Genomic DNA, 72089 nt, shown 5'->3' with positions numbered 1-72089 from the left:
CTAATTCCGATCCCAATGTAAGTCAATGGGATTTTTTTACTAATCGGAGATTGGATTTCAAAAACAATCCTATTCACTATACAGCATGGAATCTAACAAATGAACGCTTTAATTGTTAGAATCCACGCTGTGTAGTGATTTTTTTTTTAATCACTAAGTAGCCAGAAGATTCTCTGGCTACTTAGTCCCCCCTGGTGTCCACTTACCTGCAGAGATGGCTGGTCCGGTGCCCGGTGTTCTCGTTCTTCTTCACCTCGCTGCCACCGACTCCCAGGTTAGGAGAGTGTGGGCGGGTACTGGCCAGTAGCAAAGCATTGTGGGAAATAATCACCGATGCGTATCCCACATAAACAGATCTTGTTCGGCATTCCAATCGTGCTCGTGAAATTTTCTCGATCGCCGATCAGAATTCGATCTTTTCCGAACACGATCGCTCAACCCTAATGATGAGCCGATATAAAAGACCAGATTATACCCACAGTCTAGTATACTTTCTTGTGTTCCATTTATAAAATTAAGGGAGGTTTTAAAAAAGGAAATTAATGCTAAATAAACAGGCTATCTGATCCATATGCCAGCCTAACTGAAAAAAATTTTTTCAAGCCCATGGACCAAAAAAACAAAAACAAACAAAAAAAACGTAGTTCCGTAAAAAAAATGTAGCCAAAAAATCTGAAAATTAGAATCCTAAAGCTTCAAAAAAATTTTTTTAAAGTCTCAATATGACCATTTTTCACCGAAATACAGCCTGTCAAAAATCACCGAAAAACTTGTAAATTTTTTGGCTCCCTTAATTTTTTTTGAGTAGTGTATTATCTGTCTACATTGATAGTTAAAGCCAAGCCAACATTTTTGTTCTTTACTATTGAAACCAGATTAATTTTCGTGGACCCCCACTTACAACTTGTGAACCCCCTTTTTTTTTTCACGCCAACGTAGACCCCCAACGAATCTCCTGTGGACCCCTGGGAGTCCACAAGCACCATTTTGGGGATCACTGGCCTAGACTATACCCAGGGTTAAAAGGGCTCAGGCTAGATCATACTCTGGGGTATAAATTAGCCTAGGCCAATTCATACCCCTCAGACCATATTTTATACCCCCATCAGTGGCATTGAGTGATATACACAAGAATTGTGTTTATTAGGGATTCAGGAAGATCCACGGGAATAGGGGAGTTACAAAAGAGAAATTCAAAAGCTGCAGACAGAGCAGCGAGAAATGGCGGCTGGCGGAGACATGGAGGAGGGCCCTATAAATTATTATTTTTTTTAGATTTCTCATTAGTAGAGATGAGTGAGTAGTATTCGATCGAATAGTAGTATTTGATCGAATACCTCCCCTGCATAGTTATTGGTGTACTCGGTCGAATATCACGCCGTAAACATGGGAAATATTCAATTCCCCTCCCACTTTCCCTGGCACTTTTTTTTTACACCATTAACTACGCAAGGGGAGGTATTCGATCGAATACCACTCGCTCATCTCTACTCGTTAGCAATAAGTAACTTCTCGCAAAATGCAAAGGACAACTATCTGGGATATCAAATTGTGCAATAGTCGTCCCATATATTGGGACCTTTAGTCTAGCAAGTCCTTGCTCAAATATAAACATTTAAAGGTAAAGACTGATAACAACATTAAAATGGCCATTTCAAGATAAAATGCATGTCCTGATGCTGATGGCAGATTGAAGCTTGTAGGAAATGTCAACCAATCCATGAAGTCACCGTTTATGTCGATGATGATGTTGCAACTCAACAGACTCACTGTGGCCATGATCTCTGCATCAGTTGCCCCATCTCCTTCCCAAGACATTCTAGAGATGTTTACGTATTCATTCACATTTTGGTTCCAGTACTCCTGTAGTTTTTTTTGTCGAGTCAGTTTTCATGTGGTGGATGACTTTATCTCTAAGAAGAGTGTGGGTGTCCTCTGTTCATGTCAGGATGTAGTTGATGGCCCAGAAGTAGCAGTTCCCATCACCTATGGATTTATATGTATGCTGTGGTTGTCCAAGTTCCCCTGTGCATCGATAGTGTACAACACTACGAAATGTAAGACCAAGAGTGGTACTTAAGATACTTCCTTCCAGAACTTGGTAGTGGGTTGAAAGTTTTAATTTGCTTGTGTTTCTGTGTGGCAGAATCACTGTGATAAACATCATGGGATTAGGGTGGTGAAGAAGTCTCTTCATCTCTGTAATCTTAAGGTTCCTGGCGTGGTAGTTGTTGCTCAGTATCTTATTAGTCTTATTGTTCTTAAGCTTTACTCATCCCTTGGTGAAGGATTCCACAACTAAGTACAGTCCAATCTAGTATGGTTCTATCTTTGAACTCATGTGATGAATACTGCACTGATTCTTCTGATGCTTGATATAATCAATGGCACCAGCAGTGATTTTTTTGTTTTTGTTTCGGCAATCAAAGGCATGCTTCTGGTGTTCCTGGGCAGAGTGGATGTTGGTACTGATGGTTGCGGCGCCTTTTAAGAATAGTTGTCAATTATTTAGGACTTCAGGGTTGGTTGGTATAATCTAAAATGGGTTTGGGATCCACAGTGTTGTTTTCTGAGGGATTGAGGTCTATATGGAGCTTGGCCGTCTGTCCATGCATGACCTCAAGTGGAGTGCAATTGGTTGAGGCATGCACAGATGTGTCATAGGTAAACAGAACACCAGGTATGAACTGATTCCAGATTACTTGGTCATTGATGAGCTTACTAAAGGATTTGCTTTTTTGAATGGTAGGCATATGAAATGCGGTGATCTGTTTTAAAATGCGCCATCATTTTATTAATCAAATTCACAAACTCTTGTCACTGGTTGCAAATCAGAGTGTCCATACCGTCAAGGCAACAAATAATGAAGTACAAAAAAATGCTATGAACTTGGCACTCTTATCTGGAAAAGCTGTTTTTTCAGTCCACTTAAAGAAATGATCAGTGGCAGCTACTATATATTTGTTTCCATTTCATGTTTCCTGAAGAGGACCAATCATATCAATCCCGATTAAGCTCCATACTTTTCCAGATACTGGTATACTGTTGAATGGTGGAGCTCCCTTGCTGATTTGGGGATTTATGACAACATTTTTTACAGGCTTTCACATGTTGGTGAATGTAATTCTTCATTCCCTTCCCGTAATAATGGGCAGAAATTTTGGCTAATGTTTTAGTCTGCTAAACTGGCCACCAGAAATCATGTTGTCAAGACTATAACTGGGTTCATTGTTAGATGGGTAAATTTTGGCCTGGAGGGGCATAGTTTTGCCTAGGCAATTTTGGACACAGCGTATAGTTTGGCCTAGGCTATTTTATACCTTGGGTTATAGTTTGGCCTAGGAAAATTAATCCCAAGGGTATATTCTGGTTTGGGCCAAAGTATACCTGGGCTTAATCTGGGAAGGGGTTCATTTGGCCTGCTACAACAGATTAATGTGTGGGTACAAGATATTGTTGAATTAATTATTCTTTAGCATCAGATAATATGGCATTAATATTTTCATGTAACATAATTTTATCAACATGACTCATGACTTCAGATACCACTTGAGACATTGTTCTATATCTAGAGGCCTTACAGACATAAGAATGATCTGTAAGTGTTTAATGTAACTCAGACGATCCATAAACCAAGAAGAAGAGGTTAAATGTTTAACTATTGGGTAGGTCCACTAAATATGGTGGGTATTGCCAATGGCCTGGCATCTAAAAATATACTTCTTTATGAGATTTTAGAAAAGCAAAGCTTCTCGAAATTAGTGGGTACAAAAGTTGTGTTGGTTGTGAGAACATTCAGAAATGAGTCTAACGAGCCTAAAGGCTTCGGAGGAAAGTGGAAAAAAATGTAAGTTAAAGTAAACCTATATGGTGGTATCTCCCTAAGTAGTGGCAATATCCCCTTAACCTGGTCTGAAGCCTCTCACCTCTGCCAAGTCAGTCTTCTTTGCACCGGGCTGAAGAGATCCAAGCAGATCGAAACAGCTGTCCTCGGCTGAGAGACTGACTTGGTAAAATCCCACATCATTGCGGCAAAGGCCTCTGGGAAGGTCGGGCGTGATGTTAAAGGGTGCGCCCCCTAGTGGGCTGCATGACTGAGGTACTGTCTCCCTATATTAACATTATGGGAGACAGATTTGCATATTCTTCCCATAATCAGTTGCCTATTAAAGAGGACCTTTCACAACTTTTGGGCACATGCAGTGTTATATACTGCCAGAAAGCTGACAGTGCGCTGAGTTCAGCGCACTGTCGGCTTTCCCGATCTGTGCCCGGTGTAAAGAGCTTACGATGCCGGTACCGTAGTGCTCTATGGTCAGAAGGGCGTTTCTGACCATTAGCCAGAGACGTCCTTCTGCCTCGCGGCACCAATCGCGCTGTGCTGTGGAGCGGGGAGGAACGCCCCCCTCCCTCCCTGATAATGCTCGTCTATGGACGAGCGCTGTGAGCGGTAACCCCACTGAGAAAATTTGGTTATGAAGTAAAAGCAAGAGACGTGACCTAGGTCAAAAATCTTGTGTCACCACAATAAGTTATTTCTGCTGAGAGAGAGAAAAGAGATTAAAGCATTCAGGACTATTCTAGGGAGAGCTATTATGGTTGGTCAGTAGATCCATGGATAGAGCAAACTTGAGATAGTCTAGCTGAAGAATATATCCCTTATATAGGTTGAGTACTGAAGCTAAACCCACATGCTTATGGTCATACATAATGGTCATATATAATGGTTCTACAAATATCTGGTCTATTACTTGTCCACATAAAGTATAATATTTTCATCTGCAATTTTGAGTCCTGCAGCTGCCTGTGAGAGATAAAGTACAAAAATAATCAGATCCTTTGCTAATATAACCTTTTTGATTGTGTAGATTTGGTCAATCTAGTAGAACATTGAATAATTCAACATTTCCAAATCTCTAATTATCATGGGTTAGAGAGGTGCCTAATTCCATTTGAAGAAGGTATCTGGAAGTGTTACAAAGGTTTATGCCCAAATAAAGGATTGTAATGTTTCTTGGCCTGAAATCTAAAACTAAAGTTACGTGGGAACATTGCAGTAAGGAATTTCAGATTTGGACATATAAGTGTTTTAGTCAAGGTAAGAAACATGTCATCATGAATACAAAGGTTAACTTATCTCCATACATTAAAACTTGAACTTGAAGATTGGCTGAGCCAGCAGTTTATTGGACAGAGTTGTGTGGAGGTCAGCACTGATTCTGATATATTTATGGTCAGGGGCGAAACTACCGTGGTAGCAGCAGTAGCAGCTGCCACAGGGCCCGGGCCATTAGGGGGCCCGGTGACAGCCGCTACTGCTGCGGTTTTTTTCAATAGGCAGTTACGGGCCCTATTCACTTGCCGATCCTGGCAAGTGACACCGCGGGCCCCACAGGGGCTATCATTATACTCGGGGGTCTTTGCAGACCCCCGAGTATAATGACCGGCGGATCGGGAGAGGTAATAAACATAAAAAACTGTTACTTACCTCTCCGCGATCCTGCCAGGCCTCCGTGCTACTGCTGTCTGACGTCTCTGACGTCACATGAACCCGGCATGCTTCTCGGGTCATGTGACGTCCGACGTCATTAACGAAGGACGCGAGAGGAGGACAGCACAGCACAGGAGCCGGGGAACAGGTAAGAAGCAACAGTGGGGTTTTTTTTTAATGTTTTTATTCCCGATTTAGTCTCCAATTATTATACTCTGGGGTCTGAAAAGACCCCAGAGTATAATAATTGTTTATGGGTGTCCACAGAGGGACACTATTGGGGTTAACACTGTGTGCAGGGGACACTATAGGGGTTAACACTGTGTGTGCAGGGGACACTATAGGGGTTAACACTGTGTGTGCAGGGGACACTATAGGGGTTAACACTGTGTGTGCAGGGGACACTATAGGGGTTAACACTGTGTGTGCAGGGGACACTATAGGGGTTAACACTGTGTGTGTAGGGGACACTATAGGGTTAACACTGTGTGCATGGGACACTATAGGGGTTAACACTGTGTGTGTAGGGGACACTATAGGGGTTAACACTGTGTGTAGGGGACACTATAGGGGTTAACACTGTGTGTGCAGGGGACACTATAGGGGTTAACACTGTGTGTGCAGGGGACACTATTGGGGTTAACACTGTGTGTGCAGGGGACACTATAGGGGTTAACACTGTGTGTGCAGGGGACACTATTGGGGTTAACACTGTGTGTGCAGTGGACACTATTGGGGTTAATACTGTGTGTGCAGAAAACTGTGAGCTTAGTGCAAGTATCACAAGTTCTAGACATGCCCAGGAAGTTGGAGAGATGACATACTCCAACTATTAAGATCATGTCCCGTCTGCTTAGCCATCGCCCTGAAGTAAGTCAGGCTATCATCATTTTGTCAGCATAAGAATGTGGAGAGAACATTTTGGAACAAGTCCTCCATAGTAAGTATCACAGGATCCAGGGGCCAAGGCCAGACTTGAGTTACATCCACCACCCTGAACTATCAGGGCCACATAATGTGAGTGGGGAATATTGTGTGCTAGTATCATGGTGGGCATCTTCCTACGAGTTAAATAGGAACCCAGATGCACCTTTGGGCTTTAACACTGAAATTTAAAGGGTTAGGAACAGCTTTTATCAAGTCTACCCTGCACCCCAGGACTTTGCTGTGTCACCAGGTGTAATCTGTTATTTTCTATTAAATAAACTGCTTAAGCATTTGCGCCTCTACACCCTTGGAAGAGTTTTCAGTAAAAGTTCAACCCTGTTTCAACTTTACAACTGTTTCTGTGTCTGACTCTCCACTGACAACATCAGGGCATCCCAAACACCACCAGTTGGCAAAGTATAGGGGAAGTGCCCTGGGGGAGCAATCACCACTGTCATTTGTGCAGCCCCCTCATCACCAGTACCAGTAGAGGTATCGTGGGACATCACCAGGGCTGTGCCCTCATGCCCAGAGACCATGACAAGTCTGTGCTGTCTGCACCCCGCAATCCCAACTGCAGCATTACCTCCCATCTGGTCACCGCATCTGCAGGTGGAGAATCTAATTCCCTTATGAGTATGCGAAAGATATAAGACATTTTAAATGAAAACAGGAGATGTCTACTTTGTCATATAGCAAGAAAAGATGAGGCTAAGGTCCCACATAGTGAGTCACAGCCAAAAAGCTCGACGGAGTTTCATCATGGTTTTTCCTGAATTGTTTTTTCACAGAAATTCTGCAGAGTTTTCCTCTGAAGACTTTCTGCTTCAGTTATACCTATCGTAAGAAGGTGACAGGCAGAGTGCTGGAGTCCCGATATATTAGCCCCAGGTTTCTGACATGTGTAGTCCAGGGTGGATCTAGCGTAGGCCTAAGCCCAAGTGGCCAGAAAAAGACTGTAGATCCTGCATTGCAGTGCAGTTCCATGAGGTGAAAGGAGGTGTATGGCTCTGTCCTGTAACCCTGAGTCCTGTGAGACTATATTGCTCCTGTTTTGTTCGTGTGGCTGGAATTAAGTTCTGTTTAGCTAGTCGCTCAGATGAGCAGGTATTTATTTTGTTTTTGCCAAATTTGAGTCTGTATTTTGTTTTGTTTATTTTATGCCTTAAATCAAGGTTTATTTATTTTCCTGTGTTTTTTTTTTTTTTTCTAAATAAACCAGTTTGCTGCACATTTTGCATCCCTGTCTTGACTGTTTGGGTCCACACCAATTCCCCACAATATATGGAAAAAGCCAGCATTTCTGTACGTATAATGGACATGCTGCAATTTACAAATATGCAACAGTTTTTGAAATTGCAGCGTGTCCACTCCAAATATTTTTCTGCATTATGTGAATGGGATTCCTATCCACTTTGCAGGGATTGTAAAATGCACAGTTGTTGCAGCGTTTACACAACGTGGGGCCCTGGCCCTTCACAATGTTTTATGCCATTTTAAAGATGTGGTTCATATAGAACTTGTTCAACTCGAAACAAATCTTTTACCCGAACCTGAAACAAAATGAATCTTGAGAGGTTTGCTCATCTCTACTGCCAGCCTATTTTTCTTTGTTTCAGTATGAAATAAATGTAAATCTTGCTCCACTCATTCAGAATTCTAACCTTCTTCACTCAGTGTTTTGAGAAAATCCTTTCCGTCAGTGTAGTTGATAAAACAAAGCAGCATCTTGAGTGTGTGGTGATATGTTGTGCGTGTCCCTGCTAATGTGCACAATTTACAGCTTTGGCCGTGATGTATGAGTTGGATGCTGATCAGTTACTCACTGCAGGTGCCAGCAATCAATGACTTGTGTATCTGTAAACACCATTACACTGAGCTCTGCTTTGATCCATTACATCCTATTGCACCTGCTACGGCTTCTGTCTCCCTCTATCCTCAGCTCTCTTCTAAAATGCTTCAGTTCTAAACCCTTCTTTTCTTATAATAGGTAGATTTCAGCAACATTTAAGACAGACTAAACCAATATCTGTCTTTGTTACCTAAATGAAGACAATATTTCGATTTGTGTCCTTAGACAAGATGTATATTGATGCATTGTTAAAGATACATTCTTTGCATTGGCTAACAGACTACTGGTGTCATCTGAGCAGTTGCACAAGGGCCCAGTAGATCAGGGGGCCCTATCACTTTCACAGCAGCTTATTACTGTCTAATAGATTGAAGGTAAATGCCTGAGCTAATGAACATCATGGCTAACTGGAGGTCTATCTTGGCTCGCTGTGCTGTGCTGGTTTTAAATAGCTATCTCTACTGCTTGCTGTTATCAGCCAACTCCTGCTGTTGCTTTTGTAAGGCTTTGCATCAAATCCATAACAGATATAAGCATGCAGAGGTGAGGATGCAGGAGGACAGAGAGGCCGGTTGTCCCGGTTGGTTCACTGACTCTGGGGAAGGGGGGGGGGGGGGGGGGCACGAGGCTGTCGCAAAGACCAGTAGCAATTCCAATTGTATTGGTGTCTGCTGCTGGCTTCCTCCTATGCCACACTTAACTTGTAGACTGTAGGACACTTCAGGGATTTAGATGGGTCACCATGGGGTCTTGTAGACTTGTGGCCTAAAAAGCAGGGGTGATGGCTGTAATTCCAGCTCCCTGTATTAGTGGATCTGAGGGAGACAATTATCATTATTATTATTTTTCTCAACATTTTGTAAGACATTATTATGTTAAGGAGACCTCCTTAAAATGGTCAATATTTGATTTAAAAGGTTCTTATTAAAATTAGGGGGATGTCATGGGTCAGTAAGAATTTAAAGCACATCTTTAATGTAAGCGGGCATTAGGAAGCTTTATTAAATGGGTTGTTCAAGACTTTTAAAAAATGTATGGAGCAGCAGGGGAGGCGTTAAAGATAGCACTGCATTTATCCTCCCTTCCACGCCCTTCCACTACATGTATCCTCCACTCCACTCCTGCGCTGGGCTGTCCGTCTCCTCCACTGATCTGTATGTATTTATAGCAGCTGCAGCGGTGATGTCACATCAACAAGATTTCTGCCGACAATTAGCACAGTATACATCTGAGAGCAGTGAAAGGCTACAGCGATCCCATCGATGTGACATCTCCTCTGCAGATGATCCTATGTATATACAGAGTAGTGGACTAGATGACTAGCCCTGCGCAGGAATGGAGGGGAGGGTACAGGTAGGTATAAATGCATTTTTATTTTTATACCTCCTTGGATGCCTGCATACATTAAGTCATGGACAAACATTTTAATATAAGGGAGGCATCAGGAAGCAGTATTTATGTAAAGGGGCATAATATAAGTGGGCATTACAGGTTACTAACCTCTGGGGAATTGGGCACTATTAATTTAAGGTGGCACATGTGCATTATTAATTAGAGAACATTATTAATGTAGGGATACTGTTAATTTAAGGGGCACATGTGATATTATTAAGAGAGGGCACACAAGGGCTCCACTAATTTAAGGGGGCTCACAGAAGGTGTTATTAACTTAAAGATGCTTACAGGGGGTATTATTAATTCCAGGGGATTTTTATACTAAATATTCTATAATTGGGGGTAGCAGCAAGATGGGTGTACAGGTGAAGTCAATGTAGGTCAGGTGCCTTGAAAAGTGAGGTTTCAAAGAAGTGCATTTGTGGCAACATTCAAGATATACAACAACATACACCTGTGCATCACCTCTGTTGTCATCGGTGTCATCAGCAGGGCTGTGACCAGCCTCTGGCTTCTGGTCATCACCCTGGCTGAAGTCTGCCTTTGGCCTTGCTGTTCATCCACCTACCTATGACCAGGTATCTCCTGAATGATGATCATGGAGAGGTCTGTGGGGAGGATTGAGTTTTCGGGGTATATCCCTTTCCGCCTCCTGACTAGACATCCATCCCTCCACCACGCCAATAACCAGACCAAACTAGACCAGCTGACGTAGAAGATCTGAAGAATTGACTGTGCCAAGTCAGTGCCATGAACTGTCTTACTACTACCTTGTATTATCCTACTTATGACACCCCTCATCCACCTCCCCCCATCCTTGTTGTGACATGTGGTATTGCTGTATTGATTTGCCCTTACCCCCCATTGTTTTGCCATACTACTGTGTCGATTGTATTAAGGCCACTTTAACCAAAGGGCCAACGGTGCACTTACAATGGGCCCTATGGTAGCGGGGGCCCCATTTGGACAGTGGGCCAGTCCTACATTCACTGTCCTGCTGTCCAGGGCAGTTGGTCCAAGCTATCATTGACAAAACTAACCCAAAATATTAAAGGTAAATGTGCAGTATTAAATTAGCAAAAACAAGGATAATTTGTGGGATTTTGTGCACACTAAAAAGTAACTTTTATTAATAATAGTTAAAAATTTCAATACAACAAATAAATATTCAAACGTTCCTATTGCGTGTGTGTGGTCATTGTTTGTGGACAGCCTGGCCCCCTTCAAAACCATCAAATAAACAATTGTCACTAAGCTATCCCCAACTCATCAGTGTTGTTCAGAGCCGTCTGCTACCTGCTTCACCATCCAGCCACTGTCTTTGCTCCTGGTGTCCGGGGAGGAGGAGGCGCGATGTAGTGATGTCACTTACATTGCGTCTGTTACTCCTTAAAGACTCCGGGACCAGAGAGAAGTGAATGGGGGGACAGGGAAAAGTATTATAGTTTGTTTTTATTCTTTGATATATAGAGTGGGTGGCACGAAACTGTCGACGCAACATGGAGGTGTGTGACACAATAAAGGCAATCTGGGGGGTGAGGGAACATGATACTGTGGGGGCAACCTGAGGGGGGAATTTCAGTGAGGGGGGACCAGGATACTATGAGGGAAACCTGGGGCGAAGCCATGATGGGGGGCTCTGGTCATGACACTGTGGAGGGACATGACACTGTGCAGGCAATCTGGGGTGAGGACATGATACTGTGCAATCTGAGGAAATCAAGTCAGTGTGGGGGCACATGAGACTGTGGGGGCAATCTGAGGGGGTCATGACATGGTGGGGGCAACTTGGGGGGGGGATAACATGGTGGGAGCAGCCAGAGAAGTGGGGGAACATGAATTTGTCAGAGCAACCTGGAGGGGGTATTATGAGGGGAATATTTTATGGGGCCTCTATGGAGCCATTATAATGTGTGTGAGCCACTAAGAGCTGTTATACTATGTGGAGGCCAATGAGAATTGAAATCTTTGCTCAGGGCCTACCAAGGCTCTGATTGTATCATACCCATTCCCTGTACCTCCCCACGTCTACATCCCCACACATTTAGTTCTTCTTTGATCATGATGCTGTTTTGAAATTACCCACCCACACCTCATTGTGCTGTGCCCCCCTAACTGTGCTGCTAAATTGATTATACTATCCTCACTCCCTGCCCCCCATCATACCCCACTTCTTGCCTGTGTTATAATTTATGTGCTTCATGTTTCATTGTTTCATGTTATGCTTTCGCCCAACTGTATGTGATCAATAAAGTATTATCTTATCATTGTCTGTGTTACAAACTTCACAGAGACAATTAACAGCTGGAAGAGTGATCATGGCGACCTGGTCCAGATGGAAAAGACAGAAAACATGAATGATTATAGTCAGAGATGTCACCTACAAGTCACAAAATTTTTCATGCTCTGTATTCACTCAGATGATCTGCAGAAGCATGTATACAGCTGGTATCACTATATGATCACTGTACAGTGTTAATATTATTATACCTGAGTTGGTGTCCTACTGGATGTGTTTGCCCATCTTGTGCTGAACCCCTAGCTATGCCTCTACCATATGCTGAGATACTGGAAAAAAGACCCATAACTATTCCTGGTCGGACCTTCAGCTATTTGTATCCGCCCCTGATTCTTTGTCTGGGTTAGATAATCCTTTTTTAAACTATGGAGGTGTGATGAGAGGAGACCCCCAGCTATGCATTTTGCGTTGGTGAGTTAACACCTGTTCAGATAGCTCCTACACAGTGTGGCATTTATGTCTGTTAACAAAACCTATTTAGCTTCAGGGGTATCTGTTCGTCAGGAGCCGCCATTTTCGTAGCAATGAAGACTTGGTTCGTAGAGCATTGTGTGTTTGTGTAAACACCTTTATTGAAACAGGCTGTTCTGCCATTCAAACACAGACACATTTCCAGAATCATTTCAACGTTGATCGTGTTTCGAAGTTTGACATGATAAGGAAGTGGGTGAATAACTTTCAACCAACAGGTTCTTTGAGACCCAGAACTGCACGACTGTCACAACGTCTACAGGAGTGTATGGACAAAAACGGATGCCATTTAACAAATGTAATTTTTCGTACGTAATCAATGTTTTAAGTTTTTTTTCTTTTGTTTTTCTTTGCTTTTTGTAATGGCAACATCCAAGCTACACATTGAAAAAATAAAATTAGAGTTTCGTTGAAAAATGAGTGTGTAACTGTTATTTCAAATCATCCATACCTCCCTGCCTAACCCTGTATTTCTGTATATGTTGGTGACTAGTACTGACCCACTCGGGTTAATAAATATATAAAATTTATAAAGCTCATTTCGTAGTATCCTATAAACCCAGGAACACTTGCGGGGTGTGAGTGCAAAGTAAGAAAGAAGAGTGATTGCCAGGTGTGCCAAGTGGCTTTGGTAAGGTGATATCTTTAACAGGAGGTAACATGTGTGACACCATCATTCCCCCTGTCTTACCTCTGCCTGTTATTCACACCTGTACCAAGTTCTGACATCTGTTCTGGAGGACTATAATCAACACCTACAGACTGGCTCATTTATTGCATTTTTTCCTAGCAGCACTGGCAGTTTCAGTATTTAAATCTATCTAAATAGAATTGTCAAATCAGGGCAATCCTATTCTTTTTTTAGGCTCTCCTAAAATTTTGCCTGTTTAAGTTATTCATTTAGTCCTGACATAAAATTACATATTGAAATTGTGTTCATTTCATCCTACTAATATTATAAATGTGAAAGTTTGTGTGTTTGGATGTTTGTGAGTTTGGATGTTTGTTCCTCAATCACGCTAAAACGCCTGGACGGATTTGCGTGCAATTTTCCACAAACATAGTTTTCCCTCAGGATTGAGTCACAGGCTTCCTAGCAGGAGACTCACAAAAGCAGGACTCCTAGCCCCAGCTATAGACTCACACACACTGCCTGGCATTTCCTGCCTCAACCTGCCTGCACACTCCTTACTGTCTCCTCAGGAGTAGCCCTCACTCTACTCACTCACATTTACATATAGCTTTCCACTATACATACACAATACAACACATCACATTGTAATTACATGTATCTCCTATCACTGCTATATACAGTACCTGATACATATATACTCCTGTACACAGGCTGTATATACTATATAATTACATGTATCTCCTATCACTGCTATATACAGTACCTGATACATATATACTCCTGTACACAGGCTGTATATGCTATATAATTACATGTATTACCTATCACTGCTATATACAGTACCTGATACATATATACTCCTGTACACAGGCTGTATATACTATATAATTACATGTATCTCCTATCACTGCTATATACAGTACCTGATACATATATACTCCTGTACACAGGCTGTATATACTATATATTACATGTATTACCTATCACTGCTATATACAGTGCCTGATACATATATACTCCTGTACATAGGCTGTATATACTATATAATTACATGTATCTCCTATCACTGCTATATACAGTACCTGATACATATATACTCCTGTACACAGGCTGTATATACTATATAATTACATGTATCTCCTATCACTGCTATATACAGTACCTGATACATATATACACCTGTACACAGGCTGTATATGCTATATAATTACATGTATTACCTATCACTGCTATATACAGTACCTGATACATATATACTCCTGTACACAGGCTGTATATACTATATAATTACATGTATCTCCTATCACTGCTATATACAGTACCTGATACATATATACTCCTGTACACAGGCTGTATATACTATATAATTACATGTATCTCCTATCACTGCTATATACAGAGTACCTGATACATATATACTCCTGTACACAGACTGTATATACTATATAATTACATGTATCTCCTATCACTGCTATATACAGTACCTGATACATATATACTCCTGTACACAGGCTGTATATACTATATATTACATGTATTACCTATCACTGCTATATACAGTGCCTGATACATATATACTCCTGTACATAGGCTGTATATACTATATAATTACATGTATCTCCTATCACTGCTATATACAGTACCTGATACATATATACCCCTGTACACAGGCTGTATACTATATAATTACATGTATCTCCTATCACTGCTATATACAGTACCTGATACATATATACCCCTGTACACAGGCTGTATATACTATATATTACATGTATTACCTATCACTGCTATATACAGTACCTGATACATATATACCCCTGTACACAGGCTGTATATACTATATATTACATGCATCTCCTATCACTGCTATATACAGTACCTGATACATATATACTCCTGTACACAGGCTGTATATACTATATAATTACATGTATCTCCTATCACTGCTATATACAGTACCTGATACATATATACTCCTGTACACAGGCTGTATATACTATATATTACATGTATTACCTATCACTGCTTTATACAGTACCTGATACATATATACTCCTGTACATAGGCTGTATATACTATATAATTACATGTATCTCCTATCACTGCTATATACAGCACCTGATACATATATACCCCTGTACACAGGCTGTATAGTATATAATTACATGTATCTCCTATCACTGCTATATACAGTACCTGATACATATATACCCCTGTACACAGGCTGTATATACTATATATTACATGTATTACCTATCACTGCTATATACAGTACCTGATACATATATACCCCTGTACACAGGCTGTATATACTATATATTACATGTATCTCCTATCACTGCTATATACAGTGCCTGATACATATATACTCCTGTACACAGGCTGTATATACTATATATTACATGTATTACCTATCACTGCTATATACAGTACCTGATACATATATACCCCTGTACACAGGCTGTATATACTATATAATTACATGTATCTCCTATCACTGCTATATACAGTACCTGATACATATATACCCCTGTACACAGACTGTATATACTATATAATTACATGTATTACCTATCACTGCTATATACAGTACCTGATACATATATACCTCTGTACACAGGCTGTATACTATATAATTACGTGTATTACCTATCACTGCTATATACAGTACCTGATACATATATACCCCTGTACACAGGCAGTATATACTATATAATTACATGTATCTCCTATCACTGCTATATACAGTGCCTGATACATATATACTCCTGTACACAGGCTGTATATACTATATAATTACATGTATTACCTATCACTGCTATATGCAGTACCTGATACATATATACTCCTGTACACAGGCTGTATAACACATCACATTGTCTGTATCACAACATACACAATATAACACATCAAATCACATTTGCTAGCCCACCAAACTTTTTAAAGCACTTTTACAGTGTCACACGTCTGTGTCCGCCCAATTCTCAACTCACCGCAGACGAAGTCGCGGGTAAAAGCTAGTCTGTCATATTTATACTTATTTTAATATAAAATATATTGTATGTATAAGTGTCCTACAAATGGATTAATGAACTGTCACACTTAGCCTTAAGAAACCGTCCCTCAACCTGTCCTCCCAGCCAACTTTCTCCACATCTCATTGCTCCCATATGCCTCAAAATTGCTTCGACAACACGTCGTCCACTCTGAACTATTCTCCTATCCCTTGTCCACAGTGGCGGATCCAGGGTTTGCGGGGCCCTGGGCAATTGACTTTGGCGGGGCCCTACGCGCAGCGCGCCGCAGCAAATTAGGCCCCACCCACTATTATGTTGACTCCGCCCATTCTCGTTCATTTTTCATGTGATTCCACACAGTATAATCCTCCTACAGTCACCCGTAAATTATATGTCCCCCCTCCATCTCTCCCCATTTTCATATACACCCTTCATCTACCCCTAGTTTCATGTCCCCCCTCTATCTCTGTCCCCAGTTTCATGCCATTCTCCCCCTTTATCTGCCCACAGTTTCATGTCCCCCCCGTCTCTGCCCCAGTGTCATGCCGTTCTCCCCCCTTCCTCTGCCCCAATGTCATGCCATTCTCCCCCCTTCATCTGCCCCAGTGTCATGCCATCCCCCCTTCATCTGCCCCAGTATCATGCCATCCCCCCTTCATCTGCCCCAGTATCATGCCATTCTCCCCCCTCCATCCACCCCAGTGTCATGCTATTCTCCCCCCTTCATCCGCCTCAGTGTCATGCCGTTCTCCCCCCCTTCATTTGCCACAGTGTCATGCTGTTCTCCCCCACTCCATCTGCCCCAGCGTCATGCCGTTCTCCCCCCCTTCATCTGCCCCAGTGTCATGCTGTTCTCCCCCCCTCCATCTGCCCCAGTGTCATGCCGTTCTCCCCCCCTCCATCTGCCCCAGTGTCATGCTGTTCTCCCCCTCCATCTGCCCCAGTGTCATGCTGTTCTCCCCCCTCCATCTGCCCCAGTGTCATGCCGTTCTCCCCCCTTCATCTGCCCCAGTGTCATGCTGTTTTAGCCCCCTCTATCTGCCCCAGTGTCATGCTGTTCTCTCCCCCTCCATCTGCCCCAGTGTCATGCCGTTCTCCCCCCTCCATCTGCCCCAGTGTCATGCTGTTCCCCCCTCCCCTTCATTTGCCCCCCAGTTTCTTTGGACCCCCTCCATCTCTGTCCCCAGTTTCATGCCATTCTCTCCCCACCCCCTTCATCTTCCCCAGTGTCATGCCGTTCCCCCCCTCCCCCCCTCCCCTTCATTTGCCCCCCAGTTTCATGGGCCCCCTTCATTATGTTCCACCTTAATATTTAATACAAAACAAACACTTAGACTCACCTTCCATCGCTCACCTTCCATCGTTCCCCCAACGCTCCTCTCTCTCACTCCAGTCACATACGCGATGCAGGAGCTGTGACCTCAGCTCCTGCTTAGCTCCGGCCCGGCTTGTGTGTGTAAGCATGATGTGATGACATCATCACGCCTACACACGCAAGCCGGGCCGGAGCTTTAAAGCAGGAGCTGATCTCACAGCTTCTGCTTTAATTTGCGATTCAGCTCATCGGCGGATGGACCCATGACAACAGCGTTGCGACCAGGCAGCGTAGTAGGCTTTCAGTGAACTCCTGCCATGAATTTTGGGCTGGGAGAGGAGATAGGCCACCCCAGTTTGCACCCCAGGACCAGACTCCTCTACATTCACCCTGCCTGTCATTCAAGATAAGCAGCATCCCTGACCACAGGCGCTTGTCCGTGTGTCGGTGGTCAAGTGGACCTTGCAGCAAAGCGCAGAGCTCTGGGCCCGACTGATGTTATGGAACACATGCAGGTGCAAGGCAGGGACAGCACACCAAGAGAAGTAATAACGGCTAGGCCCAGCATAGGGAGGTGCCCCAGCTGCCATCTGGTAATGGAAGACCTGGGTATCCAGAAGCCTAAACGCCAACATCTCCAGGGCCAGCAGTTTTGAGATGAGGCTATTAAAGGCTTGGGCATGTGGGTGGCTTGCGCTGTACTTCTGCCTGCAATGAAATGCCAGGGAGATGGGGAGTGGTTGGGAAGAGGTACATGATGGTGCAGGCCGTGCTGCATGCTATGCTAGCTGCCTAGAGTAGGTTGGTCCAGGGTTCTCTTACAGCTAATTGCCAAGGGAACTCAGATGAACAGCACTGAGGCCAACTCCTCTGAGATCCCAAGGGAACTTCACAGGACATGTGTATTGCAGAAAAACTTATGATAAAATAAGTGTAGGGCACAGAGATATTGGAGAGGACAGAGCTGGGGTCAGCCAGGTACTCCCACAACATGCGCCTATACCTGTCCCTCCTGGTGACACTAGGCCCCTGAGTGGCAGTAATTTGTCCAGGGGGGCCATTAACGTGTCCCAGACCTAGGGATAAGTCTTCCAACAGGGTAGAGTTTTGCATGTCTTTGCCTCTACCCACTGTTTTTGCTGCCTAGCTTCCCTCCACATCAACCCAGTTTATGCCTCTGCTTCTACCCTGTTTTTTTGTTCAATTAGCTTCCCTCCACATCTACACTGCTTTTGCCCCTAAACATCACCCCAGTTTATGCCTCTGCTTCTACCCAGGTTTTTTGTTGATTTAGCTTTCCTCCACATCTACACTGCTTTAGCCCCTAGACATCACCCCTGTCCATGTGGGGTCAGTGGCTTCGTCATCCACCAACTCCTCTTCCAATTGCGCACTGTCCCCTTACTGCAAACCGCACATAACCATAGCTTTCCCTGATGGCAACTGTGTCTCATCATCTTCACTGAGGTCCAGAAATGTCGGTGGCGGGTCCACAACCACAAAATTGGAAGGAAATGGCGGATGCTGCAGTATTTCTAACACCTGTTCCTGGTGCTCAGGCCTGGTCTGTGTTGTACCCTGCACCCTGATTAACGCAGCTGCCATATCCGGAGTTGTGATGAGCGCATGCTAATGTTTTGTGTCCACTGCAATGGATGGGATAGGATTTCACATAAGTCTGCCACCCATGGCCACTCATGGTTGAGCAACTGAGGGAGCTGACTTTGACGAACCCTAGGGTTTTGCAGTTGGAACTCCATCAAAGATCTGTGCTGCTCACACACTCTGCTCAAGAGATGATATGTTTAGTTCCAGCAGTGTGGAGATGTCGCACTACAGCCGTTGTTCGGGCAGATTTCGGCGTTGTAGGAGTGCATAGAGGCTAGCAGCGACTACTATAGACTTTCAAAACTATCCGCACAAGCGCAGCACTTTCACCAGTAGCTCGGGAACATTGGGGGACTTTTTAAAAAGCGTTGCAGCACTGAGTTAAAAACGTGCCCAGGCATGGAACATGTTGCAGGCTGCCAAGCTACAGAGCCGATCCCAGGTTACGGCCATTATCACACATGACAACATGCCTGGGCCCAGGTGCAGTGGCAAAAACCACATTGCCGTGTCATCGAGGATGGCATGACTCACTTTGTAGGCAGTGTGCTGTCTGGTCCCAAAGCTGATCAGCTTCTGCAGGGCCTGCTGACGTCTCCCCACGCCAGTGTTGCAGCGTTTCCAGCTCGTAGCTGGGGTCCACTTAACGGTGGAGGAGGAGGGTGGTGTTTCAGCCCTCCTCCCAGAAATGTTGTGTGGGGAGACAAGTCAGTCCACCACATTTTGCGACCCGGTCCCCGCCTCAAGTACATTCAACCACTGTGCCAAGATTGAAAGGTAGCGTCCCTGTCCGCATGCACTTGTCCATGCGTAGGTGGTCACGTGGAACTTTGTGCAAAGCGCTGAACTTAGGGACCGCCTCATGTTTGGGGAAAAGTGCTGGTGTGGACGGCACAGTGAGGTGGCGCAGGAGCCAGCAGGCCCAAAAAGGGCAGAGTGTCCACAAGCCGGGACGCCAACATCTCCTGGGCCAGAAGTTTTAAGATGAGGCAGTTGAAGCCTTGGGCATGTGGGTGGGTTGCGCTGTACTTTAGCCTGGAATGAAAGGCCTGGGAGATGGGGAGTAGCTGGGAAGAGTCGCATGATGGCGCAGGCAAAAGAAGAAGTGGCAGGAAAAAGGGAGGATGAGGGTGAACTCCCCAAAGCGTCACAGTTAGATTTGGAGGTGACCTGGATGGTGGTCTGTACTGCAGCGCCAGCACTGTCAACAGTGTGAGAGGCAGTGGCCACAATGCCAGACGACGATTATCCTGCACTTGCTGTCACCCACTGAGCCCAGTGCTTGCTTTACAAATGACAGCACATGACAGAGGTAGTAAAGTTGCTCTTTTTGAAGCCCCTACTCAGTTTAGCATTGCAAAGTGTGCAAACCACACTCAGTTTGTCCTCGACCTATACATTTACAAATTATCTCCCCCATCGAGGAATGTGGCCTCGATGGGGGAATTTTTCTAAGGAGGCTAGAAAAGAGAGCATCTTGGGCCTTGCTGGCTCAGGCCTGGCTGGCTAAGGCCTAGCTTCTGTCAAGCAGCTGTCCTGTGACTCTGGACATGCCTCTGCCTCTAGCCATCTTTTTCCCTGCTTAGCTTGCCTCCACATCCACACTGCTTTTGCCCCTACACATCACCCCAGTCCATGCCTCAGCTTGTATCCCCAGTTTTTGCTGCTTAGCTTGCCTCCACATCCACACTGCTTTTGCCCCTAGACATCACCCCAGTCCATGCCTCAGCTTGTATCCCCAGTTTTTGCTGCTTAGCTTGCCTCCACATCCACACTGCTTTTGCCCCTAGACATTACCCCAGTCCATGCCTCTGCTTGTATCTCTAGTTTTTGCTGCTTAGCTTGCCTCCACATCCACACTGCTTTTGCCCCTAGACATCACCCCAGTCCATGCCTATGCTTGTATCCCCAGTTTTTGCTGCTTAGCTTCCCTCAACATCAACAATTCTTTCACCCCTAAACATCACCCCAGTTTATGCCTGTGCTTTTACCCAGCTTTTTTTGTTGATTTAGCTTCCCTCCACATGCACTCTGCTTTTGCCCCTAGACATCACCCCAGTCCATGCCTCAGCTTGTACCCCCAGTTTTTGCTGCTTAGCTTGCCTCCACATCCACACTGCTTTTGCCCCTAGACATCACCCCTATCCATGCCTCTGCCTCTAGCCATAACTCTTCCACCCCTGGAAACTCATGGTGCAGAAACTGAGGGAGCTGACTTTGAGGAACCCTTGGGTTTTGTAGATGGAACTCCATCAAAGGTCTGTGCAGCTCACTCACTCTGGTCAAGATATGGTATGTAGGGTTTCAGCGTGTGTGGACGACGAACAACAGCCGGTGTTCGGGCAGATGTAGGCGTTGCTGGAGTGTTTTGAGGCTAGCAGCGGCTCCTGTACACTTGCAAAAGTGGGCGCACACATTTTCACCAGTAGCTCCTGTACATTTGGGTATGTTTTCAAAAAACGTTGCACCACTAAGTTAGATGTGGGCCAAGCATGGAACGTGTTGGAGGCTGGCAAGCTCCAGAGCCGCTACCAGGTTCCTGCCGTTATCACACATGTCAAAAATGCCTGGCCCCAGGTGCAGCAGGGAAAAACACATTGCCATCTCAGCCTGGATGGCATCCCTGACCTCGGAGGCAGTGTCCTGTCTGTCCCCCAAGCTGATGAGCTTCATCGCGGCCTGCTGACGTCTCCCCACGCCAGTGGCTGGAGTCAATTCAAGGGTGGAGGAGGAGGAGGGTGGTGTTTCAGCACTCCTGCCAGGAATATTGGGCGGGGAGACAAGGCAGGCCGCCACAGTTTGCGACCCGGTCCCAGCCTCAACTACATTCAGCCAGTGTGCCGTGATTGAGATGTAGCGTCCCTGGCCTCATGCACTTGTCCACGCGTCGGTGGTCAAGTGGAACTTTTGTGCAAAGCGCAGAACTTAGGATCCGCCTGATGTTACGGGACACACGCTGGTGCAAGGCTCAACTCACCCTAAGGGCCACAAACACTGCTGGTGAATTTTGTTCAGTTCAAAAGGACTCTGTGTTTACATTTGGCTCAGTCGCAGCTCCAGGACATGTCTTTGAAGGCAATGTTTCCTTTAGTGGCTCCATCTCAGCAGGATGATGATGGTGAAGCTTGGTTAAATCTGGTGTCGGAAGGGAAAGTGGTTTCTGATCTACATCTAAAGTACTGGAGCATGTTGTTTGGACAATTAACACCTGATCAGAACCCTGTATAGGTAATGTAGAGTCCGATATTAGAGAACCATTACCGCTAGTAGTGGTTGCAGCCAATTCTCCCCCTTTGCGGTCCTCTAAATCAAAGTTACCCTCAGGACTTGATGCCAAAATGTTATCAATTTTACAGTCAAAATGAAGGTCAATGTCTGGGTCCTCAGTCCAATCCACGTCATCAATCCAACACAATGAGAGTGATGGTTCTGGAACCACTGTTTTAGGGGCAAAGAGTTTTAAAGGGGCTAACACTCTGCTGGTGCAAGGCTTTACTCACTCCAAGGGCCAAAAACACTGCTGGTGCAAGGCTCTACTCACTCCAAGGGCCAAAAGCACTGTATTTTGAAGGCTCTACTCACTCCAAGGGCCAAAAACACTGCTGGTGCAAGGCTCTACTCATGCCAAGGGCCTCAATCTTTGCTGGTAGCACAGCTAAAGGTCCTGTAACTTTGTTTGGAAGGGCTCCTGTTAAGGGCTAGAAAATTGAATTTTGGAAGGTCTTACCATATCACACACACACACACACACACACACACACACACACACACACACACACACACACAATGACAGTTAAGGGTGAGGGCTTTTGGATTTCCCATTGTCTATTCCATCTGTGGTTGTCATGGGGAACATGATTTAAAGGGGTGGTTGTTACTGTTTGTTGAGCTTAAATTGGGGTTTGTGTCCATCCATTTGGGGAATAAAGAAGGTTTCCAGGTATTTTCCCACTTTGATAGAGGTTTTTTTGAGTGTGTAAAGTGTGTAGTTGTTAGGCTGTGATGTTGGGGTAATAGAGGGTCTTTGGTGTGTTAGATGCCCCCAGACATGCTTCCACTGCTGTCCCAGTTGCATTCCAGAGGTGTTGGCATCATTTCCTGTGGTGTCATAGTGGACTTGGTGACCCTCCAGACACGGATTTGGGTTTCCCCCTTAATGAGTATATGTTCCCCATAGACTATAATGGGGTTCGAAACCCCTTCGAACAGTCGAACAGTGAGCGGCTGTTCGAATCAGATTTCGAACCTCGAGCATTTTAGTGTTCGCTCATCTCTAGTTATTATACTTTGTGTGGGCATATCACAGCATATCACATTGTATCCCTCTTTCAGTTCTTTTAAAGTAGATTGGTGTGCCTTATATAAGGCTTATACACTTGTTAGGGGCACACTCTAATTTGGGGTTTACAGTACACAATAACCTTACATTTTATGGGTGCATATTTGAAATATGTAGTGTATGTTTATTGGATGCAGTGTGTACTTTATTTAGCTGTATAGGAGTCATAAAATCATCATAATATGAAAAGACCCAAAATCTGTTACCTTGCTTTAGTATTCTGATCAAACTATTTAATAACTTCTAATACTCTTTTAACCATTTCAGGACTGGGTCATTTTCTCTGGTTCAAGACTGGACATATTTTCAGGGTTTTTTGTACATGCAGTTTTGAGGGCTATATTGGGTTATTCAATTTTTTTTAATGATAAATAGTGCTTCTTTATGTTGTATTTACTTTTCCAAGATTGTATTTAATATCTAAGAAAATGCAAACAAACAAGGAGGGGAAATGTGTCTATTTTTCATGTTTTTGAAGGTTTTTTTAACCACTTCAGTACTGTGCAGCTGTTTAACAATGCAAGGATGTATATATAATTCCTTGCAGAGTTAAGAGTGGACGACATAGATGCAAAAAGTCAATGGACTGTCCAGATATAGTTAAACAACAGTGCAAGTTAAATGATATTTCTCTTCAAAGGATCCAGTGAAAGAGCTGTAGCCATAGACAGCATAATACATAGACATACATGCACACTTTATGTAAGCTTATTGAAACCTCAGATATTCAAGCTAAAACTCTGATTTTCAAGAAAAAGAAATGCACAGCAGACTTCTTGTAGTAGGCATATTGAAGAACACCACAGGGTGTCCCTTGACATCTCAAATAGCTAATACAGAATAGAGAACAATACCTTGCACTGAGCTACATAAGAGTTTGAAAAGAAAAATCCCAAGTTAAATGTGGGTCTAAGAATACTGCAATTTTTTTTTAAGGTAACTAGAGTAGCTCACAGCAGAGATTCTTATTGCTCAGACGGATTCAATGTAAAACAAACGATAATATAAATGTTCCCATACAAAGATAAAAAAATTATATCGATATAACAAGTTTTGGTCCAAAGGACTTAAAGAGAACATTTCACCACCTCCACCAGAGGAAAAAAAATTCCAACTGTGCTCGAATCAGTGGAGCAGCACCTATTAATGGATGTAAAGAGCTCTTTAATGCCTAAGCTAAAAAAGGATTTGAATTGAGATACTTACTGTGGATATGAACAGCAAGAGTTCTGTTTGGTCATCTCCTAGCTATACTGTTGTCTTGGACTAGTTACTGGGCATCTGCAACCTTGCTGCCGTCATCTGTGAAATGTAAAGATTGAGAGTCCTCAGTAGTTTGATACCTTTTTAATGGCTAACAAAAAATGATGACATATTGCGAGCTTTCGGAACTGCTATAAGGTTCCTCCATCAGGCTGGTATAACACAATATCTGAAGGCAAGCACGTTTATACAGGATTACAGTGTTTGATGCACAAATGATGGAAAGCAGTACAAGCAAATAAACACATAAGTCCAAAAAAAATGTCAGTTCACAGGAAGGCTCTCTGAGTTCTATGGTTCCCTTGATCAGTGACTTGGTGTTTAGTTGTTGTAAAACGACATAAAACCGTGTGATTTGTTTAACCCCCCTTTGAGTATGTCAAAGGTCGTCATTAGCTTATATTCACACACATGCCAACCTTTTTTGCTTTTGAAATTTCCTCTTACAACCAGTATCTTCATGTCATTGATGAGATTATGATTTTGATTGCAGAAGTGTTTTGGGACAGGGAGGTCCATTCTTTGCTCTGAAATTGTGTGACGGTGCGAGGTCATTGTCATCCTAAGTGTCTGGCCTGTCAGTTCCGAAAGCTCACAATGATGGGTTATGTAGATAACCTGTTTTCCCTAAGTCCCAACAGCGGCACAATATGGGGTATTTTCTGCCCCTGTGTGCTGGTAGGACAGGCAGAATTTTTAATTAGCCAGACTTAACACCTGGCTGGACCCTATAAGAGGGCACCACACCCCTCCCCCTGCGTGTTAATATTAAGTAACCTATAATAGGCTCTATACAATATAATATGTTTACAGTAAAGATATTGGTATTTCCCACATACATACAATCTTTACAAGTGCATACAAGCAACTTATGCACATTAAGTCTGTTTTCCTCTACCAAATTACAGGGAGGGAGACTTGTGCCGCTGTTGGGACTTAGGGAAAACAGGTTATCTACATAACCCATCATTCCCCTGCGTCCCACCAGCGGCACAATATGGGGAGATAGCAAGCATAGTCCCCTTCTTAGGGTGGGTGTTCTACAGAACTCAACACTGTACGGCCGAAAGCCGAAGCTTCCGCAGACTGGGTAGCCAGTCTATAGTGTTTTACAAATGTGGAGTCTGAGCTCCATGCCGCCGCCGCACAGATCTGGTCAAGCGGCAAGGCGCACCTTTCTGCACACGAGGTAGAGACTGCCCTCGTGGAGTGCGCTGTCAAGAAGGCCGGAGGAGATAAGTCCTGTATCTCAAATGAAATTCTAATGGCCTCCTTCACCCACCTAGAAATGGTGGGTTTCGAGGCCGCCACGCCCTTTAATTTCCCAAAGAAGTTTACAAAGAGGTTTTCCGATCTTCCAAAAGAGCGCGTGCGCTCTAGATAAATCCTTAAACACCTTGACAAATCAAGTGAATGAAGTTTAACCTCCTCCGGAGTGGAGGGTGTTGGATAGAATACTGGAAGTGTGACCAGCTGGCGTCTGTTGGTCACAGAGGGAACCTTGGGGGTAAATCCTGGCAGATATCTTAACTGGACTCTGTCCTCGTAGAAGTTGATATACGGTTCTTCACAGGAGAACGCCTGTAATTCTCCTACCCTCTTGGCTGACGTTATCGCCAAGAGGAATGCTACCTTGCAGGAGAGGAGCTTAAGCTCTGCCGACTCCAGCGGTTCAAAGGGCTTACCACATAGCGCCGAAAGGACCGTGCTGAGATTGCACTTGTGGACGGGAGCAGATACTGCTGGTCTCAACCTCCCCGCCCCTTTAAGGAAGGAACTTACTAGGGGGTCTTGAGATAACCGCCTCCCCAGACAGGCGGACAGGGCGGGCATATGCACCTTCAAGGTAGCAACCGAGAGGCCCCTGTCAAGGCCGTCCTGAAGAAAGTCCAGGATCACACCTACCGGAGGATCCACGGAGTCCACTTCGTGCTCCTGGCACCAAGTTTTAAAGATGTTACCAATCCTTTGGTAACTTCTATTTGTAGCTTCTGAGCGGGCACAGGAAATCGTCTTTAGGACGGCCTTTGAAAGTCCTCTATACCTTAATAGGGACTGGTTAACTTCCAGGCTGTCAAGTTGAACCTCCTCAGATCCTGGCAGAGCAGCTCTCCTTGAGTTACCAGGTCTGGGAGGGGGGGAAGCCTCCAATAGATGCCTTGACTCATCCTCATGAGCTGGGCAAACCAAGTCCTTTTTGGCCAGAACGGGATTATGGCAATGCCCGAGACTTGGTCCTTTCTTATCTTCATCAATACCTTGGGTATGATGGGAACCGGAGGGAAGATGTAAAACAGCCTGAACCTCCATGGGATGGACAGGGCATCCACTGCCAAGGGGTTGTCCTCCTGATACAGGGAACAGAAGGTCTGCACCTTGGCGTTGAGTCGGGTTGCCATAAGATCGACCTCTGGGAGACCCCATCTTTGGACGATCTGCTGGAATATTCCTGGATGAAGCGACCATTCTCCGGATACGGAAATACCCCGACTCAACTGATCCGCTACTATGTTCAGGGAGCCTCTGATGTGAACAGCGGATAGATGGGACAGGTTCTTTTCTGCCCATGAGAAGATTAGATTCGTGGTTCTTTGAAGGGCCCGGGATCTGGTACCGCCTTGTTTGTTTATATACATGACCGTTGTCATATTGTCCGACCGGACTTTGACCGCCTTCTCTTTGAGGAGGGGGGCGAAGTGACACAAGGCAAGGTACACTGCCTGAAGTTCCTTCAGGTTGGATGACCCCTGTTCCGGATGTGCCCAAACGCCGTATATAGTTTTGTCGTCCAAGTGGGCTCCCCATCCCTGATGGGATGCATCTGTTGTCAGCAGGACCCACTCTGGAGGGACCGTAGACCTTCCGTCTTTCAGGTGTATCCACCATCTGAGGGAAAGACGGGTAGTGGGAGAAAGGCAGATCTTCCTTTGCAGTCCCCGTGGCGACCTGTTCCAGGCGCTCAGCACTTCCCTCTGAAGGGGACGCAAATGCCATAAGGCCCAAGGAACCGCCCTGGCTAAAGAAGACATCAGGCCTAGAACTCTCATGGCGGTCCGGATGGTTATTCGCCAAGTTCTGAACAGAAAGCGGGCAGCTGCCTCTATCTTCAGTTTCCTTGGGCCGGAAAGGTAGATCTGCATCTTCTGGGAGTCCAGAATAAATCCGAGAAACTTCCTCCGGGTGGACGGCGCTGTCTCGGATTTCTCCCAGTTGATCACCCATCCTAGTTTCTGGAGGAGGGATACAGCAATCTGAAGATGTTGGCGGAGTACAGAAGTAGACTGAGCTTTTATGAGCCAGTCGTCTAAATACGGAACCACGAAGAGCCCCTCTAATCTTAGAGCGGCGGCAATGGGGGCGACCGTCTTGGTAAAGACGCATGGGGCTGACGATATGCCAAAGAGGAGGGCGGTAAACTGAAAATGCTCTCTGCGACCAGCTATTTGAACAGCTATTCTTAGATATTTCCTGTGTGGGCAAAAAATAGGGACATGCAGGTAGGCGTCCCTGAGATCTAGGGTCACCATTACCTCGTCCTGCTGGAGGAAGGATGTTACAGAATCTACTGTTTCCATACGGAATGGTTTTTCCTTTAGAAAGCGATTGAGATATCTTAAATCTACTATCATCCTCAAGTCCCCAGATGGTTTGGGGACGAGGAAAACTGGAGAGTAGATACCGAGGCCTTCCTCCAGAGGGGGGACCCTCTCCAGGGCCCCCTTTGTCCTGTATTCCAAGACGGCTGCCTCTAAGATGGACTGCTGGGCAGCAGGCAGGGTACGAGTGCTGGTGAAATGATCGCGGGGAGGCTGCTTGAATTCCAAGGCGTAGCCCTGGGCCACCACCCGCAAGACCCAAGGATCTTTGATGATCTGATCCCACACACCGGCAAAGTGGGCCAGACGCCCACCTACCGCAAGATTGGCCGCAGAGAGCTGCGCACCCTCAAAAGGTAGGTTTACCTTTTGGATCATCCCTGGCGCGCCCCCTGCCCATACCTCTAGGTCATATTCTGGACCTCCTTTGAGGTTGAGCCCTAGATTGAGCACCCCGCCCCCTACCTGGGGGAGGCCTTCTGCTTCTGGAGGCCTGCGGCAAGGTTCTGCCTTTGTCTTCGGCCAGGCCCTCCATTAGATCATCGAGGCTGTGCCCAAACACCTTCCCCGGCTGGAAGGGTAGACCGCATAGGGCGTATTTGGATGGTAAGTCCGCCCTCCAGGGGCGGAGCCACAGTGGCCTTCTTGCGGCTGTGGTCTGAGCCATGGTTTTTGCTGACAGACGTAACTGTTGTCTGGATGACTCTCCCAGGTAATCTGCTGCTAGCTGAATAGAGGACATAGACGATAAGATCTCGTCTCTATCGACGCCGGTATCTATGTCCCGCTCCAGTTGCGTCAGCCGGGCACGTAGGAAGTCCGCCACCTCGGTGGAGGCAATGGCCACAGAGGTCTGAGCTGAAGCAGATGAGTACGCTTTTTTAAGTGTGGAGTCTATCCTCCTATCCAAGAGGTCCTGTAAGATAGAGCCGTCTTCAAGAGGCACAATGGTACGCTTGGACATCCTGGCTACCGCCAGGTCTACTTTTGGGGGTGGCCCCCAGGAAGCCAGCTGGACAGGATCCACCGGATACAAATTCTTAAATACCCTGGAGGCCACATGAGTCTTCTCAGGAAATTTCCACTCCTGCTCCATAATGGCCATTAATGCCACATCTACCTGAAAGGCCCTCTGCCCTTCAGCGGTAGAAGCGGAGGCTTCCCCCAAGTCATCCAGGCCCCTTGACCGGATGGCCTTCAGCAAATTGGTTGTTTTATCCTATGGGAATATGGGTTTGCTGGCCACGCTCGACTGCACCAAGGATGGGCAGGAGTCATCCTCCATCTGCAGTCTTTCCAGGGAGGGGGGAGAAGCAGAGCGCCCTTCTGTCCGCTGCTTCTTGGAGAGCTGGGTGATGGACACGCGGATGTCCTTTAGTGACTCCTCCTACAAAAAAGGGAGGAGGAGCTTACCAGAATTGGGGAAACCATCTTTCCTCTTGTTCTCTGCACCGTACTCACCATATACTCCTTCATCCATATTACCATGTCCCTGGGGGAGGGCTCATCAGCAGGAGGCCCTCTGCAGGACCGACAACGTGACCAATCGTATCCTGGAATATAGAGGTTAATTAGCAACCTCCTACTGCAGAGAGCCCCTATCCCCGACCACACTTACCATCAGGTAAGGGAATATCGCAATCCCGGCAGGAAAAATGCTTTCTCTTGGCCGAGGATTTCCTCCTCTCCTGGTCCCCAGGAGGAGTGGTGGAAGAGGACATGGTAGCGGAAAATAGCGACTGCTATGTTCACCTAAGTAGATTTACAGTATGAGAGGAGTAACACACATGAAACACAATAATGGTTTCTTACCGGCGTTGGAGAACGGCTTAGACCAAGGTTTGTCCAAAACTCAGCTGCCACCTGCCAAGTGCAAACTGCAAACTGCTGCAAGCTGCTGCACGCTGCTACACAAGCCCCACTAGTGGGAAACTAGGAAGGCAAGGACTGAGTGTCCTGCCCTCCTTTTTAAGCTGGCCGCAGAAAAAAAGGGGGCGGGTCCGCCCGAATCCCCGCCCCCTTCCCGCTTCCCACCCCCCCAAGACCCCCGAACAAAGAATTGTTTACCTAGAGGGGGGGGAATGGGGCCAGGGGACTGCCTTACCCTGCCCCTAAACCTAGCTCCTTCTTCGGAGCTAGTGACTGTAAAATTTCGGTCGCCGCGCGACCGGAAGTGCGGCGCCGGAAGTGCGTCTCAAGTTTTCCCTCCCCGTCCAGGAACGAGGGAGCCGGCCGAAGGTTCCGGCCCCTACCCGCTCGCAGAGCTGCCGGCAGAAGCCGAAGCTTCCGCATGAAGCGCCGACTCTGCAGGTAAGAGTCAGCGGACGGGGAGAGGGGAAGGAGAGAAAGACCCTGCTGACACCCCTGCCTCTCTTCTAGGTCAGGAGCCCCAGCGAGGGACAGGACTCAGGATCAGGTAAGTGACCCAAAGAGCCCTATAGGAGGACACCACGTCCTCCCCACCTGTCCACACACAGGACAGAAAAAAACACGCAGAGGGAGGGGTGTGGTGCCCTCTTATAGGGTCCAGCCAGGTGTTAAGTCTGGCTAATTAAAAATTCCGCCTGTCCTACCAGCACACAGGGGCAGAAAATACCCCATATTGTGCCGCTGGTGGGACGCAGGGGAATATGTCATCATTTTTTGTTAGCCATTAAAAAGTTATCAAACTACTGAGGACTCTCAATCTTTACATTTCACATCGACTGGTTAATACGGTACAAAGATAAAGTCATCTGTGAAGTCAGACATCTGCTAGTTGGAAACTGTGACTCACTTGCATTTGCTTCTTGATTCAATATCTTCTGTTTTAGGTTGTGTCTCTTACAAAGCCTGGTTTCTTGCAGTTTCTTTTCTAGCTTCTGCTAGGTATGTTTAATCCAGTAATTCTTCCTAACAGTCTCTTCATTCAGTTCAGAATTGCTCCTAGTGCGGTGTTTTTCCAGTCTTTTATCCTAAATTCAAAGTTCTTTGTGTGCTATTTGCTTATTTTCATTTTCCCTATAGAAATTTGTTCCTTAACCCCTTTGTTCCTTTTTGACTTCCTGATAGAGCTTGATTTTTCAAATCTGACACGTGTCACTTCTTAGTAGTATATTTTGGTTGATATGTTTTGTTTTTAGTTCTGAAAAAGTAGGACATTTTATGAAAATTTAGAAAAATATGCATGTTTGAAATGATTTGATTTTCATACAGATAGTCATACAACCCAAATTAGTTCATAAATTTAATTTACCATATTTATCTTTATGTTTTCATCAAACTTTAATCATTCTTTAATTTTTACGGACATTATAAGGTTTACAAGCAATTTTCAAAATTTTGAAGAACATTTCTAAAACCCATTTTACTAGGGACTAATTCAGTTTTGAAGGGGTTTTGAAAGCCTCATAATTCACCCCATTTTCAAAACTTTATCCCTTAAATAAGCCAAAACAGCATATACAAATTATCTTAGCCCCATAAGCATTTAAGGATCAAGACAAGATGGAGGTGAAACTTGCACATCTCATTGTGTTTTACTAATATGTTCATTTAGTCCTCGAACTTACACATTCACAAGAGGTTAAAGGAGAAAATGCATCCCACAATTTGTTATGCGAGTTCTCCCAACTACAGTACTACACATGTGAATGTAAACTGATATGGTGGATGAGCTCATAGAAAGTATTGGGCTGGCTTGCTTTATTACAATACTTTACGTTCACATTGTGAGAAGATGCAAAGTCAGCCTTTTCTATTTTTGAGTAATGCTCAAACAGTAAATGAGCCGTTTGGGTTACATGGGGCTCCTCACAAGAAGTATACAGCCGCATACTTAGATGCTCGTGTGATACTCAGCTGCGATTGGTGGGGGAGATTACTTGAATAAGGTCCAGGCAGTGGTAGTCTCCTTCAGGAAAGCTGGTTTCACTATCAACCCTAAAAAATGTGTTATTGGGATGGAAGAAGGAAAATATCTGGGTTATGTGGGAAGAAGGGCTTGATAAAGCCTTAAAATAATTTAAAAAAAAGCAATAGAAAACTTGCCATGCCTACAATCAAAGAAAAAAGTGAGAAGCTTTCTAGGCATAGTGGGATATTACAGATGTTTTGTGCCTAATTTAGCCATGATAGCTGTTCCTTTAACTGAGCTCTCAAAAGGAATAAAATCAGTCATGGTTAAATGGACTCCAGAGGTTGAACTGGCCTTCACAGAACTTGTATTGTGTAGGCAGCCCATGTTGGTAGCACCTGATTTTTACAAAAGAGTTCATAGTCCAGACTTATGCTTGAGATGTAGGTCTTTGGGCTGTCATGCCTCAAGAAGTCAATGGGGAAGAATACCCTGTAATGTACTTGAGCTGAAAGCTTACCCCTTGTCAAAAAATCTATTCCATTGCAGATAAAGTGTCTGACCATAAAATGCGCACTGGGGGGCAACATGGTGGCTCAATTGTTAGCACTTCAGCCTTGCAGCACTGGAGTTCTGGGTTCGAATCCTGCCAGGAACAACATCTGCAAGGAGTTTCTATGTTCTCTCCGTGTTTGCGTGGATTTCCTCCCATTCTACAAAGACATACTGATAGGTGAAAAAAAGTACATTGTGATCCCTATATGGAGCTCACAATCTACATTAAAAAAAATAAAAAAAAATAAAATGCGCATTGGATTTCATAACATATTACCTACTGGGTAGAAAGTCTAAATTAATCTCAGATTATGACCTTTAAGATGGATGAGTGAGAGAAAAGGGAATAAGTCCAGTGTAACTTGCTGGTTTCTGGCCTTGCAGGACTTTAAGTTTTATGCGGAACACAGACCTGAGATACAGCATGGGAACACGCAATTTATGGGAAAGAATCATGGATGGGGTATCATGAGTAGTATAGTGTCACCGAGGACTAATTGCCTCAGTGAAACAATCCAGGTTTTAAATGTCCCAGCCAAATGGAGGGAATCGGAGGATGGGAGTAGTAGTGACAGGTGATGTGTCACTTGCTAGGCCAAGCACACTCAACCAAACACTCCAGCCTCGATCCTGAGACAGACACCACTGAGGGGGGGTCATGCACTACGTGATGGTGGTCATAGTAATTTTCCCAGGGCACTTCCAGTTGGATAGGGGACCTCTCCTCTCTGAGCTGGCATGATGATGTTGGAGGTCCCTGCTGATTACTCAGGAAGCCAGTAGTGCAGTTGAACAGGGAGCAGCTTTATTCCGCAACTGGAACAGGCACAAATGGCAGCTTCCAGATGGGGTAGTAGTACCACAACAACGTCCAATTGGTTTCAGGAGGGTGCCCAAGGATAATTCATTCTCTATGGCAAAACCTCTCCAACTACTCCTCCACCCGTGCCACTCCCAGGTAAGGATGCTGGAGATTATAATGCAGGGAGTCCTGACAGGGATCTGGTGACCTTTAGTTAGGCCTTAGTAAACTCATCCTGTCAGTGACCTCCACTGCTCCTGGCTCAGTGTCCAATAGTCCAGACATCAGTACTCCTTTCTCAGGGCTGTCTTTAGATGAGCCTAAGGCAGTAAACAATCCTCCTGGAGGCTGTATGGGTAGCTGTTGATGCCTAGTCTCAGTGCTGTTGCAGGGATGGATCTGCACACTGTCACAGATGCACACTAGACACAGACTGAGCCACAAAGGACACCCTGGAGACCTAGGTCTCCTACAATCCTGCCCAGTGGCCTGTGATGGGCCAGAGCTAAACCAAGGCAGAGGTTTGAAAACTGAAGGGGGTAAAATAACAAGGGAAAAGCTGCAAACAATCACATAGAAGATCGAGGGTGTGTTGGTATGTCCCATCCTCTAAGCACAAAAGACAAACAATTAAAGCAGTAGCACTCTGGGATGCTGCATAAGAATTACCACAGACCATGTTGGAGCTCCTATACTCCATTCAGGGGTTTCCTTATTACCTGCCCAGATTAAAGATGATGAACAAAGTAAGGATTTGGAGAGTGTGTCTGGGAGTAAGAGACTTGAAGGAGATACTTTATTCTATCAGAGGTGTACCAGAGGAGTATCTAAAGCAGAGCATCAGGGACTTAATTTCCATAGGATGTAGATGTGTGAATATGTAGGATTTCCACCTCCTAAAGAAAGGTTTTGTATGGCTGTCTTTTGACCTCTTAGTCTCTATTCTATCTATGTGCATGAAGTGACGCATCTGGGTATTTACCTCTAGCGTGGATGGCATCCACAGGAGTAACCAAGTAACCATAAGGCAGCATTGAATCACCAATAGTGTTTATAATCTCGCAGGGTAAAAGTGGAAGAGCATTGACATGAGATCTTTTGGAATGGTTAAATGGCAGATATCTTGTATCCAGTGCAGTATGTCCTACCAATAATATTGCTAGTGAGGCATCCAAAGAGACAGCGCTTTAGAGATGGTGCATTTGGGGCAGTGAGTAAGGCATATTTGGACGTTGGGGAATAACAACTGCATAGATGGGTCAGTGCAATATGCTGTGTGTATTCCTTGACAATTGGCAGAGCACTGCCCTCTTAACCGTCATCCACCCCTCTATCAATCAGTCAGTAAGGTCTTCAATTAGGAGAACTCGGGCATGGGCACGAAACACAACCAGGGCAACCTTTGAAAGTCTGGTATAATTTGAAGATGATATAGCAACTTTGAGAAACTGACCACAGCATTTGTAAATTTCTAGCTGGTCAGACCATGAACTAAAGTATATAGTCAGCAAACAATGAAGATGTGACTCTGTGTTCCCTATTTTAATCCACTCAAAGGAAACTCGTTCCCTTTCACAATGGTATGGGTTTTGAAAGGAATCCCAGAATGTATTTTCGAGCCTCTGGACTATAGGGATGACATATATGTATGGAAGGGTTCTACAATGTTCATTGCATTCATCCACCCTCCCAGCCACTCCCACCTGACATTATCAAAAGCCTTTTTGGCATCCACCATCAGGGTAAGGGTGAGGAGGTGGACATAAGGTCCCATTTTGCAGCATCAAGTACAGTCAGTACTTTGGATGTTGACCTCTGCTGAACGGTCTGTTATAAAGCCCACTTGGACTGGTGATATCAGTTTGGCATATAGTATGACAATATGTCAGCCATAATCTTAAACATCAGTTTTATATCCACATTTCTAAGGGATATTGGTGTTAGGAGGGTGGGGAGGAAGGGCCCTTGTTACGTTTCAATAACAGTTTGATATGAGCAATAATATCAGTGGGAGAAAGAGACACCTCCTGTGGAAAACCATTATATATGGTTTGTAGTATACTAGGCCTAGAAGCTGTAGATTCTTTTGCTAGGACCAGTTCTTGAGATCCTTGACTTGGTCCCATAACCATCATGTTGTAGTGAAGTGGGGACCATATTTACCAGGGCCTCCTGTAGGTCTTGTGAAATACATAAAGCCACTTCAGTTGCTAGAAACTTGTAGTCGAGTTCAAGTGAATCAGGTGGTGGCTTGAGTTCGGAGGACTGAGGGAGCTGCAACTCAGGGGGCAATGGTGGCTGGTGAGTACCAGTATGTGCAGCTGTATTCGCATCTGGTGCCATATATGGTGATCACATGTTATCAGGCTGACCATCTGTATGAATTTTTCCCTTGGTTGTTTCGCTCATGATGAGTAGAAAGCAGTTCATCCAGTGATGGAACTACTGCTATTGCAGCTGTAGCAACTGCTATAGGTCCACAACTTTTCTCCAGCAGATAATGACCCCTATATATGTACTGATTCCCATTCCTTCCCATGGTTACATCCGCTCTCCTTTCAGCCCTCCAGGGAGCCCAGTGAGTCCAATTTCATATAGCTGACATCAGCACTAGGAGGCTGATGAGAGAAGTGGAAGAGGTTGTGGGCAGAAGCAGAGATTAGTAAGTAAGGTCACAGCACTTAGCGTATTTGTTGGGTGAATCTTGCGAGGTTCACCCTATGGTTTCGTTTGGACCAAACACATCTGAAAAAGGAACTGTTACTATTATAATCTACAATGAGCAGAGGCCCAGGGGAGATGAAACATAAAAACCCGTGTTACTCTCCTCTCCTGGGCTTTGGCACTGGTTTCCCGCATGGGCAAATTACATAATCACCTATGAAAAATGTTCCTGACAGGCGATAACTGAAAAATGGGATAGTGCTCTTCAAGGTTTCTCTTAGTGGTAATAGTACATATGTTCAGAATAACAATGTACTTGACCATCAATTTGACTATTCAACACTGGTGTCTTTTTGGCAATTCTGCAATTTTTTTTACTCCTAACACAGCACAGTGGCTCAGTGGTCAGCACTGCAGCCTTTCGACTCCTAGTTTCAAATCCAGCCAAGGATAACATCTGTAAGGAGTTTGTATATTCTCCTCATGTTTGCCTCCCACACTTGAAAGGCATACTGATAGGGAATATAGATTGTGAGTCCCATATGAGACAGTGTTGACGACATCTGTAAAGTGCTGCAGAATATGACGGTGCTAAAAAAACAAAAAACAGACATCTTTCGTTATGCCTTTATCAGAACCGTTGACCAATTTATATTTCTTGAATGAAACAATTGGTTCAATTTTCGACTTTTTCTAGTCATAACTTTAACAAACCCGCCAAAATCATCTGACCCTCAATCTTAACACAATGTTTCCTCCATTATGAAAACTGTTTTGACATTTTTCTGTTCTGTTTTACCCTTTCAAATGCTGTTCATTGAACTTTTTAGCGCTGTTAGGGCCCCTTCACACGGCGTATACGCTCACTGCTTTGGAGCGTGTAAATGTTCCATAGCAGCGGCGTCTAAAGCAGTTCCCATTGTTTTCTATGGGAGCCGGCAGACGCGCGCTCCCCATAGAAATGAATGGAAAAAGCAGCCCATTCATTTCTATGGCGAGCGCGCGTCTGCCGGCTCCCATAGAAAACAATGCGATCTGCTTTTAGACGCCGCTGCTACGGAACGTTTACACGCTCCAAAGCAGTGAGCGTATACGCCGTGTGAAGGGGCCCTTATTGTTGGTAACTACTGAATTCTGTTGTTCATAAGTCGTCCCGTGATATAGAAAGTCGGCCACACTTTTGCTTCACTATCTACATTTGCAACAAATTCTTAGTGCACACAGTTTTAAAAAGAAATAGAGATCCATTATAATATACTCAATGGTGCGCTTAACTGCCCACTCAGTTTCCTTGCTATATACTGACATACAGAACATTGTCTTTTTAAATAATTTCTTACAAATGTGATTCTCCTGACAAAATACTGTAATAGTGCAGCAATTAAAACATGAAAAGATATAATTTTCAGTATAGGAGACATTAACATGTAGCACAATTTAATTAATATCTATTGCAAATGGTTCAGAATTCTATGTTATGGAATATAGCAGAATACAACCTTCTTCGTAAGTGTAACTAAACTTTGTGCTAGTTTGGATTTTCTGACAGGAATTGTGTTAATAGGTTTTGCGATATACTTTATTGACAAATTAAATATTAACTTCATTTTTTCACTTTAGAACTTATTCGTCTCTTTTATATGACACCAAAAGCAAGTTTCTATGTTTCATAATGTTTGAGATATAGCCATTTGAAATGACACTCTCCAACCTTTTTCTCTTGAACTAACATGGAAATAACATGGTGACTCATGAGAAACATTACTTAGGGTGTATTTACATGTTGAGGTTTATATGCCTTTATTAAAGCCCAAACCAAGAGTGAACTTAAAAAGGAAGTTATAGGAAGTATAGCACCTCTCCCATTATGACACACCCCTGCTTTTGGCTTCAAAAATTGGATAATAGAATAACACCTCAATAAGTAAATGCACCCTATTTTGAAAATGGAGGTCCAACGAGCCTTGGTTCACATGCTTATTTACAGGCTGCTTACTCAGCTATTTTCTGAACTACCTTATAAGTGAATGGAAAGAGCAGCACATTCAATGTGTCCTAAAAGTTTCCCTTAACAAAGTGTATCCTCAGCATGGAGAAGAGGCTCTTATCATTCCTACAGAAGCATTTGTAAATCACAACTATTTGACTTTAATTAATGCGACTGCAGCATGGGGTATCAGCTAGAGTGATGTACATAGCCACATTAGCAGTCTAGGGGTTAATTGCTATAGACCCTGGGAGTCAATGCCATAAGGATATAGTCATTTGTCTATTTTAGTGTTTTTAAGATCTGCTTGTCTTCCTCAGCATGTGACATTTAATGTAGGATTTACCTTATTAACCATTTACCATTTAATGTAGAATTTACCTTATCTCTGGTCATGTCCCACTCATTGCATTTTACTGGGTAAAAACAGTAGAGAAGAATTTAGAAGTATTTTATAGATTAGACTTCTGCTCATCCTCCCCCATGATTATGCCCAGATTATTTTTGAGAGGGCTCACAGTCTAATTTTTAAGTTTCTTATTAGAGATGAGCGAACACTAAAATGTTCGAGGTTCGAAATTCGATTCGAACAGCCGCTCACTGTTCGAGTGTTCGAATGGGTTTCGAACCCCATTATAGTCTATGGGGAACATAAACTCGTTAAGGGGGAAACCCAAATTCGTGTCTGGAGGGTCACCAAGTCCACTATGACACCCCAGGAAATGATACCAACACCCTGGAATGACACTGGGACAGCAGGGGAAGCATGTCTGGGGGCATAAAAGTCACTTTATTTCATGGAAATCCCTGTCAGTTTGCGATTTTCGCAAGCTAACTTTTCCCCATAGAAATGCATTGGCCAGTGCTGATTGGCCAGAGTACGGAACTCGACCAATCAGCGCTGGCTCTGCTGGAGGAGGCGGAGTCTAAGATAGCTCCACACCAGTCTCCATTCAGGTCCGACCTTAGACTCCGCCTCCTCCGGCAGAGCCAGCGCTGATTGGCCGAAGGCTGGCCAATGCATTCCTATGCGAATGCAGACTTAGCAGTGCTGAGTCAGTTTTGCTCAACTACACATCTGATGCACACTCGGCACTGCTACATCAGATGTAGCAATCTGATGTAGCAGAGCCGAGGGTGCACTAGAACCCCTGTGCAAACTCAGTTCACGCTAATAGAATGCATTGGCCAGCGCTGATTGGCCAATGCATTCTATTAGCCCGATGAAGTAGAGCTGAATGTGTGTGCTAAGCACACTCATTCAGCACTGCTTCATCACGCCAATACAATGCATTAGCCAGTGCTGATTGGCCAGAGTACGGAATTCGGCCAATCAGCGCTGGCCAATGCATTCTATTAGCCCGATGAAGTAGAGCTGAATGTGTGTGCTAAGCACACACATTCAGCACTGCTTCATCATGCCAATACAATGCATTAGCCAGTGCTGATTGGCCAGAGTACGGAATTCGGCCAATCAGCGCTGGCTCTGCTGGAGGAGGCGGAGTCTAAGGTCGGACCTGAATGGAGACTGGTGTGGAGCGATCTTAGACTCCGCCTCCTCCAGCAGAGCCAGCGCTGATTGGCCGAATTCCGTACTCTGGCCAATCAGCGCTGGCCAATGCATTCTATTAGCCCGATGAAGTAGAGCTGAATGTGTGTGCTAAGCACACACATTCAGCACTGCTTCATCACACCAATACAATGCATTAGCCAGCGCTGATTGGCCAGAGTACGGAACTCGACCAATCAGCGCTGGCTCTGCTGGAGGAGGCGGAGTCTAAGATCGCTCCACACCAGTCTCCATTCAGGTCCGACCTTAGACTCCGCCTCCTCCAGCAGAGCCAGCGCTGATTGGCCGAATTCCGTACTCTGGCCAATCAGCACTGGCTAATGCATTGTATTGGCGTGATGAAGCAGTGCTGAATGTGTGTGCTTAGCACACACATTCAGCTCTACTTCATCGGGCTAATAGAATGCATTGGCCAATCAGCGCTGGCCAATGCATTCTATTAGCGTGAACTGAGTTTGCACAGGGGTTCTAGTGCACCCTCGGCTCTGCTACATCAGATTGCTACATCTGATGTAGCAGTGCCGAGTGTGCATCAGATGTGTAGTTGAGCAAAACTGACTCAGCACTGCTAAGTCTGCATTCGCATAGGAATGCATTGGCCAGCCTTCGGCCAATCAGCGCTGGCTCTGCCGGAGGAGGCGGAGTCTAAGGTCGGACCTGAATGGAGACTGGTGTGGAGCGATCTTAGACTCCGCCTCCTCCAGCAGAGCCAGCGCTGATTGGTCGAGTTCCGTACTCTGGCCAATCAGCGCTGGCCAATGCATTCTATTAGCCCGATGAAGTAGAACTGAATGTGTGTGCTTAGCACACACATTCAGCTCTACTTCATCAGGCTAATAGAATACATTGGCCAATCAGCGCTGGCCAATGCATTCTATTAGCTTGATGAAGCAGAGTGTGCACAAGGGTTCAAGCGCACCCTCGGCTCTGATGTAGCAGAGCTGAGGGTGCACAAGGGTTCAAGTGCACCCTCGGCTCTCCTACATCAGAGCCGAGGGTGCGCTTGAACCCTTGTGCAGCCTCGGCTCTGCTACATCAGAGCCGAGGGTGCGCTTGAACCCTTGTGCACACTCTGCTTCATCAAGCTAATAGAATGCATTGGCCAGCACTGATTGGCCAGAGTACGGAATTCGGCCAATCAGCGCTGGCCAATGCATCCCTATGGGAAAAAGTTTATCTCACAAAAATCACAATTACACACCCGATAGAGCCCCAAAAAGTTATTTTTAATAACATTCCCCCCTAAATAAAGGTTATCCCTAGCTATCCCTGCCTGTACAGCTATCCCTGTCTCATAGTCACAAAGTTCACATTCTCATATGACCCGGATTTGAAATCCACTATTCGTCTAAAATGGAGGTCACCTGATTTCGGCAGCCAATGACTTTTTCCAATTTTTTTCAATGCCCCCGGTGTCGTAGTTCCTGTCCCACCTCCCCTGCGCTGTTATTGGTGCAAAAAAGGCGCCAGGGAAGGTGGGAGGGGAATCGAATTTTGGCGCACTTTACCACGTGGTGTTCGATTCGATTCGAACATGGCGAACACCCTGATATCCGATCGAACATGTGTTCGATAGAACACTGTTCGCTCATCTCTATTTCTTATCATTTGGGGGTTATTTTTAGTTTCCTTGACAATAAACCTCTTGGTCTCAATTTTTGCCGTGTTTTTGGCTAAGGCTCCATGGAGCGAATCACTCAAAAAAAAAAAAAAAATGCATTGGAGTTTTTCACCTATACAATGGAAATGCCAGCATTTCCATTTTTTTTTTTTTTTTTTTTTTTTTTTCTGCAATGTAAGACTGGGAATAGCTAGAATCCCATCCACTTTGCAGGTACTGTAAAATGCATGTCTTGCTTATCCCCACTATGTCATCTCTCCTCCAAACATTACTGCTTCTAATTCCTAAATCTTGTTATTGAGGCTCCTGGCATTAGAGTACATTCACTTTAGTTATTTTACTTTATAGGGATTCTGCATTTTCTCGTTAACTATTTAACCCTTCCCTCCACTTCACCCACCCTTTCCTTTCTTATTCCCTTGTCTCTATCTACACTATGATCCACTTCTATACCTTTGATGCCCTCCCCAGTATCTAGTTTAAACACTCCTCCAACCTTATACTCATTTCCCCCCCTTTTTTTTTCTCACTCTGGGTATAAACTGCTACAATTGACATAAATTAATCCAAACAAGCATAAAACATAACTTTTAATATAGTCAGCTAAAATCTCACATATAAGCCCAAAAGGGCTAAAGACATACATCCACAATGGGCTAGGGGAGACACAGCAGCTGAGGAGGGATATTTAAATTCTGTTCCTGCACACCCAAGTGCCCGCGATTAGTTTGTACTTTGAGGCTCTGATTTTGGCTCTGTTGACACCTCTCAGATAGGCTTTTTGGCTCTGACAAATTCATTCTTCTGATTCAAATTATAATTTTATGTTCTACTACCCCCCCCCCCCCCCCCGTGGGAGGATTGGGTCAGTGGTAGCAGCAGCATACCGAGACAGTCTGAGACAAACACAAAAATGCAGGAATAGACAGGGTTTTACCCATACCATTTATTTTGTGAAAAACTGTCAGAAAAATAAACAAGCCTTAACTTCAGGCAAAACAGTAACAAAAACACCTTGCTCGGCTGAGCGGCTAACTAAACAGACAAATTCCTAGCTATACGTGTGGCTTGCTCCAGTCACACGGACAGAACTTAAGCAGCAGTTCAAGCTTGAGTCTCACCAGTCTTCACAGGGAAGGACAGAACCTGGTACCTCTATACTCCCCCAGGAACTGCCCAGGACGGAGGTCTTGTCAGGCTTTGTAATGAGGCCCAGCTCCCACCTGCACATGAGAGCTCCTTCCTGCTGTAGGAGAGAAATGGTTAAAACAAAACACAGGTGAGGTTTTGCTACAGCCTGTAATGACCTCACTCACCACACACACGTGAGGAATCTGGGGGAGATATAGCGTCCTTCCAGAACTTTACCTGTCACTTCCTCACACCCCCTTTTCACTCTTCTTAATGAACAGTATCGGGTTGGAATCATCATTTTCCTATTCCAAGCAGACTGTCAAGCATGAACCTTTTTATTAAAACCTCCTGTTCTAGAACGTTTTTCTGTAGACCAGTTTTTGGTCGCCACTGCGCCACTTGAATCCACTTTTGAGTCACACCCAGAACCAATGCAGTTAGGATCCACTATGTTGATTCATGACAGGAGTTTATTCCAGAGACAGTGGGACCTGTGTTATTGAGGAGATTTTTGTCATGTACTTTAAAACTGTCCCAAGCGTCCAGAACTTTAGGTGGTTTTCAGGAAGACCACCTAGGCAGTTAGGTATTTCTCATCATTTCCAAAAAGAAAATTATTTTACTAGTTCATGATAGTGTAATTTCTGCTAACGCTTTTGTTAAATGTGGTTCAGCAGCCAGCAATGCGACCGTAATTGATAACATACTCTGCATACAGTTAAAGGGGCTCTATCATTGGGAGATGTCATTTTTAACTAAGCACATACTCGCATAGCCTTTAGAAAGGCTATTCCACACATGCCTTTTATATGTAAATCGCCTCAGTAGTTTTTGAATGAGCCCGTTTTTGTATGAGGCGATTTAAATACAAAAGGTACGTGTGGAATAGCTTTTCTAAAGGCTATGTGAGTATGTGCTTAGTTAAAAATGACATTTTCCAATGATAGAGTACCTTTAAGTTTACTGTAGCTTTAGGCTAAGGCCCCACGAGCCGTAATCGCAGCGCTAAAGCGCTTGCAGAAAGAACCGCTGCATGATCACATTGCAGTCCTTTCCGCAGCGCTTTGAAAAGAAAGTTCACTGAGTTTTCCTCCGCTGACTTTCTCTTCCTATTATATCTACGGGAAAGCCACTGGCGTTTCCTGTAGATATAATCGACATGCTGCGCTTTGCAAAGCTGCAATGGCTTTACAAATCGCAGCGTGTCTGCACTGTGTTTTTTTCCGCAAAGTGGACATGGGATTCGCATGAATCCCATCCCCTTTGCTTGCACTGTAAAACGCTGCGATTTTTCCCGCAGCGTCTCCGCTGCGGACAAATAGCGGCGTTTACATCCCGTCCCCTTAGTGACTATTGTTGTAGGTATTCTCTGTGTCCATTTCCTTTTTTGTACTTGAGAATTTACCTACATTATTAAATTTTGGGATTTCATTGGTTACAGACGCATAATCCTATAATTGATTGGAGACTGGGGATGTGGGTAAATGGAATTCTGAATGCATAACAACAATAATAGTAATAATTTTATTTCTATAGTGCCAACATATTTTGCAGCCCTTTAAAAATTGTAGGGTACATGAAAAAGACAGGTTTTTTTGTTTGTTTTTTTAAATTTGATTTTTATTGGAGAAAGAGAAATTTTCAATATATAAAACAGTAACAAACAAAAGAACAATCCGCAAAGTTCCGAACATTAAAGTATTGCATACAAGGTTAATGCAACAAAACGCAAACTGGGTGTGAAGACACCACACAAATAATCAAATAAAGTAAGACCAGAAAATCGGTTATACACAGGAAGCTTAGATAACAGGGACCACGGTAAAACATAGATAACAAAGGAAGACAGAAGCTCGGGAAAGGGAAGAAGAGGGAAACACCCCACCCAAAAATAAAACAGGACAATAACAAAAAGAAACAAGAAAACCAAACATATTCAAGAACAGTATACCTGGGTACAATACCAAAAATATGAAAAAGACAGTTTTTGACATTATAGTATGACAAAGAAATTAACATATCCAACAATATGAGACACAAGAGGTAATAGGGCTTGTTTGGTACAATGCTCAAGCCATCTTTTAATAAATAAGGTCATATAACTTAATCTGTATGAGCCCGTACCCAGATGGTATCTGTGACTTCTTCTTCTGTTACTGGGTCAAAGATTGAGAGTTCACAATGAGGAGCAAGGGAGGGAAAGGGACTGAGACTGCCAGGTGAATGGCTTTACAAAGTGTGGCCCTGGGCAAAATTAAAAGCAGGGCTGTAAATGCTGATATACCAACAACTCAATTCAAATGAGCACCTAATATATTTTTGTAGTCAGTCATCAGTTCTTATAGTGTCTCTTTATAAATAGTAGTCTCAGCTTATATATAATATTATACCTTTATCAGTAATTGCTCCCTTATAAATGATAAATAGTGCTTCATATTAATTATATTCCTCTTTATCTAAAATAGTTCCCCCTTATCAGTAACAGTCACCCTGTAAATATAATACTGCTCCCTTATAAATCGTAACCCCTTATTAATGATAACCCTCTCATAAATAATGGTTACCCTTACAAATAATAGTCCCCATTATCACTAATCGTTCCTTCTATAAATAGGGCCATTTAATTATACCCCTCTTATAAATAATAGCTCCCCCCTTATAATAGATGTCTTATATTTAATAGTTCACCCTTTTTATAGGCCTCTTATTAATAGTACCTCCATTATAAATAGCCCATCTTATAAATAATAGCTCATCCCAATAATAGCCCCCATATATAATTTCCCTTTATAATAGACCCCTAACATACTGTACATACATCCCTTATAATAGCCCCCCTCATATTTAACAGTTTTCCCCTTATGTATAATAGCCCACCCTTATAAATAAGAGCCCCCTTATATATAATAGTTCTCCCTTATACAGTGAGATAGACTAAACTGGGCAGACTAAACTGGGGTAGCAGGAAGGGGATATTAAACCATAGAAGTAGCTGGAGAGTGACATTAAACTGGATGCAACTAGAGGGGGACATTAAACTGGGGAGGCTGGAGGTGGACATTAAACCGTAGGTGTAGCTGGAGGGTGACATTAAATTGAGGGCAACTAGAGGTGGACATGTTGTCCTCAGTTTAATGTCCCTTTCCAATTGTCCTCAGCTTAATGTCTCTGTCTAGTGACCGCCATTTTTTAATGTCCCCCACCAGCTGTCTCCAGTTTAATGTCCCTCTTAATCTCCCCCTATTTAATGTCTCCATCCCCTCCATTTACCACCAGTTTAATGTCTCCCCTTCATCTGCCAAAGGTTTAATGTCCCTGACCTCATTACATCGCACTTACAGAAACTTGAGGCCGGAGTGTACAGGGAGAAAAGCAGTGAAGCAGGAGCTCTCTGCAGACAGCTCCTCCTTCATTCAATATTGAAGTCAACTCATCTATGTCCTCCAGACGTAGATTATTTGAATCCGGGACATACTTCTTGCCAACCGGGACTGCAGGACACGACCTATAATCTGGGCTGTCCCACAAAATCCGGGATGGTTGGGAGGTATGTGCACAGTACTGTATGTGGAATGACATGGATATGGAGCATTAATCATATGTGCAGGATTATAGTGAGGGAGCTGTGATGCAGACATAGCACACAGGGCTGACAGCAGGAATTTTTAGCCCCTCCTCCAAAGTATAATGCTCCACATGGTATATAATGCTCCACAGTATAAAATACTCTCCTGAGCCCTCCACAGTTTCCCCACATGGCATATAATACTCCACATATAATACCCCACTCTGGCCCCACACAGTATAAAATGCTCCCCCTGAGCCCCCTCACCCCATAGTAGCCCCACATGGTATATAGGGCTATACACAGTATAATATGCTCCACAGAGCCTCCACACAGTATAATACTCTATAGTGGCTCATGCAGTATACTACCCCTTAGTGGCCCCAGACAGTATAATATGCTCCCTAGCATCCCCACATAATATAATATGCTCCACACAGTGTAATATACACCCCACAGTATCTCTCCCCTCCAGTATAATGCTCCACAGTGGCCCTGCACAGTATAATATACAGGCCTAAGGGGTTTCTCCAGTATAATGCTCCACAGTGGTCCCCCACAGTATAATATGCATCCCACAGTGCCCTCCCCAGTATAGTGCTCTACAGTGACCCCACAGAGTATAATATGCTCCAGAGAAGCCCCACGCAATATAATACACCCCAAAGTGGCCCTCTGGGGTATTTCTACTTCCATTATACCTATATGGAGACTGCCAGCTTTTCAGCATGTATAATTGACATACTAAGATTTTGCAAAGTGTTTTTCAAATCAAAGCATTCCTGAAGCATATTATTTTCTGCAATGTGTGGATAGGATTAGCCAGAATCCCATCCACTTTGCGGTTAATGTAAAATGCTGCATTCTTTGCCATGCCATTTCCTCCATGGCCAAATTGCGGCATTTACAAGATGTGACGCCTTGGCCTTAAATACAGCAATTTGCAGCAGCTTGTAGTTATTTGTTTTAAGAGACATTTAAGATACATGTATTTTTAATGTACAAATACCTGTGTTCTTAATTTTGTGATGCTGTGGTTGATAAAGCATTTGTTGGACTGTGTAGTAGAGCTGCTTAGTTGTGTGTGTGTGACCCCTTTCTATTTTTATAAAGCCAATTACAGTATCTCAAGAGTATATTTACTATGAAATATACCTATGAAATTTACCAAAAGCAGCAGAAACTCAGCACTGCCATACCACACTAAAACCTCTGAAGAACTATACTGCATTTTCAATGTTCTGTGGTAATAATACATCTGTCATACGTACAGTATTTAATTTATTGTGCTATTTACATGGGGGCATTATGATAAAGAAATTACTATGCAGATCACTATTATAAGACATACATTGTATAATGGTTAAACTATAGATGTGGATTGATGTGGATTGCTCCAGTGTTCAGAAGAATTCCTGTTGTAGGTCATGCATTTATTCCTTGCACAAAATTTTTATTTATCATGATGACAGACATATCAAAGGGTTCTCTGACTATAAGAAGTCAGATTAAAAATCTTACGTTATAAAATATGAACAACTCAGCTCATAATTCCCCCCTTTTATTGTGTCAGCATCCTTTAAATAGAGATTTCTCTTTTAATAAGCAAGTGCCTGCGGCCCTATGAAAAGCAAGCAGATACTGTTGCTATATATACGATATTTATAGGATTCCCATAGGACTTCTCCTTTGAAATGTTAAGATGTATAAGAGAACAGGAAAGGTTTTCAATGACAGTGTCAAATCTAAGACTGCAAAGTGGGACATGTTTATGGAATCTTTCTTTCTGTGCTATATATTGGACATGGCAATAACTTAAAGAATATGTTGGAAGATGACTATACTGTAAATGAAAATGTATGTATTTTCTGATACTTATATAGCATTAACATATTTGACAGCAGTATACAGAGATGTGCACTTACCTCACAACCTGACCACAATGGGGTTCATAGTCTAAATTCCCTAGGGTTAGGCAGCCGGGGTAGCTGAGCAGATTGATATACCTATTTGTAGGAAAAGGAACAGAATTCATGATTTATTTAAAACTCTGTTCTTTCTGGGCATAGACAAAGCAGAGGTTCAGAAGAATACATGCTAGTGCTAGAATACATAACTAGTGCTATTCCTACAAATATGTATATCAATCTGCTCCCAAATATGCTGCTCACAGGTTGGACTGCTTAGTAATGGGTTACCTTTATATGTTTCTAAAGTGTGGAAAGAAACCAGAGAACCTAGAGAAATATAAGCAAAGCAGAACATTAAAAAAAAAAGGTTACAATAGGTTAACACTAGCGTTCAGCTTTCCGTTCTGCATAACCTAATATGTGTAAAAATCTGTTATCTGCACTATAATGGGCTCTACTGGGTTTCCGCCCTAAAAATTTGGAAAAACTTGCTTTTTTATGCTTTTTTTAATGCATTTTCACATTTTTCAAGCGGATACGAGTACGGAAACCCTGAATATAGTTCAAATACTAGTCTGAACCTAGCCTGAGTCAGATTCCAACACAGAACTCCAGTTCTACAAGGTACCAGAGCTCACCACTCAGGCAGTGTATTGTCACAATGTAATATTTTGTATCCAAGCCACAAGTAAACTGAACTAGTGGCAATATACAGTGGAATAAGTGTAGTAATCCAACACACACAAACAGTATATACATCTCATTTAGACAACTTACACTAAGGCTCCAATCACACTACCATTATTAACGTCTGTTGCTGTCATATGTCTTAGGTTGACAGCAACAGACATTAGTGGTAACAAAGTAATGGACGAAGATGGAGCCCCCTCCACTTGCGTCCATTCTTATTGTTTTCCGACATGCTTGTTTCATTTTGTAAAAAAAATAAAAACATGACTGAAGAAAGCTTCTGTAATATTTATAACATTGGGTTGATTGCAGACAGACACTAAATGGAGAGGGCTATTTCTACATCTGTAATTTAATGCCCATTGCTCTCATCCCATGATGAACAACAGACATTGAATAGCAGTAATGTGAACTAGTGTGCAGACTGCTACAATAGTGGATAGATACAAAGCTTGATGAACCCCATTGACTACAAACAGGTCTGTCGGGTGTCAGTTGTTTTTAAGCTGAAATTAGTGGACATAAAGTTGTGCAGCCATAACTTTTTCATCCATCGATTTTGGGCAAACACTGTGATGGAGATGTGAACTCCAATGCAGATGTGAAATATTTGCTAAAGATCATTGTAAAATCATGAATTCATGAGTAAGTTATATACAGCAATAAGCAGTGGTATAACTACCGGGGTAGCAGGGGTAGCAGCTGCCACAGGGCCCGGGACATTAGGGGCCCGGTTACAGTTGCTACCGCTGCGGTTTTTTTTCTTAATAGGCTGGTACTGGCTGGAGTTCTGGGATCGGTAAGTGACACCACGGGCCCAACAAACACTGTTATTATACTCAGGGGTATAATCGGATTGGAGGCCCAGGAGAGATAAGGGAACATAAAAAACAGTGTTACTTACCTCTCCGAGCTCCATACAGGCATCGGACCTGGGTCATGTGACGTCCTGACGTAACTGAAGATGGCCAACACCATCAAGGACTGCAGCGGATATGGGGATAGGTAAGAGACAGTGTTTTTTATGTTTGTATCCCCCCCTCGGTCTTCGATTATACTCTGGGTTCCAGTAGAATACTGTGATGCCAGGTAGAGTAAACAAGTCAAATGCTGTACTACAATAATATCGCTGCTAAATTTACTGTAATAATACTTGATATTATTAGGGATATTGGAAAGAGATGAAATACCTATAAATGATTATTTCTCCTATTTTTCATAAACTTTACAGCAACTAGCAAAAATATGCATTACTAAACATATATTGCCCTTGATAGATCAATAACAATGATTTGACTGTGCATTTCAGTGTTTGTCTGTTTTGACATTGGCTGCCAAAGGGTTTTGCAGTGTGATTGCAGAAATCTGTGACCCCTGCCTCCTTACTCTGCAAACAGTCTCTGGTTCAAAGACATCTGTTCCCTTTCAGTGTGTCACAGCAGAGATGCTCAGTATTCCTTGCTTGTAAGTAGAATTCTGTATCTATGTATAGCTTCAGTATGTCTCTGGCCTTACATTTCCCCTGTTCATCCATGAGGTTCAAACACAATTTTCAGACCATTTCCCACTCTCGGCATTACTGTTCACATCTATCTGTTCATCCCCTCCTATCCACCTTCTCATTCGCTCTCTCCCCTTCACTTTGTTCTTCAGCTGTGTAATTTGTGTCATTCTGAATAGTGTTAATTGCGACAGCAACATGTTTCTGTGCCCTAAGATAGAAAGGGGAAATGTGAGGGGGGAGTTACAGCTGAGTCAACAATCCCTCCCCCACCAGACACACACTGAAATTATGCATTTAATTTCCATAATCATTCTTTGCATGGTCATTTCCTAGTTCTAAGCACAACACCCCTTAATGAAATTGTCTATGCATTTCCATGTTCCGTGACACGATGCTGCTAAATATCACACAAGTGACTTATTGTCATGCCAGCCTTTAAAGCTAAGACACTTATCTGGTTTTATGTATACATATATAGACACCAATGAACAAAACTCCCTTTGCCTATTTGTGACAGGGTAAAATGATCAAAATGCATTTAAAATATATGAAAATGTAAGTTAAATGGAATCTATCATGAGAGAGAATATAGTTAGATAGCCCAGTCACTCCTGAATGTAATGCTATTTCCCTATGACAATGTGTGTCATTCAGGTGAGCTCCTGGTTGAGATACTCAAAATTTAGTAAGGATCGAGCTGGTCTTGGAAGCCTGAGGGTGCTCTAAATATCCCTATACCCCATATGATGAGATTATCAATGATAGATGATGGTTGGAGTACTTTTACAGATTTTGCATTGGAGTCTAATAGCATTAAATGGTCACTCATTTTATAGAGGACCTTTTATGTCCTCGGGGCACATGTGGTTTTCCCATAATGTGCCCCGCTGAAGAGCTATCGGTACATTTATCAAGAGTTCTTCACTGTCAGAAGGGTGTTCCTGACTGTCTAGCTTGGAACTCTCCTCCTGGCAGCCTATCCGTAGCGCTGTTCTGTGAGGGGACGTTCCTTACAGCCCAGCCATTGTCATGTGAAAAGGTACTTATCACATGACAATGGACCATAAATCACATGACCATGGTCAGAGTTTTATCCACTAGATGTAACAGAATGAATATATACAAAAGGATGTTTCAGCTCACCCTGTAATGGCTGTGTCAGCGTCTCCAGGAAAGCACGGCTTGCAGGTGAACCCGCCTGCTGGAAATTAGTGGTCAAATTGTGGATAAAACACGCCAGCTGTACCCTGGAGGTGGATGAAGAATCCACGGTACTTGATATAGTAAAAATTTAACTTTATTTCATTTAAATTTTAAAAGAAAGTTACATAGTAACTGGACAAGTATGCCCATCTGCTAGCGACGCGTTTCGGGACAGTGCGTCCCTTCCTCTTGGCTTATAGAGGAAGGGACGCACTGTCCCGAAACGCATTTCTAGCAGACGGGCATACTTGTCCAGTTACTATGTAACTTTCTTTTAAAATTTAAATGAAATAAAGTTAAATTTTTACTATATCAAGTACCGCGGATTTTTCATCCACCTCCAGGGTACAGCTGGCGTGTTTTATCCACAATTTGACCACTAACAGAATGAATGACAGCAAGCAGAGATCTAGAAAAACAAGAGGAATTGATACAGAAAGTATATTGGAAAACTGCACAACTTTTTATTATACAAACCATAACATTTGTCTTTCAATATTGGTCTGAAAGTGGCCAACCACTTTAAGTAAAAGTGGTTAGCTAGGTGCAAAACAAATGATGTAGGTGTAACTGTGGAGCTACAATTACAACCACCTTTTCCAGAAAACTGTAGTAATAAATTTCATCCAGTGTTTCACTTCTGCCAGGACTTATACTTCATTCAGACTTGGCAGTCTTTATTTGTAACACCAATTATTAGAGATGAGCGAACAGTAAAATGTTCGAGGTTCGATATTCGTTTTGAGTAGCCCCTCAATATTCGACTACTCAAATCGAATATCGAACCCTATTATAGTCTATGGGGGGAAAATGCTCGGTTTAGGGGTAGGCAACATTCAATCAAATTATACTTACCAAGTCCACGAGTGAGGGTCGGGCTGGATCCTCTGAGCAGTCTTCTCCTTGCAGCGTCTCCGCAGCATCTGCGGGCTCTGAATTCACTCTGCCAGGCATCGGGCCTGGGCAGAGCCGACTGCGCATGACAAAAGTATTGGCACCCTCAGCCTAATACTTGGTAGCACAACCTTTAGACAAAATAACTGAAAACAACCGCTTCCGGTAACCATCAATGAGTTTCTAACAATGCTCTGCTGGCATTTTAGACCATTCTTCTTTGGCAAACTGCTCCAGGTCCCTGAGATTTGAAGGGGGCCTTCTCCAAACTGCCATCAAGAGATCTCTTCACAGGTGTTCTATCGGATTCAGGTCTGGACTCATTGCTGGCAACTTTAGAAGTCTCCAATGCTTTCCCTCAAACCATTTTCTAGTGCTTTTTGAAGTGTGTTTTGGGTCATTGTCCTGCTGGAAGACCCATGACCTCTGAGGGAGACCCAGCCTTATCACACTGGGCCTTACATTATGCTGCAACTATTTGTTGGTAGTTTTCAGACGTCATAATGCCATGCACACGGTCAAGCAGTCCAGTGCCAGAAGCAGCAAAGCAATCCCAAAACATCAGGGAACCTCCGCCATGTTTGTAAGGACCGTGTTCTTTTCTTAGAAGGCCTCTTCTTTTTTTCCTGTAAACTCTATGTTGATGCCTTTTCCCAAAAAGCTCTACTTTTGATTCATCTGGCCAGAGAACATAAGTTTTGGCAAACCCCAGCCTGGCTTTTTTATGTCTCTGGGTAAGAAGTGAGGTCTTCCTAGGTATCCTACCATACAATCCCTTTTCATTCAGACGCCGACGGATAGTACGGGTTGACACTGTTGTACCCTCAGACTACAGGGCAGCTTGAACTTGTTTGGATGTTAGTCGAGGTTCTTTATCCACCATCTGCACAATCTTGCGTTGAAATCTCTCGTCAATTTTTCTTTTCCGTCCACACCTAGGGAGGTTAGCCACAGTGCCATGGGCTTTAAACTTCTTGATGACACTGTGCACGGTAGACACAGGAACATTCAGGTCTTTGGAGATGGACTTGTAGCCTTGAGATTGCTCATGCTTCCTCACAATTTTGCTTCTCAAGTCCTCAGACAGTTCTTTGGTCTTCTTTCTTTTCTCCATGCTCAATGTGGTACACACAAGGACACAGGACAGAGGTTGAGTCAATTTTAATCCATTTCAACTGGCTGCAAGTGTGATTTAGTTATTGCCACCACCTTTTACGTGCCTCAGGTAAGTAACAGGTGCTGTTAATTACACAAATTAGAGAAGCTTCACATGATTTTTGAAACAGTGCCAATACTTTTGTCCACCCCCTTTTTATGTTTGGTGTGGAATTATATCCAATTTGGCTTTTTGACAATTTTTTTTTTGTGGTTTTCCATTGAAGATGAATTAAATGAAGATAATAATACCAAATGATTTGTGATTGCAATCATTTTCTGGAAGAAAATGAGTGTTATCTGACAGAATTGCAGGGGTCCCAATACTTTTGGCCAACACTGTACTATAAAGGCATCTACATACAGAAAGTGACATATACAGCCTCTGGTATAGTTGTACCCTAACCTGGGTGAGTAGTGAAAAGTCACAACTGCTTTGTAGGCAAATAGACAATTGAAGATTCTTGAAAGCTGCAGAAACTCTGGGCGTCAGGATAAGTGAAATCCAGGCGGATGATGGACAGTTAAAAATACAGACTGTAAGCTCCAAACAAAAAAAGAAGTGTAGATATGCTCTTTCCAGATGAAGAAAGGTCTTTTATTTAATATCTCAAAACACACAACGCATTTCAGGGACTTTTTCAAGTGTACATGAAACTCGTATTTTTTCAAAGGGTTTCTACCATTAACCCCTTCCCGCCGATGGCATTTTTTGATTTTCGTTTTTCGTTTTTGACTCCCCTCCTTCTAAACCCCATAACTTTTTTATTTCTCCGCTCCCAGAGCCATATGAGGTCTTAATTTTTGCGGGACAAATTTTTCTTCATGATGCCACCATTAATTATTCTGTATAATGTACTGGGAAGCAGGAAAAAAATTCAGAATGGGGTGGATTTGAAGAAAAAATGCATTTCTGCGACTTTCTTACGGGCTTTGGTTTTACAGCGTTCACTGTGCAGCCAAAATGACATGTCTCCTATATTCTGTGTTTCGGTACGGTTCCAGGGATACCAAATTTATATAGTTTTATTTACATTTTGACCCCTAAAAAAAAATTCCAAAACTGTGTTAAAAATTTTTTTTTCTAAAAGTCGCCATATTCCGACGGCCGTAACTTTTTTATACGTAAGTGTACGGGGATGCATAGGGCGTCTTTTTTTGCGGGGTCGGGTGTACTTTTTAGTTCTACCATTTTCGGGAAATGTTATTGCTTTGATCACTTTTTATTCAAATTTTTATCAGAATCAAAACAGTGAAAAAACGGCGGTTTGGCACTTTCGACTATTTTTACCGCTACGGTGTTTACCGAACAGGAAAAATATTTTTATAGATTTGTAGAGCGGGCGATTTCGGACGTGGGGATACCTAACATGTATATGTTTCACAGTTTTTAACTACTTTTATATGTGTTCTAGGGAAAGGGGGGTGATTTGAACTTTTAATTCTTTTTATATTTTTTTTATATTTTTTTTAACTTTTTTTAAATTTTTTTTTTTGCATTTATTAGACCCCCTAGGGGTGTTGAACCCCAGGGGGTCTGATCATTAATGCAATGCATTACAATGCTAATGCATTGCAAAAAAGCATCCTTTCTTTTGCAGGCTGCATAGACCAGCCTGCAAAAGAGAGGATTTGCAGACAAGCCTGGGAGCCTGTACAAGGCTCCCAGCTGTCATGGCAACGGGACGTCAGCCCTGGAGCATGCTCCAGGAGCCGGCGATCCCTGCCAAAATGGCGGCGCCCATGCACCGCCGGGAAAATGGCGCCTCCGGGACCGATCGGAGGCATTAGAGCCGGTTGTCTACTGCTTAGAGCAGTAGATACCCGGCGGCTATAGTTACAGACCCGACATGCGCCGTACTATTACGGCGCATGTCGGGAAGGGGTTAAAACACTTTTTTTTCTCATTAAGACGTAGGAATAGTCTTAAGAAAGGCTATTCTTCTCCTACCTTTAGATGTCTTCTCCGCGCCGCCGTTCTGTAGAAATCCCGGTTTTTGTTGGTATGTAAATGAGTTCTCTCACAGCACTGGGGGCGGGCCCAGCGCTCACACAGCACTGGGGGCGTCCCCAATGTTGTGAGAGAACTCTCCAGCGACGCCTCCACTGTCATGTAGTTTTGGAATCAATGAGCTTGGATGAGAGACATCACACAGTGCAGGAGCTGCTTCACTACAGGTTGTAGCAAGTGTCTCATTGGATAGCGCCTCACCAACTGCAACTGCGTAGCAATGCCAGCAACAATGGCACCAATATTATTGGTGCTGTAGTTAGAATGAATACCATATTGTCTCTGTATGCCACCTACTTAATCTGGTGGTTTTCCACTTTATTAACATGTACAGTGGCTTAATAGTGGTGCTCCTCAAGGTCATAAAAATCTGCATATTTCATTCTTTCTTACATTGCAAATAACACCCTGCTTGATTTGTGGAAATAAAATGAGCTGTCTTTGTGCAGCCTTATCTATGAAGTTCCAACCTGGTTGAACCTCCACTTTAAACATACCGGAGCTTTTTTCTGAACAGCAGAAGTCAGGGAAAAATTATTGAATGCAGTAGACCATAGGTATAATGTGCTATTTTGAGATACGCCATTAGAAGATCATGACAGAAGTATTCTGAAGCCCTCTGAAGAAGCCACCACATTTGTCAGCAGGGACGACTGCAGTATCAGTGATTAGAGATGAGCGAACACTAAAATGTTCGAGGTTCGAAATTCGATTCGAACAGCCGCTCAATGTTCGTGTGTTCGAACGGGTTTCGAACCCCATTATAGTCTATGGGGAACAGATACTCGTTAAGGGGGAAACCCAAATCCGTGTCTGGAGGGTCACCAAGTCCACTAAGACAACCCAGGAAATGATGCCAACACCTCTGGAATGACACTGGGACAGCAGGGGAAGCATGTCTGGGGGCATCTAACACACCAAAGACCCTCTATTACCCCAACATCACAGCCTAACAACTACACACTTTACACACTCAATACCACCTCTCTGACAGTAGGAAAACACCTTGAAACATGTGTATTTGGCACTTGCAGTGAGGAGAGCTTGTCACCAGCAGTGAATTTGGCCCTTGTAGTAAGTTGAGGTTGGCACCAACATTTGTTTCGAAAATCAGGGTGGATTGAGCCTCTAACCAGCAGAGTTTGGGCAAATTCATGGTGGAGGGAGCCTCTAAACACCCCAGTTTGGGCAAATTCATGGTGGAGGGAGCCTCTAAAAACCCCAGTTTGGACCAATTCATGGTGGAGGGAGCCTCTAACCAGCCCAGTGTGGGCAAATTCATGGTGGAGGGAGCCTCTAAAAAACCCAGTTTGGGCAAATTCATGGTGGAGGGAGCCTCTAACCAGCCCAGTTTGGACCAATTAATGGTGGAGGGAGCCTCTAACCAGCCCAGTTTGGGCAAATTCATGGTGGAGGGAGCCTCTAAACAGCCCAGTTTGGACCAATTCATGGTGGAGGGAGCCTCTAAAAAACCCAGTTTGGACCAATTCATGGTGGAGGGAGCCTCTAAACAGCCCAGTTTGGGCAAATTCATGGTGGAGGGAGCCTCTAACCAGCCCAGTTTGGACCAATTCATGGTGGAGGGAGCCTCTAACCAGCCCAGTTTGGGCAAATTCATGGTGGAGGGAGCCTCTAAACAGCCCAGTTTGGACCAATTCATGGTGGAGGGAGCCTCTAAAAAACCCAGTTTGGACCAATTCATGGTGGAGGGAGCCTCTAAACAGCCCAGTTTGGGCAAATTCATGGTGGAGGGAGCCTCTAACCAGCCCAGTTTGGACCAATTAATGGTGGAGGGAGCCTCTAAACAGCCAAGTTTTGGGAAATTCATGGTGGAGGGAGCCTCTAACCAGCCCAGTTTGGACCAATTCATGGTGGAGGGAGCCTCTAAACAGCCCAGTTTGGGCAAATTCATGGTGGAGGGAGCCTCTAACCAGCCCAGTTTGGGCAAATTCATGGTGGAGGGAGCCTCTAACCAGCCCAGTTTGGACCAATTAATGGTGGAGGGAGCCTCTAAACAGCCAAGTTTGGACCAATTCATGGTGGAGGGAGCCTCTAAAAACCCCAGTTTGGACCAATTCATGGTGGAGGGAGCCTCTAACCAGCCCCGTTTGGGCAAATTCATGGTGGAGGGAGCCTCTAAACAGCCCAGTTTGGGCACATTCATGGTGGAGGGAGCCTCTAACCAGCCCAGTTTGGACCAATTAATGGTGGAGGGAGCCGCTAAACAGCCCAGTTTGGACCAATTCATGGTGGAGGGAGCCTCTAAAAACCCCAGTTTGGACGAATTCATGGTGGAGGGAGCCTCTAAAAAACCCAGTTTGGACCAATTCATGGTGGAGGGAGCCTCTAACCAGCCCAGTTTGGACCAATTAATGGTGGAGGGAGCCTCTAAACAGCCAAGTTTGGACCAATTATTGGTGGAGGGAGCCGCTAAACAGCCCAGTTTGGACCAATTCATGGTGGAGGGAGCCTCTAACCAGCCCAGTTTGGGCAAATTCATGGTGGAGGGAGCCTCTAAACAGCCCAGTTTGGGCACATTCATGGTGGAGGGAGCCTCTAACCAGCCCAGTTTGGACCAATTAATGGTGGAGGGAGCCGCTAAACAGCCCAGTTTGGACCAATTCATGGTGGAGGGAGGCTCTAAAAACCCCAGTTTGGACCAATTCATGGTGGAGGGAGCCTCTAAAAAACCCAGTTTGGACCAATTCATGGTGGAGGGAGCCTCTAACCAGCCCAGTTTGGACCAATTAATGGTGGAGGGAGCCTCTAACCAGCCCAGTTTGGACCAATTAATGGTGGAGGGAGCCGCTAAACAGCCCAGTTTGGACCAATTCATGGTGGAGGGAGCCTCTAACCAGCCCAGTTTGGACCAATTCATGGTGGAGGGAGCCTCTAACCAGCCCAGTTTGGACCAATTAATGGTGGAGGGAGCCTCTAAACAGCCAAGTTTGGACCAATTCATGGTGGAGGGAGCCTCTAAAAACCCCAGTTTGGACCAATTCATGGTGGAGGGAGCCTCTAACCAGCCCAGTTTGGGCAAATTCATGGTGAAGGGAGCCTCTAAACAGCCCAGTTTGGGCACATTCATGGTGGAGGGAGCCTCTAACCAGCCCAGTTTGGACCAATTAATGGTGGAGGGAGCCTCTAACCAGCCCAGTTTGGACCAATTAATAGTGGAGGGAGCCTCTAAACAGCCAAGTTTGGACCAATTAATGGTGGAGGGAGCCTCTAACCAGCCCAGTTTGGACCAATTAATGGTGGAGGGAGCCTCTAAACAGCCAAGTTTTGGGAAATTCATGGTGGAGGGAGCCTCTAACCAGCCCAGTTTGGACCAATTCATGGTGGAGGGAGCCTCTAAACAGCCCAGTTTGGGCAAATTCATGGTGGAGGGAGCCTCTAACCAGCCCAGTTTGGGCAAATTCATGGTGGAGGGAGCCTCTAACCAGCCCAGTTTGGACCAATTAATGGTGGAGGGAGCCTCTAAACAGCCAAGTTTGGACCAATTCATGGTGGAGGGAGCCTCTAAAAACCCCAGTTTGGACCAATTCATGGTGGAGGGAGCCTCTAAACAGCCAAGTTTTGGGAAATTCATGGTGGAGGGAGCCTCTAACCAGCCCAGTTTGGACCAATTCATGGTGGAGGGAGCCTCTAAACAGCCCAGTTTGGGCAAATTCATGGTGGAGGGAGCCTCTAAACAGCCAAGTTTGGACCAATTAATGGTGGAGGGAGCCGCTAAACAGCCCAGTTTGGACCAATTAATGGTGGAGGGAGCCTCTAAACAGCCAAGTTTTGGGAAATTCATGGTGGAGGGAGCCTCTAACCAGCCCAGTTTGGACCAATTCATGGTGGAGGGAGCCTCTAAACAGCCCAGTTTGGGCAAATTCATGGTGGAGGGAGCCTCTAACCAGCCCAGTTTGGGCAAATTCATGGTGGAGGGAGCCTCTAACCAGCCCAGTTTGGACCAATTAATGGTGGAGGGAGCCTCTAAACAGCCAAGTTTGGACCAATTCATGGTGGAGGGAGCCTCTAAAAACCCCAGTTTGGACCAATTCATGGTGGAGGGAGCCTCTAACCAGCCCAGTTTGGGCAAATTAATGGTGGAGGGAGCCTCTAACCAGCCCAGTTTGGACCAATTACTGGTGGAGGGAGCCTCTAAACAGCCAAGTTTGGACCAATTAATGGTGGAGGGAGCCGCTAAACAGCCCAGTTTGGACCAATTCATGGTGGAGGGAGCCTCTAACCAGCCCAGTTTGGACCAATTAATGGTGGAGGGAGCCTCTAAACAGCCAAGTTTGGACCAATTAATGGTGGAGGGAGCCTCTAACCAGCCCAGTTTGGACCAATTAATGGTGGAGGGAGCCTCTAAACAGCCAAGTTTGGACCAATTAATGGTGGAGGGAGCCGCTAAACAGCCCAGTTTGGACCAATTCATGGTGGAGGGAGCCTCTAACCAGCCCAGTTTGGACCAATTAATGGTGGAGGGAGCCTCTAAACAGCCAAGTTTGGACCAATTAATGGTGGAGGGAGCCTCTAACCAGCCCAGTTTGGACCAATTAATGGTGGAGGGAGCCTCTAAACAGCCAAGTTTGGACCAATTAATGGTGGAGGGAGCCGCTAAACAGCCCAGTTTGGACCAATTCATGGTGGAGGGAGCCTCTAAAAACCCCAGTTTGGACCAATTCATGGTGGAGGGAGCCTCTAAACAGCCCAGTTTGGGCAAATTCATGGTGGAGGGAGCCTCTAACCAGCAGAGTTGGTGGAAATCAGGGTGGAGGGAGCCTCTAACCAGCAGAGTTGGGGGAAATCAGGGTGGAGGGAGCCTAGTATTAGCAGAATTGTGCAACGCTTATGGTGGATGAGTATGAGGATGCGGAGGAATTGGAGAGGTTGAGTACAGACATGGAGTTTCATGTTGGGGTGCTTTACACAGGTGGGCACAAAAATGACGGCTCTACCCAGTGGTGGTTCATTTTTATCAAAGTGAGCCGGTCGGCACTCTCAGCTGACAGACGGGTGCGCTTGTCAGTGATGATGCCACCGGCTGCACTGAACACCCTCTCAGATAGGACGCTGGCGGCAGGACAGGACAGCACCTCCAAGGCATATAGGGCAAGTTCAAGCCACAGGTCCAACTTCGACACCCAATACGTGTAGGGCGCAGAGGGGTCGGAGAGGACAGGGCTGTGGTCGGAAAGGTATTCCCGCAACATGCGCCTATACTTCTCACGCCTGGTGACACTAGGACCCTCCGTGGCGGCACTTTGGCGAGGGGGTGCCATCAAGGTGTCCCAGACCTTAGACAGTGTGCCCCTCGTTTGTGTGGACCGGTGAGAACTTGGTTGCCTACTGGAGGAACTGCCCTCCCTGCCGCCAACGTCACATGCTGGAAACATCTCCATCATATTCTGCACCAATTGCCTGTGGCAAGCATTGATGCGATTGGCCCTCCCCTCTACCGGAATAAAAGACGAGATGTTGTTTTTATACCGGGGGTCAAGGATAGCAAAGATCCAGTACTGGTTGTCCTCCATGATTTTGACAATACGCTTGTCGGTTGTAAAGCACCCCAACATGAACTCAGCCATGTCTGCCACAGTGTTAGTTGGCATGACTCCTCTGGCCCCACCGGAAAGTTCAATCTCCATTTCCTCCTCATCCTCCATGTCTACCCATCCGCGCTGCAACAATGGGACGATTCGAAGTTGCCCGGAAGCCTCCTGTATCACCATCACATCATCGGACAACTCTTCTTCCTCCTCCTCCTCCTCCTCCTCCTCCTCCATTAAACGCAGTGAAGCGGACAGATGTGTGGACCTACTCTCCAGCTGTGACGGATCGGATGCTATCCCTAACTCCTCTGTGTGATCTGAGTTATCCCTGATGTCAATCAGGGATTCTCTCAGAACACACAAGAGCGGGATTGTAAGGCTCACCATCGCATCCTCAGAGCTCACCCTCCTTGTGGACTCCTCAAAGACCCGTAGGATGTCACAAAGGTCTCTCATCCATGGCCACTCATGGATGTGAAACTGAGGCAGCTGACTTTGTGGCACCCTAGGGTTTTGTAGCTGGTATTCCATCAAAGGTCTCTGCTGCTCAACCACTCTATTCAACATCTGAAACGTTGAGTTCCAGCGTGTGGGGACGTCGCACAAAAGCCGGTGTTGTGGCACATGCAGGCGTTGCTGGAGAGATTTTAAGCTAGCAGCGGCTACTGTCGACTTGCGAAAGTGGGCGCACATGCGCCGCACTTTCACCAGTAGCTCTGGAACATTGGGGTAGCTCTTTAGGAAACGTTGCACCACTAGGTTGAAGACGTGGGCCAGGCATGGAACATGTTGGAGTCCGGCAAGCTCCAGAGCTGCTACCAGGTTCCGGCCGTTATCACAAACGACCATGCCTGGGCCCAGGTGCAGCGGCTCAAACCATATTGCCGTCTCATCGAGGAGGGCATCCCTCACCTCGGAGGCAGTGTGCTGTCTGTCCCCCAAGCTGATCAGCTTCAGCACAGCCTGCTGACGTCTACCAACGCCAGTGCTGCAACGTTTCCAACTCGTAGCTGGGGTCAATCTAACAGCGGAGGAGGAGGCGGTGGCGGAGGAGGAGGCGGTGGCGGAGGAGGAGGCGGTAGAGGAGGAGGAGGAGGGGGGTGTTCTTCTCGTGTCCCTGCCAGGAATGTTAGGCGGGGAGACGAGGTACACCGGGCCAGTTTGGGAAGCAGTCCCAGCCTCAACTACATTCACCCAGTGTGCCGTCAGTGAAATGTAGCGTCCCTGTCCGCATGCACTTGTCCACGCGTCGGTGGTCAAGTGGACCTTTGTGCAAAGCGCGGAACTAAGGGCCCGCCTGATGTTGAGTGACACGTGCTGGTGCAAGGCGGGGACGGCACACCGGGAGAAGTAGTGACGGCTAGGGACGGCATAGCGAGGTGCCGCAGTTGCCATCAGGTCCAGGAAGGCGGGAGTTTCAACAAGCCGGAACGCCAACATCTCCTGGGCCAGCAGTTTAGCGATGTTGGCGTTCAAGGCTTGCGCGTGTGGGTGGTTAGCAGTGTATTTCTGCCGCCGCTCCAATGTCTGAGAGATGGTGGGTTGTTGTAAAGAAACGCCTGATGGTGCCTTTGATGGTGCAGGAGAAGGAGATAAGACAGGACCAGGGGAGGATGAGGTAGAAGTCAACAAAGTGGCGGAGGCAGATGAAGTGGTGTCCTGGCTCGTCCTCTGGAGTGCATCGCCAGCACAGTCAGCAGTGGCAGTGGCAGAGGCAGAGGCAGTGGCAGAGGCAGTGGCAGTGGCGTGAACGGCAGGCGGCCTTTGTCCTGCCGTTGCTGCCTGCCACTGATTCCAGTGCTTGGATTCCAAATGACGGCGCATTGAAGTGGTGGACAGGTTGCTCTTCTCAGAGCCCCTAATCAATTTCGAGAGGCAAATTGTGCAGACAACACTATATCTGTCCTCGGCGCATTCCTTGAAAAAACTCCACACCTTCGAGAAACGTGCCCTCGAGGTGGGAGTTTTTCGGGGCTGGGTACGAACTGGAACATCTTGGGAGATTCCGGGTGTGGCCTGGCTTCGCCTAAGCTGCTGACCTCTGCCTCTGCCTCTAGCTACCCTTTTTGGTGCTGCACCTGCCTCAACATCCACACTACTTTCCCCGCTTGACATCCCCCCTGTCCAGGTCGGGTCAGTGTCCTCATCATCCACCACTTCCTCTTCCAACTCCTGTCTCATCTCCTCCTCCCGCACAATGCGCCGGTCAACTGGATGCCCTGACGGCAACTGCGTCACATCATCGTCGATGAGGGTGGGTTGCTGGTCATCCACCACCAAATCGAACGGAGATGGAGGAGACTCTAGTGTTTGAGCATCTGGACACAGATGCTCCTCTGTTAGGTTCATGGAATCGTGACGTGGAGAGGCAGGTTGAGGGACAATGAAAGGAGCGGAGAACAGCTCTGGGGAGCAGGGACAGTTTGGGTTATTGTTCTGTAAAGCTTCGGAATTTTGGGAGGAAGGAAGACAAGACTGTTGGGTAATAGGAGGAGAGGAGGCAGAGTCTGACTGGCTGCTGGACAATGTGCTGTAAGCGTTCTCTGACAGCCATTGCAAGACCTGTTCCTGGTTCTCGGGCCTACTAAGGTTTGTACCCTGCAGTTTAGTTAATGTGGCAAGCAACCCTGGCACTGTGGAGTGGCGCAATGCTTGCTGCCCCACAGGAGTAGGCACGGGACGCCCTGTGGCTTCACTGCTACCTTGCTCCCCAGAACCATTCCCCCGACCTCGCCCACGGCCTCGTCCACGTCCCTTTCCGGGAGCCTTGCGCATTTTGAATTCCTAGTTAGAAATTGGCACTGTATACCAGTAGTAAAAATTGTGGGTGCACGTAACCCCAATATATTCTTTGAATTACCAGTCAGAAACTGGCACTATATGGCAGTAGCAAGAAATGAGGGTATTTGTATTCCCAATATATTCTTTGAATTCCCAGTCAGACAATGGCACTGTATACCAGTAGTAAAAATTGTGGGTGCACGTAACCCCAATATATGCTTTGAATTCCCAGTCAGACACTGGCACTATATGGCAGTAGCAAGAAATGAGGGTATTTGTATTCCCAATATATTCTTTGAATTCCCAGTCAGACAATGGCACTGTATACCAGTAGTAAAAATTGTGGGTGCACGTAACCACAATATATTCTTTGAATTACCAGTCAGAAACTGGCACTATATGGCAGTAGCAAGAAATGAGGGTATTTGTATTCCCAATATATTCTTTGAATTCCCAGTCAGACAATGGCACTGTATACCAGTAGTAAAAATTGTGGGTGCACGTAACCACAATATATTCTTTGAATTACCAGTCAGAAACTGGCACTATATGGCAGTAGCAAGAAATGAGGGTATTTATAACCCCAATATATTCTTTGAATTCCCAGTCAGACAATGGCACTGTATACCAGTAGTAAAAATTGTGGGTGCACGTAACCCCAATATATTCTTTGAATTCCCAGTCAGACACTGGCACTATATGGCAGTAGCAAGAAATGAGGGTATTTGTATTCCCAATATATTCTTTGAATTCCCAGTCAGACAATGGCACTGTATACCAGTAGTAAAAATTGTGGGTGCACGTAACCACAATATATTCTTTGAATTACCAGTCAGAAACTGGCACTATATGGCAGTAGCAAGAAATGAGGGTATTTGTATTCCCAATATATTCTTTGAATTCCCAGTCAGACAATGGCACTGTATACCAGTAGTAAAAATTGTGGGTGCACGTAACCCCAATATATTCTTTGAATTCCCAGTCAGACACTGGCACTATATGGCAGTAGCAAGAAATGAGGGTATTTGTATTCCCAATATATTCTTTGAATTCCCAGTCAGACAATGGCACTGTATACCAGTAGTAAAAATTGTGGGTGCACGTAACCACAATATATTCTTTGAATTACCAGTCAGAAACTGGCACTATATGGCAGTAGCAAGAAATGAGGGTATTTATAACCCCAATATATTCTTTGAATTCCCAGTCAGACAATGGCACTGTATACCAGTAGTAAAAATTGTGGGTGCACGTAACCCCAATATATTCTTTGAATTCCCAGTCAGACACTGGCACTATATGGCAGTAGCAAGAAATGAGGGTATTTGTATTCCCAATATATTCTTTGAATTCCCAGTCAGACAATGGCACTGTATACCAGTAGTAAAAATTGTGGGTGCACGTAGCCACAATATATTCTTTGAATTACCAGTCAGAAACTGGCACTATATGGCAGTAGCAAGAAATGAGGGTATTTATAACCCCAATATATTCTTTGAATTCCCAGTCAGACAATGGCACTGTATACCAGTAGTAAAAATTGTGGGTGCACGTAACCACAATATATTCTTTGAATTCCCAGTCAGACACTGGCACTATATGGCAGTAGCAAGAAATGAGGGTATTTGTATTCCCAATATATTCTTTGAATTCCCAGTCAGACAATGGCACTGTATACCAGTAGTAAAAATTGTGGGTGCACGTAACCACAATATATTCTTTGAATTCCCAGTCAGACACTGGCACTATATGGCAGTAGCAAGAAATGAGGGTATTTGTATTCCCAATATATTCTTTGAATTCCCAGTCAGACAATGGCACTGTATACCAGTAGTAAAAATTGTGGGTGCACGTAACCACAATATATTCTTTGAATTACCAGTCAGAAACTGGCACTATATGGCAGTAGCAAGAAATGAGGGTATTTGTATTCCCAATATATTCTTTGAATTCCCAGTCAGACAATGGCACTGTATACCAGTAGTAAAAATTGTGGGTGCACGTAACCACAATATATTCTTTGAATTACCAGTCAGAAACTGGCACTATATGGCAGTAGCAAGAAATGAGGGTATTTGTATTCCCAATATATTCTTTGAATTCCCAGTCAGACAATGGCACTGTATACCAGTAGTAAAAATTGTGGGTGCACGTAACCACAATATATTCTTTGAATTCCCAGTCAGACACTGGCACTATATGGCAGTAGCAAGAAATGAGGGTATTTGTATTCCCAATATATTCTTTGAATTCCCAGTCAGACAATGGCACTGTATACCAGTAGTAAAAATTGTGGGTGCACGTAACCACAATATATTCTTTGAATTACCAGTCAGAAACTGGCACTATATGGCAGTAGCAAGAAATGAGGGTATTTGTATTCCCAATATATTCTTTGAATTCCCAGTCAGACAATGGCACTGTATACCAGTAGTAAAAATTGTGGGTGCACGTAACCACAATATATTCTTTGAATTACCAGTCAGAAACTGGCACTATATGGCAGTAGCAAGAAATGAGGGTATTTGTATTCCCAATATATTCTTTGAATTCCCAGTCAGACAATGGCACTGTATACCAGTAGTAAAAATTGTGGGTGCACGTAACCCCAATATATTCTTTGAATTCCCAGTCAGACACTGGCACTATATGGCAGTAGCAAGAAATGAGGGTATTTGTATTCCCAATATATTCTTTGAATTCCCAGTCAGACAATGGCACTGTATACCAGTAGTAAAAATTGTGGGTGCACGTAACCACAATATATTCTTTGAATTACCAGTCAGAAACTGGCACTATATGGCAGTAGCAAGAAATGAGGGTATTTATAACCCCAATATATTCTTTGAATTCCCAGTCAGACAATGGCACTGTATACCAGTAGTAAAAATTGTGGGTGCACGTAACCCCAATATATTCTTTGAATTCCCAGTCAGACACTGGCACTATATGGCAGTAGCAAGAAATGAGGGTATTTGTATTCCCAATATATTCTTTGAATTCCCAGTCAGACAATGGCACTGTATACCAGTAGTAAAAATTGTGGGTGCACGTAGCCACAATATATTCTTTGAATTACCAGTCAGAAACTGGCACTATATGGCAGTAGCAAGAAATGAGGGTATTTATAACCCCAATATATTCTTTGAATTCCCAGTCAGACAATGGCACTGTATACCAGTAGTAAAAATTGTGGGTGCACGTAACCCCAATATATTCTTTGAATTCCCAGTCAGACACTGGCACTATATGGCAGTAGCAAGAAATGAGGGTATTTGTATTCCCAATATATTCTTTGAATTCCCAGTCAGACAATGGCACTGTATACCAGTAGTAAAAATTGTGGGTGCACGTAACCACAATATATTCTTTGAATTACCAGTCAGAAACTGGCACTATATGGCAGTAGCAAGAAATGAGGGTATTTGTATTCCCAATATATTCTTTGAATTCCCAGTCAGACAATGGCACTGTATACCAGTAGTAAAAATTGTGGGTGCACGTAACCACAATATATTCTTTGAATTACCAGTCAGAAACTGGCACTATATGGCAGTAGCAAGAAATGAGGGTATTTATAACCCCAATATATTCTTTGAATTCCCAGTCAGACAATGGCACTGTATACCAGTAGTAAAAATTGTGGGTGCACGTAACCCCAATATATTCTTTGAATTCCCAGTCAGACACTGGCACTATATGGCAGTAGCAAGAAATGAGGGTATTTGTATTCCCAATATATTCTTTGAATTCCCAGTCAGACAATGGCACTGTATACCAGTAGTAAAAATTGTGGGTGCACGTAACCCCAATATATTCTTTGAATTCCCAGTCAGACAATGGCACTGTATACCAGTAGTAAAAATTGTGGGTGCACGTAACCACAATATATTCTTTGAATTACCAGTCAGAAACTGGCACTATATGGCAGTAGCAAAAATAGTGGGTGTATATAGCCCCAATTCTATTGCTAGGGGACTTGCAGGGTATTTCTGGGGTGAAGGTGGGGGGGCACACCGTTGGAACGGGTATCGGGGGTATATATCGGGTATACGGGAATACACTGACAGTGTATTCCATTCAGGATCCTGGGAAAGCTGGGTTGCGGCGATTGAGCCCGTCAGTGCCACGTTACACTGACAAGCTTCTCCCTGGAATTTAGCTCTTATAAGAGCTGTTGGTTGTCTTCTCCTTCCTATCCTAGCCTGTCCCTGCCTACCCAGAATCTAAGCCCTAGCTAGCTGGACGGAAACCTCCGTCCTCGGTGAATTGCAAGCTCAGAATGACGCGAACCTGGGCGGCGCTGTTCTTTTAAATTAGAGGTCACATGTTTTCGGCAGCCAATGGGTTTTGCCTACTTTTCTCAACGTCACCGGTGTCGTAGTTCCTGTCCCACCTACCCTGCGCTGTTATTGGAGCAAAAAAGGCGCCAGGGAAGGTGGGAGGGGAATCAAGTAATGGCGCACTTTACCACGCGGTGTTCGATTCGATTCGAACATGCCGAACAGCCTAATATCCGATCGAACATGAGTTCGATAGAACACTATTCGCTCATCTCTATCAGTGATGTGATCACTGTATTGTATATCTTACAGGACACCTTTATGTCATCACCCTGTGTTGATTGAGGAGGATGAGGATCTGGGTCTTGGACTACAAGACTGGAAGAGGAGAAAGAAGAGGAGGAGGAAGACTCTCCCTTGGATGCAAAGGGGGACGTTGATATGTCACAGACACAGCCTGGGGAGGAGGATGACCCTTATTTATTTCAAGATGATGATGATAACCACAACCATGCTGGCCAAGAATATCAACCAAGGCAGACCATTGGGTCCATGCATCCAATGGCAAACTTGCCAGGTTGTATGCTCCGCTGCTTACACAGTAGCATCAAGCAGAGGGATGACTACTGCATGGCAGCGCTCTTAGACTCTTGCTATAAAGACAAGATGAGGAAAAGCCCTTAACGTTTTATACAGTATGTTTTAAGACAACTTAAGCTGTGGTTCAATTCAAACTTGTTTGACAGAAAAGACATTTTGGTCCTGAGCCACCTGAACTCGAGACAAGAAAAATTATTGAAAGCTTCACCCATCTTTACAGATCACTATATAATGCTGGATACTCGGGTGAATTCTTATTCACATGTTGAGCCAGTCATTTTCCCCAAGCACTACATTTGGTCCTTTGGTTACTGCTTATATAAGGCATATGATATAGGAATATTGATGGATATTTAATTTCCATATTTTATATTGTAAGTAACAATTTCATATACATAGTATTAATAAAATACACTGCTCAAAAATGGAACACTCAAATAACACATCCTAGATCTGAATGAACGAAATATTCTCATTGAATACTTTGTTCTGTACAAAGTTGAATGTGATGACAACAGAATCACACAAAAATCATCAATGGAAATCAAATTTATTAACCAATGGAGGCCTGGATTTGGAGTCACCCCCACAATTAAAGTGGAAAAACACACTACAAGCTGATCCAACTTTGATATACAGTAATGTCCTTAAAACATGTCAAAATGAGGCTCAGTAGTGTGTGTGGCCTTCACGTGCCTGTATGACCTCCCTACAATGCCTGGGCGTGCTCCTGATAAGGTAGTGGATTGTCTCCTGAGGGATCTCCTCACAGACCTGGACTAAAGCATATGCCAACTCCTGGACAGTCTGTGGTGCAACGTGACGTTGCTGAATGGAGCGAGACATGATGTTCCAGATGTGCTCAATCAGATTCAGATCCGGGGAATGGGTGGGCCAGTCCATAGCTTCAATGTCTTCTTCTTGCAGGAACTGCTGACACACTCCAGCCACATGAGGTCTGGCATTGTCCTGCATTAGGAGGAACCCAGGGCCAACCACATTAATATATGATCTCACAAGGGGTCTGAGGATCTCATCTCGGTCCCTAATGGCAGTCAGGCTACCTCTGGCGAGCACATGCCCTCCAAAGAAATGTCAGCCCACACCATTACTGACCCACTGCCAAACCAGTCATGCTGAAGGATGTTGCAGGCAGCATATCACTCTCCACGGCATCTCCAGACTCTGTCACGTCTGTCACATGTGCTCAGTGTGAACCTGTTTTCATCTGTGAAAAGCACAAGGCGCTAGTGACAAAGTTGCCAATCCTGGTGTTCTGTTGCAAATGCCAAGCGTCCTGCACACTGTTGGGCTTTGAGCACAACCTCCATCTGTGGAAGTCTGGCCCTCATACTATCCTCATGGAGTCGGTTTCTAACCATTTGTGCAGAGACATGCACATTTGTGGCCTGCTGGAGATAATTTTGCAGTGCTTCTCCTGTTCCTCCTTGCACAAAGGTGGAGGTAGCAGTCCTGCTGCTGGGTTGTTGCCCTATTACGGCCCCTGCCACGTCTCCTGGTGTACTGGCTTGTCTCCTGGTTGCGCCTTCAGCCTCTGGACACTACGCTGACAGACACAGCAAACCTTTTTGCCACAGCTCGCATTGATGTGCCATCCTGAATGAACTGCACTACCTGAGCCACTTGTGTGGGCTGTAGAGTCCGTCTCATGCTACCACTAGAGATGAGTGAATGGCGTTCGATCGAATTGATATTCGATCGAATATCAGGCCATTCGAGGTGTTCGATTCCAATCAAACACCAGGTGGCAAACTCACTAAAAATTTGATTCCCCTCCCACCTTCCCTGGTGCATTTTTTGCACCAATAACTGCGCAGGGGAGATGGGACAGGAAATACGACAACGGAGGCAGTGAAAAAAAAAGTACCCTCCAGCTACTCCTCCTGTACTAACACGACTAGCGCAACTTGGCTATTCCTTAGTACTACTAGCACGTTCAGCTCGGCTATTTCTTAGTGTAATAGCCCAGCTGAGCGTGTTAGTACTACAAACCCCCCCCCCCCCCCGGGGGTCTGCTTACCTGCAGCTCCCTGTTCTTGGTCCACTTTGGTCCATAGTCCGGGTTTCAGAGCGCCCTGCCTCCCTCTCCCCGACTAGTATTATAGAGAAGGCAGGACTTAGGAGAGTGTGGGTGGGTACTGGGCGGGGAGACTCCCCGACGACACTCTCCTAAGCCCCACCTTTCTATAATACTAGTCGGGAGAGAGGGGCAGGGCGCTCTGAAACCCGGACCATGGACCAAAGTGGACCAAGAACAAGGGCTGCAGGTAAGCGGACACCAGGGGGCTTTGGGGGGGGGGGGGGGGGGGGTTGGGGTTTGTAGTACTAACACACAGCTGGGCTATTACACTATGGAATAGCTGAGCTGAGAGTGTTAGTATTACTAAGGAATAGCAAGCTGAGTGTGTAGGAGATGTAGGAGAGCTGGCAGATATGCAGCAGACTAACACACTCAGCTTGGATATTCCTTAGTACTACTAACATGTTCCGTTGGGCTATTACACTGTCCGGAGTAGCCGGGCTAACCGCACGGCCAGCTGTGCTATATCTCGCTATAGAACAGCAGGGGAGCAAAATAGAAAGAAAGGTATGAGTAGAACTGCCTTAATAAAAGCTGTTCCAACATGGCATTACTTAATAATGTTGTTTTCAAATGATAGACCAAACTAGTGAGTGGGAACAACATCATTGATCCTTGTGTGCAGGAGGAATCGGAAGAAGATTAGGGGTTAATGGAGGACAAAAACAAACAAACTCAGCTAGGGTGATGACAACAGTGTGGCAGAAGGGGCAACACTGTGGCTCAGTGATTAGTACTACAGCCTTGCAGTGCTGGAGTCCTGGGTTCAAATCCTGCCAAAAACTACATCTGCAAGGAGTTTGTATGTTCTCCCCGTGTTTGCATGGATTTCCTCCCATACTCCAAAGACATACTGATAGGAAAAATGTGCATTGTGAGCCCTATATGGGGCTCTCAATCCACAAAAAAAAAAAAAAAAAATGGAGGGAGTGGGGGGTTGGCTGACGCTAGGTTCACACCTGCATTTTGGTTTCTGTCTTCTGCATGCAAGAAGACAGAAACCACAGACCGGGTGCGGGGGTGAGCGTTTTATGCTCTCCGCCGCGAAACCGTTTTTTTTTTTTTTTTTTAATCCGGACACAGAGTACTGCATGTCCGACTCTGTGTCCGCATTTAAAAAAACGGTTTCGGTGAGCATAAAACGCTCACCGCCAGGGGGCCACACGGTGGCTCAGTGGTTAGCACTGTAGCCTTGCAGCGCTGGAGTCCTGGTGTTCAAATCCCACCAAGGGCAAAAAACCATCTGCAAGGAGTTTGTATGTTCTCCCCGTGTTTGCATGGATTTCCATCCCATATTCCAAAGACATACTGATAGGGAAAAAATGTACGTTGTGAGCTCTATGTGGGGCTCACAATCTACATTAAAAAAAAAAAAAAAAAACGCTCACCGCCGCTCACGGCCGGACAGCTTTCAAACCCATTCAAATGAATGGGTGAGAAAGAGTCCTGCAGGTTTCCGTATACTGCC

This window comes from Leptodactylus fuscus, chromosome 2 (assembly GCF_031893055.1).
Source record: "Leptodactylus fuscus isolate aLepFus1 chromosome 2, aLepFus1.hap2, whole genome shotgun sequence".
Lineage (NCBI taxonomy): Eukaryota > Metazoa > Chordata > Amphibia > Anura > Leptodactylidae > Leptodactylus > Leptodactylus fuscus.
This window is presented reverse-complemented; position numbering follows the sequence as displayed.